This window comes from Triticum dicoccoides, chromosome 4A (genome assembly GCF_002162155.2).
Source record: "Triticum dicoccoides isolate Atlit2015 ecotype Zavitan chromosome 4A, WEW_v2.0, whole genome shotgun sequence".
Lineage (NCBI taxonomy): Eukaryota > Viridiplantae > Streptophyta > Magnoliopsida > Poales > Poaceae > Triticum > Triticum dicoccoides.
In genome coordinates, this window is record NC_041386.1 from 315,871,203 (window position 1) to 315,943,291 (window position 72,089).

The window sequence follows — 72,089 nt, forward strand, 5'->3', positions numbered from 1 at the left end:
CCTCCTCCCTTACAACGACGACAAATAATATCACTTGTGTGCCCTGTTGATGCTATGGAAGAAGAAGAACGCTGTGTAGGCCCCGCAGGTGCGCTCTTGGCAGATAATGGTGTTTGTGCCTGTTTTCTTGTATCACGGCTGGAGGTGGCACCTGATGGAGGTGCTGGTGCAGTTGAAGTAGAAGATGCACGTGGTGTCCATGATGAAGGTCGGCCTGCAGAAAAGTTAGTTCGCCCCAATGCTTGTCGATCCTGCACTTCACGTTCAGCTTTACAAGCAAGATGGAATAAACGAGTGATATTAGTATACTCCTTATAGTCTAGAATGGTCTGAATCTCTCTATTTAATCCACCCAGAAAACGTGCAAGCATAGCTTCATTCTCCTCAACAATACCACATCTAATCATGCCAGTTTGTAATTCCTGATAATATTCTTCTACAGAATTTTTTCCTTGTCTTAAACGCTGCAATTTTTGAAGCAATTCACGTTGATAATATGGTGGAACCCAACGCGTACGCATAGCAGTTTTCAAAGCAGCCCAAGTAGTTGGAATAGGATATAATCTACAATGTTCAGACCACCATACACATGCAAAACTAGTGAAAACACAAACAGCAGCAGCAACTCGTCTCTCCTCAGGATATTGTAAACATGTAAATCGTTGTTCAGTTTCTAACTCCCAAGTAAGATATATATCAGGAACATATCTACCCTCAAATGGTGGAATATTCAATTTCAGTTTAGGAATATGGACATCATCTCGTACCTGAGGTGGTGGTGCAGGCCTACCATTACGAATATATACCTGAGGTCGACCTGCTGATGGCTGCTCGTAGATCTGATTTTGATCAACCTCATCCTCATAATCGCCCGCATACTCATCATCCTCCTGGGTACCAGCAACAGCAGTAGCAGGAGCCACAGAAGTATCAACAGCAGCACCAACAGTTTGGCCAAACGCAAGAGGAACACGGCTCGCTCGGCGAAGGTCTATTTCGTGACGTGGAGGTAGTCGTTGTTGTTGTTGTTGGAGAGGTGCGTTAGGTGCAGCGGGTGGTGGTGGTGGAAGACGCGCGAGCAATTCATTAAATCTGTTATCGAGCTTTGTTTCGAACATCTTCTCAAGGCCAGTGATCTTCTCCATGGCCTCTTCAAAATTGTTCAGCACATCTTGCACCTGTTCAGTCATCATTTGCTGAAACTTATCATGAAGCTCCTTGTTCGATAAATTCTCCCAGTCAATCTCGTCGGCTTGTGATCCTGGCATGGTTAGCAGCAATAGAAACACACAAGAATATGATCCTACAGACTACGAACAAGTGGTGGTGGTGGGTGTCACAAATCCGTCAAGCAAATCTCAAATTCTTACCAGTTCTTACCCAGCAGCAGGCGGTGATCGGCAACCGTTGTAGTCAAAAACTCTCAAAGTTTGGATAGAGCGATTACCAGGGAGAGTCAAACGCACGACGTAGATGTATGTGGAGCTGGGAAGGCTTATAATATGGTAGCAAAAAGGGTCAGCAATAATCAATTCAGAGATGCAAAGTTGAATAAACGCTCAACGACGGTACTGTGCTGGTCCTAGGCTAGATTGTGCTAGAGACGCGAGCCTAGAACACTAACAAAATCACGGCGCGGCACGTAAACAAGGGAAAAGCACACTCTGGAATTTTTTTTTCGCTCTTTTTTTTTTGCGCTCTTTTTTTTTTCCGAATCCTACTCCGGCAAGGAAACACGAATCGGAATCTAGATGGATCTCGAAAACAAACCTAATATGACAAGAACTCGGATTGGTGGTGGATATATGGTGATAGATGGCAGCGGTGGTGGTATATGACAGCTGTGGTGGTATATGGATACGGATTCGAAGCGGTGGCGGATAAGCAGTGGTGGTAGATGGCAGGGGTGATGATGATGGTGCGGCGGCGGCGTGACAACTTATGACCAGAACTCGAAACTCTAAAAGACTAGACTCTAAGACCAGCAACTAGACACGACGATGCAACCGCAAATTCAACAAAGCAAAACCCTAAAAAGATTATGCAAAGGCTCAGATTGGTTCGGATATGATGAACTAACCCTAATTTTTTTTGTGGCTTTTTCGTGGACTGTAGGTATGAAGAACAGACACGATCTAAACTACGAAAAACTGTAAAATCTCACCGAGCAACCTGGAAATCTGATACCACTTGATAGAAGCAAAGGTGTCCCGTCTTTCGATGAGATGGTGGATTTCGCTTTGGTGGAAGTCGACTTTGACGATCCGACTACGAACGTGCGAGGACGTCGCGCCTTAGCAATCGCTAAACCAACTCCGAGAGGTTATTGACCACGCCGGAGCACGATCAACCTGACCACGAGGGTCTGTTTCCTGCGAGCAAACAAAGAACAAGCAAGAAACTGAGATTGCAATCTGGATATTGCGAATATAAGATGAAAGCTTTATTGATCAAGGTGGGGTTCTGTGACGCCTTTGTCTGGTCGTTGAACACAAACGAAGTACGCGAAGTTGCAGCTATGGCGAACTTTTAATCTAAACAAAACCCAAGGTCTAAACGATGCCCTAAGGGCTGTATATATGGAGGAAGAGGGGGTGGATTTCGTGGCCCTTGGTGGAGGGGTCCGAAATCATCCCTATCTCTTGTTTCCCCACACATACGGACTCTAAAAATAGCCTATACTTATGTATTTCGAAATTACATGGGCCTGGCCCAATAATAAGGTGACGCAGCACCTAAAATAGCCTCGGGACGAAATTTATGAAGTGGCATCTTGTATATTTCGTCCAAGGCTTCATGCACACATTATGGTGGCTTCAAAGTCCTGAAATCATCACTTGTAACTCCGTTCTTGTTCCCCTTGCGCATGCCATCATCTCCATGCTTGTTCTTGCTCCAATGTTCATCCTTCTCCAAGCTAGGCCCTTCATTTGTAAGCAAAACAAATGTATCCAATTTAGGCAGCATCATATTCTCATGAACATTAGAATCATTACCAAGAAACGAAAGTACCTGATAATTTAGTTGGCGTGCACGAGCTCTAGTAATTGGTCCAGTATGTATAGCAGCAGGGGCTGTGGGTGTAATAATTGTATTGATGTCCTCATCAAAGGTAGTCATGTCCTCATCATCCTCCCCTTCTTGAAAATAAAGCCGTCCTCGGCGTTGCTTAATCTGAAATGTGGCTAACAAAAGAGACAAGGTGTACATGTTGTATATGTATATGTCATCTATTTTTACTTCCCTTGATTTTTGCATATATGACACATGAATAGATGAGTAACTTGCATAGTTCATAAAATCTAAAGACAAAAAATTAGCACAAGAAGTAGAAGGCATGAAAATATTGCAACTCAGTTTGCACATATAAGTGAAGCTCTTATTCATTTCAAAAGATTGACAATGTTCATCATTAAACCATCCCAACATTGGTGAATAAACCTTACTTGCATCAAATTTACATGCTACAACATGCTTAAATAAGCAAACATGCAATAAGTCATTCAACACAGAATCATCACCAAGATTAGAGGTCATATCAAAATGATTAAACATTGGTTCTTTTGCATCAATAGTTAATTCAATGGGTGCACTCAAAATTGTTGGTATTTCAGCTGTTTGATCACATGGCAAAGTCAAATTATCAACGTAGTCCTCTAAAATAGGTGGTGTGATCAAAGTAGTGGGTAGCTCATCAGATGGTGCATTCAAATTGACAAGGCATTCATCATTCTCATGTAGAGATGGAAGATCAGTACCTTTGTCATTACCTCTTATGATCAACTCAGATGATGTAGCCACTCTCGGGGGTGATGTGTCACATGGTGGAGGTGATGTAGTCCCGACAACAACGGATGTGGTTGTCATAGTATGCCTAGTAGTTGAAGGAACAATCATATCAACTCTTGGAATGTGCACCGTGCGCTTGTTCTCCTCGTGGCCAACACGTCGTTTTATTTCCTGTTCAGCTTTGCATGCAAGATGAAACAAATGGTCCATAGGATAACACTCTTCATGAATTAGTATCTCTTGAATATCACGGTTTAATCCTCCCCAAAATCTATCCATAAAATCATCTTCACTTTCTTCTAAAGAGGAATGCAACAAGGTAGTTTGTAAATCATCATAATATTTTGTTACAGTTTCACTACCTTGTTTTAAGTGTTGCAACTTCTTAATCATGTCACGAGTATAATAAGCAGGGATGAAAGTATGTCGCATGGCAAGTTTCAAATCATCCCAAGTAGTAGGTATATAATCAGGGTGTAACCGACAATATTCACTCCACCAAACCAAAGCATAACCAGTGAAAGAACCAACCGCAACCTTAACCTTTTTATGTTCATCAAAATTATGGGAAGCAAATATATTTTTTATGTCGAACTCCCATTCAATATATAAAGCAGGTTTAAAACGGCCATTAAATGGTGGTATAGATACATTAACCTGATCATGTGCATTTGGATGTTTGTGCACCTCTCGTGACGGTTGTGGTATTTGCAAAGGTGGTGGCACGTCTCCCGCGATCGACAAAGCCCATGAATTGACTCTGGATCCTGTCATGATTAGTAGAACAAGAAACACACAAGAATATGATCCTACAGACTACGAACAAGTGGTGGTGGTGGGTGTCACAAATCCGTCAAGCAAATCTCAAATTCTTTTGCCACAATCTGATTTTCACTCTTATTCTTCTCCTGTTGTGCTTTATTAGCTCTATTAATATCATCTTTCAAAATGGAATCAGGAGTCATAGGAAGCAAAGTAATATTTTTATCCTTATGAACAAGAGTATAGTGATTGTTTCTACCATGGTGTACAGAATTTTTATCAAATTGCCATGGTCTACCAAGTAATAAGGAACATGCTTGCATAGGTACCACATCACAATCAACATAATCAGCATATGTAGAGATACTAAAATGCACACGAACAGTACGTGTTACCTTAACCTTGCCGCTGTTGTTGAACCATTGGATGTAGTAAGGATGTGGATGTGGTCTTGTGGTGAGAGAAAGCTTCTCCACCATCTCCATGCTAGCCAAGTTGTTGCAGCTCCCTCCGTCTATTATGACGCGCACAGCACGTTCCTTCACAACTCCCTTGGTATGGAACAAATTGTGCCTCTGATTTTGCTCAGCTTGTGTGACCTGCACACTCAAAACACGTTGAGCAACTAAACATTCATACCTGTCAGCGTCTTCAGGAGCCATGTATTGCGTCTCATGATCAGAATCATCTCCACCATGTTCTTCACGTGTAATAAGAGCCAATGTTTCCTCATCATAGTCACTAGCGGACTCATATCCACGTTCCGCGGTAGCAATCATCACACGCGGAGATTTGCATTCCCTCGCATAATGACCTCCTCCCTTACAACGACGACAAATAATATCACTTGTGTGCCCTGTTGATGCCATGGAAGAAGAAGAACGCTGTGCAGGCCCCGCAGGTGCGCTCTTGGCAGATAATGGTGGTTGTGCCTGTTTTCTTGTATCACGGCTGGAGGTGGCACCGGATGGAGGTGCTGGTGCAGTTGAAGTAGAGGATGCACATGGTGTCCATGATGAAGGTCGGCCTGCAGAAAAGTTAGTTCGCCCCAATGCTTGTCGATCCTGCACTTCACGTTCAGCTTTACAAGCAAGATGGAATAAACGAGTGATATTAGTATACTCCTTATAGTCTAGAATGGTCTGAATCTCTCTATTTAATCCACCCAGAAAACGTGCAAGCATAGCTTCATTCTCCTCAACAATACCACATCTAATCATGCCAGTTTGTAATTCCTGATAATATTCTTCTACAGAATTTTTTCCTTGTCTTAAGCGCTGTAATTTTTGAAGCAATTCACGTTGATAATATGGTGGAACCCAACGCCTACGCATAGCAGTTTTCAAAGCGGCCCAAGTAGTTGGAATAGGATACAATCTACAATGTTCAGACCACCATACACATGCAAAACTAGTGAAAGCACAAACAGCAGCAGCAACTCGTCTCTCCTCAGGATATTGTAAACATGTAAATCGTTGTTCAGTTTCTAACTCCCAAGTAAGATATATATCAGGAACATATCTACCCTCAAATGGTGGAATATTCAATTTCAGTTTAGGAATATGGACATCATCTCGTACCTGAGGTGGTGGTGCAGGCCTACCATTACGAATATATACCTGAGGTCGACCTGCTGGTGGTGGTGCTGGTGGCTGCTCGTAGATCTGATTTTGATCAACCTCATCCTCATAATCGCCCGCATACTCATCATCCTCCTGGGTACCAGCAACAGCAGTAGCAGGAGCCACAGAAGTATCAACAGCAGCACCAACAGTTTGGCCAAACGCAAGAGGAACACGGCTCGCTCGGCGAAGGTCTATTTCGCGACGTGGAGGTAGTCGTTGTTGTTGTTGTTGGAGAGGTGCGTTAGGTGCAGCGGGTGATGGTGGTGGAAGACGCGCGAGCAATTCATTAAATCTGTTATCGAGCTTTGTTTCGAACGTCTTCTCAAGGCCAGTGATCTTCTCCATGGCCTCTTCAAAATTGTTCAGCACATCTTGCACCTGTTCAGTCATCATTTGCTGAAACTTATCATGAAGCTCCTTGTTCGATAAATTCTCCCAGTCAATCTCGTCGGCTTGTGATCCTGGCATGGTTAGCAGCAATAGAAACACACAAGAATATGATCCTACAGACTACGAACAAGTGGTGGTGGTGGGTGTCACAAATCCGTCAAGCAAAACTCAAATTCTTACCAGTTCTTACCCAGCAACAGGCGGTGATCGGCAACCGTTGTAGTCAAAACTCTCAAAGCTTGGATAGAGCGATTACCAGGGAGAGTCAAACGCACGACGTAGATGTATGTGGAGCTGGGAAGGCTTATACTATGGTAGCAAAAAGGGTCAGCAATAATCAATTCAGAGATGCAAAGTTGAATAAACGCTCAACGACGGTACTGTGCTGGTCCTAGGCTAGACTGTGCTAGAGACGCGAGCCTAGAACACCAACAAAAACACGGCGCGGCACGTAAACAAGGGAAAAGCACATTCTGAATTTTTTTTCGCTCTTTTTTTTTGCGCTCTTTTTTTTGCGCTGCTTTTTTTTTTGCGAAAAATCACTATAATGGCGAGTGTCTCAAAACTCTTCCTAGCTCAAACTGACAGGATGGGCACGAAATTTTTCGACCAATTTTTTTTTTCAACTGCCCGGACCCAAAAACTGGAAACGGGTCAAAAAAAGTTCCTATAATGGCACCTGTCTCAAAACACTCAGAAACACCTAAAAATAGGATAGCCAGAAAAATTTTCGAAAAATGCGTTTTCGAAAAATTTTGGGCCTAAACGGAGCGTGGCTACCCGACTCTTTTTTTTTCCGAAACCTACTCCGGCAAGGAAACACGAATCGGAATCTGGATGGATCCCGAAAACAAACCTAATAAGCAAGGAACTCGGATTGGTGGTGGATATATGGTGGTGGTATATGGCAGCGGTGGTGGTAGCGGTGGTAGTATATGGATATGGATCGGTGGTGGTATATGGGCACGGATTGGTGGTGGTATATGGATACGGATTCGGAGCGGTGGTGGTAGATGGCAGGGGCGATGATGATGGTGCGGCGGCGGCGTAACAACTTATGACCAGAACTCGAAACTCTAAAAGACTAGACGCTAAGACCAACAACTAGACCGACGATGCAACCGCAAATTCAACAAAGCAAAACCCTAAAAAGATTATGCAAAGGCTCAGATTGGTTCGGATATGATGAACTAACCCTAATTTTTTTGTGTGGCTTTTTCGTGGACTGTAGGTATGAAGAACAGACTCGATCTAAACTACGAAAAACTGTAAAATCTCACCGAGCAACCTGGAACTCTGATACCACTTGATAGAGGCAAAGGTGTCCCGTCTTTCGATGAGATGATGGATATCGCTTTGTTGGAAGTCGACTTTGACGATCCGACTACGAACGTGCGAGGACGTCGCGCCTTAGCAATCGCTAAACCAACTCCGAGAGGTTATTGACCACGCCGGAGCACGATCAACCTGACCACGAGGGTCTGTTTCCTGCGAGCAAACGAAGAACAAGCAAGAAACTGAGATTGCAATCTGGATATTGCGAATATAAGATGAAAGCTTTATTGATCAAGGTGGGGTTCTGTGACGCCTTTGTCTGGTCGTTGAACACAAACGAAGTACGCGAAGTTGCAGCTATGGCGAACTTTTTGATAGAGGCGAGGGTGTCCCGATCTTTCGATGAGATGATAACTATCGATTTGGTGGAGATGACTTTGATGATCCGACTACAAACGTGCACGACGTTGCGCCTTAGCAATCGCTAAACCAATCTCCTGAGGTTACTGACGATGCCGGAAGCACGGTCAGCCTGACCACGAAGGTCTATTCCTGCAAGCAATCGAAGAACGAGCAAGAATATGATAAAGCAATCTGAATATTGCAAATATATATGAGGTATTGGTAATGGTGGGGATCCGTAAGCGGTCTTGGTGTGGTCGTTGGACACAAACGAAGTACACGAAGTTGCGTTGGCTAACTTTTAACTAAATAAATCCCAAGGAAAAGCTACTAGATGGATCTACTTATATAGGAGCAAGGGGTGGAGGCCAAGGAGGTGGGAGGACGTCCCAAGGCAGCCTAAAACTAAATCTAGGTCGTACAAGGCCAATGGGCCCAAGTGGAGGTGATGTAACACCTTTGGACTTGTAGTTTGACTCGGATTCTGCTGCAGCATCAGATTGTTTCGTCCACAACTCAACGCTCCGGACGAATTTGAAGGTGATTCCAATTGGGTTGGAAAGTGCACGAAATCTAGTTTCCAACAAAAGAAGAATCACCCAATTCGGAGTCCGTATGAAAAACTTGTGTGTGTTTTGAGTCAGGTGTGTCTGTGCTGTCCGAATCTGAATCCAGAACGTGAGAGACTTGGACTCTATCTTCTCTTGGGCCAAAAGTGACGTGAGAGAACTTTTTGGACAGCAAATAAACATCTCTTTTTTCCTTATCTTCATATGTGGATTGTACAAATGTCCCATACACCTGCAATTAGACAAAACACAAAAGTGTGTGAAGTATTTTTGTTCTGGATAACATAAATAGATTATTGAATAGTTTGCACTAGAAATCACCTGACAAATATGCATATATGCAATATTTTTGGTCATATCCAAGGTAGTCATGTCCTCATCACTTTTAATCTAAACAAAACCCAAAGTCTAAACGATGCCCTAAGGGCTGTATATATGGAGGAAGAGGGGGGAATTTCGTGGCCCTTGGTGGAGGGGTCCGAAATCAACCCTATCTCTTGTTTCCCCACACATACGGACTCTAAAAATAGCCTATACTTATGTATTTCAAAATTACATGGGCCTGGCCCAATAATAAGGTGACGCAGCACCTAAAATAGCCTCGGGACGAAATTTATGAAGTGGCATCTTGTATATTTCGTCCAAGGCTTCATGCACCCATTATGGTGGCTTCAAAGTCCTGAAATCATCACTTGTAACTCCGTACGTTGATGGAGCAGTTGGTATGCGGTCGGATGTACTGAGGGAGCTGTTGGAGCGAGCGGCCATCTCAGAAGAACACCGTACGTTGATGGGTACAGTGATGGAAAGAATTTCGTCCGCCAAAAGCGGATTGCATGAAGCCTTTATGAGTCTACTGACGGGCTTTGAGGTACGTGAAATGATATACTTTCTGATAGTATCACACATTTTTAGGTGTGCCCTGTGTAGATAGTAGCCCTTGAGACTCTGGTTGCCGTCGAGAACGGCGGCGAACAGAGGATCGTAGTCTCAGGTAATAACCAAACCGCCTTTATGTGCAGGTGGTGGAAACTCCGGTGGCTAGCCGGACTAATGAGTTTGCCGAACTAAAGCGGCAACTGGATGCGGCAGATGCCGACATCGAGCTTGTCAACAAGCGGCTTGATGAGGCACAAGGTAAGTAATGTTTTCTGGTGAATGTCACATAGTAAGAGCTGCATGATGCCATTATCTTTAATATGTTGTGACTGCAGATGGAGCTGCTACCGTGGAGACCCTTCGGGCGAACTTGCCCGATCCAAAGAACAAGCAAGGAGTAGTAATGCGTCTGCTTTGAAGGCAGCCGAAGAGTTGAGAGCCGAGAAGGCCGCGCATTGTGAGAGCAAAGAGAAGATGGCCAAGATGGCTGTAAAGTTAAAAGACACGGCTGACCGCTGCAAGTTCCTTGAAGAAGTGATGAGGACATCAATACAATTGTTACACCCACAGCCCCTGCTGCTATAAATACTGGACCAATTACTAGAGCTCGTGCACGCCAACTAAATTACCAGGTACTTTCGTTTCTTGGTAATGATTCTAACGTTCATGAGAATATGATGCTGCCTAAATTGGATACATTTGTTTTGCTTACAAATGAAGGGCCTAGCTTGGAGAAGGATGAACATTGGATTAAGAACAAGAACGGAGTTACAAGTGATGATTTCAGGACTTTGAAGCCACCATAATGGGTGCATGAAGCCTTGGACGAAATATACAAGATGCCACTTCATAAATTTCGTCTCGAGGCTATTATAGGTGCTGCGTCACCTTATTATTGGGCCAGGCCCATGTAATTTCGAAATACATAAGTATAGGCTATTTTTAGAGTCCGTATGTGTGGGGAAACAAGAGATAGGGTTGATTTCGGACCCCTCCACCAAGGGTCACGAAATTCCCCCCTCTTCCTTCATATATACAGCCCTTAAGGCATCATTTAGACTTTGGGATTTGTTTAGTTAAAAGTTAGCCAACGCAACTTCGTGTACTTCGTTTGTGTCCAACGACCAGACCAAGACCGCTTTCGGATCCCCATCTTTATCAATACTTCATACATATTTGCAATATTCAGATTGCTTTTATCATATTCTTGCTCGTTCTTCGATTGCTTGCAGGAATAGACCTTCGTGGTCAGGTTGATCGTGCACCCGCGTGGTCAATAACCTCTGGAGATTGGTTTAGCGATTGCTAAGGCGCAACGTCGTGCACGTTTGTAGTCGGATCATCAAAGTCGTCTCCACCAAATCGATAGTTACCATCTCATCGAAAGATCGGGACACCCCCGCCTCTATCAAGAAGAAAACCAAGCGAAGGCGACGAACCTTAAAAAGGCCACGATGGCGACCAAAGACACCCGCTCTGCTATGAGGGCGAAGAAGGAGGAGCTGCGTGAAGCCGGGGATATTGCGGCTGGGAAGCCCTTTATGCTGCGGAGGAAGTTGGGAGATCCGCGGTATGCCCCTCTGGATTGGCTGTGGAGTTCGGCAGACACATATATGGACTTGGCGGCGAGCGTTGTCGATGCGGCCGAATACTTCCGAGATCAAACAGATCGTGAAGTGGACAAGCTGTTCTGGGCGCAATTTAACGTTCCAGACCGTCCACTTCCCTTCACTGATCAGCTAGCCGAATGGGCCGAACTCAATAGATTGTCCGGACTCGCCATGAGGTCCGTCATAGATCATCTGTGGCCGGAAAAACCGAAGCCGAACAACTATTTCAGCTTAGTGCAGCAGTTCCTTGGAGCGGTGCCGCGCATGAATGCGATGAAGATGTCGACATGTATAGAAGGCTCACGGATGGCCCTTGCCCGTGTTAAAGCATACTGGCGGAGATGGATGTGACCACTGTTGCGGCGCAGGGTTCGACCATAGGCCGAGTGGCTGTCGAGCACTATTTCGAAGAAGTTCTCGAGGGTGCTCGTTTGATAGAGGCCCAGTGCTCGAAGAATATTATGTTTGAGTGACATGTATTCCCACTGTAAACACAATGTTTTATGAAATTTAGTAAGGTTGTATTTATACTTTTGCCTGGAAGTAATATGATGCCTCCTGTGCGGCCGTTTATGTATATATGTATGTAACCTGAAAGATTGCAGTCGTCGGCTTCAACCTCCACGCATATAATGCGGAGGTGTTCGTAGAAGATGTGTGTTCACACTTAATCCAACATGTTGGTCCTATTAAGGAGGTGATAGCGCAGCGAACGAGGCAACCGGACTATAATGCTTTAACACTTTCACTTAGCCATAGGAGTTTGACGGTGGGGCTACTATATAGCCCCTGGTGGCTCCGCACTCTCCCGAATTCGGGGTGCGAACATGCCTGGCCGGAAAATGGCCCTTCGTTAAGGCGGAGGAATTCTAACATTCCGATAGGTCATCGAGTGGTTGACGAGTCTCACGCTATATCATGACAATCAGTTTTCGGCTTTCTCTACTGAGGTGCTCGTCCAGATGACCCAGGGCACAATCGTAGTAGTTCTCCTGGTGCCGCCTTAGCCGATAGAGTGGAACGTAAGGCAGCAAAACACAGGAGCCGGGCAAACCCAACATTTGACCAAAGACATGATTCGGAGCTGATGCATATAAGGCCAAACTCGCGACGCCGAACACTCCCTAAGGTATTCGATCTTTATGGTATAAACCGGGCCTAAACAGTGCCCTTTGTAAGAAGCCCCTGGTGTCCAGGTACGTGCATTATTCTGACGTGGCCACATGCCAAGACGCCAGCATCCTTCTCAATAGTACTGACAATCTGAGGGATGTGTATCAACAAAAGACAGTAAGAAAGGTTTACGCAGGGTCTTAATCTAAAAAGAATCCTTGGAACGGGTCCCTACTGCATGTCTGCGCCTGTGTCTCCATTGTGCTGTATCCTGGATGGGTGTAGCACGATGGTCATCTGTAAAAGAGAGAAACTTAGGTGAAAAGTTGTCGTGCAAAAAGGTAGGTTTAAAGAAACCATGTATAATTGAAGATGAGTAAAAATTGCCACTTGTCTGCGCGCGTTGAGCCCCTTGTATTTGTAATAGGGGTGTGGCCATCAAACTTGTATGAATTACATATAGCTGCTTCAGACTCGTCTAACCGTGTCCGTAGTCTTGACGACCTGTTGAATGCTTTAGTTGCTGAGGTCATTTTACTGTGCGGCTGCCGAGGCAGCCGCACTCTCTTCGGCGCACAGGGATCGCTCGATATTTCCATTTACTGTAATGATGCCACATGGACCGGGCATCTTAAGCGTGAGGGAAGCGTAATGCGGTATTGCATTAAAGCGAGCGAAAGCTTCGCGTCCAAGTAGTGCTTGATAGCCACTTTAGAACGGAGCAATGTGGAAGGTTAAATTTTCGCTACGGAAGTTATCGGGGAAGCCGAATATAACCTCTAGTAGCCGGGAGCCCGTGCAATGAGCCCCTGGGCCTGGCGTTACTCCTTTAAAGGTGGTATTGCTGTGGCAAATTTTTGTTGGGTCTATCCCCATTTTGCGGATTGTGTCCTGATATATCAGGTTTAGACTGCTGCCACCGTCCATCAGGACTCGTGTGAAGTGGTATCCGTCAATTATTGGGTCTAATACCAAGGCAGCCCATCCTGCACGCCGGATACTTGCTGAGTAATCCTGATGGTCGAAAGTGATCGGTTTAGACGACTAGTGGCAGGACTCCGCGGTGATAGGCCCTTGGGCATATTTCTCTGGGTGTGCCGCTTTGTTTCTCCCCTTGATCATGTGTAACACATTCACTGTTTTGACTTCTGGTGGAAATTTCTTTTGTTCCGCAGTGTCTTGCTTGAGAGGCTCATCCTCCTCTTTGCTTGGTGTATCCTCCCCCTTGTGTACGACATTGAGCTTGCTGGACTGCTTGAAGACCTAACATTCTCTGTGGGTATGATTTGCAGGTTTATCGGGGGTGCTATGGATCTGACATATTTGGTCCAGAATTTTGTTTAGGCTGGACAGTTCATCTCTGGCGCCTTTAGAGGGTGGCTTTTGCTGACCTGGCCGAGAGCTTCTGAATCCGGCGTTTACCGCCGTGGTCTTCGAGCTGTCTTCTTTAATCTGGCGCTTATTATTTTTGCTGCGTCGTGATTTCCCATTTCCATCTCTAACTTCGGATGTACTTGGGCCGCTGGTGCTGCATCTGGCTAGCCAGCTGTCCTCACCCGCGCAAAAGCGGGTCATGAGGCTTGTTAATACTGCCATTGTTCTCGGTTTTTCTTAGCCGAGGTGTCTGGCAAGCCATTCGTCGCGGACGATGTGCTTAAAAGCTGCCAAGGCTTTGGCGTCCAGATAGTCGACTATTTGGTTCTTTTTAGTAAGAAACATGTTCCAAAGCTTTCGGGCTGATTCTCCGGGCTGTTGAGTTATATGACTCAAATCGTCCGCGTCCGGAGGTCGGACATAAGTCCCTTGAAAATTTGCCCGAAAAGCGTCTTCAAGCTCTTCCCAGCTTCCAATGAAGCTTTCGGGGAGACTTTTAAGCCAGTGCCGAGCTGGCCCTTTGAGTTTGAGGGGTAACTACTTAATGGCGTGGAGATCATCTCCTCGAGCCATATGGATATGGAGGATATAGTCCTCAATCCAGACCCTAGGGTCTGTTGTTCTGTTGTATGCCTCTATGTTTACGGGTTTGAATCCCTCTGGAAATTCATGGTCCATCACCTCATCGATGAAACATAGGGGGTGTGCGGCACCCCTGTATTTGGGTGTACCGCATTGTTTGGATGTTTGTTGTGTTGTGTTGCATGCTGGAGCGCGCTTGTGTGGTCCGTAGATGGATCTGGTTGTGCCGTCCTTTTGATGCGAGCCCTCGCGTGGATCACGTACTGGCTTGTGTGCGGCATCGGTTGCCGCATTATGTTGGCCGTGAGGTCGTCTATCCGGCCAGATGGCCGTTTTAATTTTTGGTTGCGGGGGATCTAAGGCCTCCTCATCGAATTCAGGTAGCAACTTCCGCTTCGGGTAGCTCTTGGTGGGGCGATTAGCACCGTACTTTGTTGTTGTGTTGAGTACTTTACTCCATCTGATTCGGAGTGTGTCTTGCGCAGCCTTGAGCCTTTGCTTCTGCTTTTTTAGACTCCTCGCGGTGGCAACAAGCCTTTGACGGGCATTATGTTGCTCCGGGTGTCTGTCTGGTGTGATGTCGTCCGGACTATTATCTTTGACAGAGTCGGGTTGTTCGGTTTGATTCTCCGTGTTGCCGTGGTCCGGCGATGGTTCACCCTGCTCTAAAGCTGGGTCTATATGATCGGTGTTTCTGCCGAGGCGGGATTTGGAGCGGCGCTTACGCCGCTGTTTTGACTGCTTCTCGAGGGGACAACCCTTTGTTGTGTCCTTCCGTTCCTCGTCGTCGTCTTCTTTTGGTGTGTCCACCATGTATACGTCATGTGATGAAGTGGGCGTCCAGTGGCCTGTGGGCAGTGGTTCCTGTTCATATCCTGCATCGTCGTCCATAACGTGGATGTCTTCGGAGTCGGAGTCGAGCATGTCAGTTAAGTCATCGACAGTGGCTACTGAGTGGGTGGTGGGTGGGCGGCGAATTTCTTTGTCATCCGCATCCCAATCCTGCCGGACATATTTCGGCCAGGACTCTCCTGATAAGGAGATAGACTTTAATGAATTCAGTATGTCGCCGAAGGGCGAGTGCTGAAAGATATCCACGGAGCCATGATCGGCGCCCAACCGGATTCGATAGGAATGGGCGCAGGCGGTTCGGAGTTCGTGGCCGGAAAAGTATCCGGCAGTTTAACAACACGGCTCTTGTGAAGGGTAAGATCGATATTCGGCTCGATTGCCGTTGGGGATGTCGCCTCTGTGGCGGGGTCTATCCACCCGTCCATGGGAGGCGCAACTGGCTCCGAATTAAGGATCGGAGCGGCCGCCGGTGTGATTTCTTGAACACTGTCCGATGACAGAGCTAAATCGTACTCATCGTGACCGTGACGCACAAGGCAGAGGCTCGAATCCGTCGAAGATCAAGTCTCCGCGGATATCAGCCGTGTAGCTTAAGCTTCCAAACCTGACCTGATGGCCAGGGGCGTAGCTTTCGATCTGCTCCAGATGGCCAAGTGAGTTGGCCCGCAGTGCGAAGCCGCCAAATACAAAGATCTGTTCGGGGAGAAAAGTCTCACCCTGGACTGCATCGCTATCGATGATAGTAGGAGCCATCAAGCCTAACGGCGACGACATAGAGGAACTCTCAATGAAAGCACCAATGTCGGTGTCAAAGCCGGCGGATCTCGGTTAGGGGGTCCCGAACTGTGCGTCTAAGGCAGATGGTAATAGGAGGCAGGGGACACGATGTTTTACCCAGGTTCGGGCCCTCTTGATGGAGGTAAAACCTACATCCTGCTTGATTAATATTGATGATATGGGTAGTACAAGAGTTGATCTACCATGAGATCGAAGAGGCTAAACCCAAGAAGCTAGCCTATGGTATGATTGTATGTTTTCCTACGGACTAAAACCCTCCGGTTTATATAGACACCGAAAAGGGCTAGGGTTACACAAGGTCGGTTACAAAGGAGGAGATAAACATATCCGTATTGCCTAGCTTGCCTTCCACGCCAAGTAGAGTCCCATCCGGACACGAGACGAAGTCTTCAGTCTTGTATCTTCATAGTCCAACAGTCCGGCCAAAGGATATAATCCGGCTGTCCGGATACCCCCTAATCCAGGACTCCCTCACCGCTCAAATGGTCCCGCATGCCCATCATCTTTGACGAGGAGGACCACCCTTGCCGCACCACCGCGGTAGGGTGTTTGCCGTTGTTGGTATCCCCAACAATTCTCAACCTCAAGGTCACAAAGATGTTAGTGGATGGCAGGGCCGGGTTGAATCTGATTTCCCTAGTAGTCCTTAACAAGCTTCAGATAGGAGAAGAAGAGCTGGAGGTTACCGACACGTTTCAAGGAGTCAATACCGGCAGGAGCCATCCCAAGGGAAAGATTATGTTGCCAGTGATGTTTGGGGGAGAGTTGAACTATGTGACTGAGAAGGTTGTGTTTGATGTGGTCGAGCTCCCCCTGCCGTATAATGGGATTGTGGGACGACTAGCTTTGGCCAAGTTCATGGCCACATCCAATTATGCTTACAACACCTTGAAGATGCCTAGGCCATTGGGAGTCATCACCATCCCATTAGATGAGAAGGATGCAATCATCTGTGTGGACAGGATGTATCGGGATGCCGTCACAGCAGAGGATGCGGTGGCAACGGTCCCTGCCAAGGTAAGAAAAGGAAAGAAGAGGGATTGTAGGACCTCTGGCATGGAGTCTGGGAAGCGTGCCCCCTCCGAGTCCACATCACCCGTTGACGACATGTCGTAGTGTTCCAACAGCAAGAGATCCAAGGTTGCAGCACCCGAAGTGAAGAAGGTCACGGCAGGGCTGGCTGGTGTTGATGGTACTTTCACCATCAGTGCCACCCTTGATTAAAAATAGGAAAGCACGCTCATTGCCTTCCTGTGGGCGAATATCGATGTGTTTGCCTGGCAACCATCTGATATTCCGGGTGTTCCAAGGGAGGTAATCAAGCACCACCTTGCTGTCTGCCCACATGCCCAACCCGTCAAGCAGAAAGTTAGGAAGCAAGCCTTGGAGCGGCAGCAGTTCATTGCCGAGGAAATCAAGAAGTTAGAGGTAGCTGGATTGGTCACATGAGTATTGCACCCTACATGGTTGGCAAACCCAATGGTAGTTCGGAAGGCAAATGGGAAATGGAGGCTCTGCATTGATTTCATAGATCTCAATAAGGCTTGCCCGAAGGACCCATTCCCCTTGCTGCGCATTGATCAAATTGTGGATTCTACTTCAGGGTGTGATCTGCTCTCCTTTTTGGATGCATACTCCGGGTATCACTAGATCTTCATGTCCAAAGAAGATGAGCAGAAAACATCAATCATCACTCCATGTGGTACATACTGTTTTGTCCGCATGCCTTTCGGATGAAAGAGTGCCGGGTCTACTTTTGCAAGAGCGGTCTAGATTGGTTTTGAGACACAACTACACAGAAACATAGAAGCCTATATGGATGAAATTGTGGTCAAGACCAAGGATGAGGCCACCCTTATCCAGGATTGGGAGTAGACATTTGCTAATTTGCACAAGATCAACTTCAACCTTAACCCGGAGAAGTATGTGTTTGGTGTTCTCTCCGGCGGGCTACTTGGATTCTTCGTGTCCCACCGGGGTATTGAAGCCAACCCCGACAAGATCAAGGCCATTGAGCAGATCCAAGTGCCAAGAAAAATTAAGGATGTGAGGCGGTTGACGGGATGCGTTGTCGTGCTAAGCAGATTCATTTCCAAGTCTATCGAGCGTGCCTTGCCATTCTTCAAAATTTTGAAGAAGGCAAGGCCTATGAAGTGGACCCCAGAAGCAGATACAGCCTTGCAAGAGTTGAAGACTTACCTGTCATCTGTGCCTACCTTGGTTGTGCCCAAGCCTCAAGAGTCATTACTGCTTTACTTGGCAGCAACCAACCAAGTGGTCAGTGTAGCCTTGGTAGCACAATAAGAAGTGGATGAAGCAGAGAGCGGCCAGACTCAATAGAATCAGAGGAGGATCAGAATAGCAGTAAGCACGGCAAGGAGTGCAACCCCAAGGACAAGGCAAGGAAGAAAGTGGTGCAGCGCCCAGTATACTTCGTCAGCTCCTTGTTGCAAGGGGCTAGATCGAGGTACTCTGGTCTGCAAAAGTTGATATATGGCCTTGTCATGGCCTCAAGGAAACTGTGCCACTACTTCCAAGCCCATGAGATCACAGTTGTTACTCGTTTCCGGTTGCAGAGGATACTCCGAAACCCTGAGGCTACTAGCAAAATAGTGGAGTGGGATTTGGAGTTATCCAGCTTTGGTTTGAAGTTCGAGAGCACTTCAACCATTCAGAGAAGGGCACTGGTAGAGTTTATTGCAGAATGGACGCCAACCCCTGATGAGGAAGCAATGGAAACAACTCTCCCCGGCAAGGAATCACCCCAAGAATGGATTATGTATTTTGATGGTGCTTTTTCCCTACAAGGAGCAGGAGTTAGCGTGCTACTTGTTGCCCCCTCCAGGGAGCACTTGAAGTACGTCATCCAAATGCACTTTGCCTGGGAAGAAGCCACCAACAATACAGCTGAGTATGAAGGGCTCCTTGTTGGGCTCAAGATTGCAGCAGAATTGGGAATCAAGAAGCTGATCATTCAAGGAGATTGAAAGTTGGTGGTGAGAAAAGTCAACAAGGATTATCAAAGCCCATTGATGGAAGCATACGTTGAGGAAGTAAGGAGGTTAGAGGAGTGCTTTGACGGGTTGCAAACAGAACACGTACCCCGTGCGGAAAACAGCATAGCTGATCACCTGTCAAAGTGTGCTGCACAAAAGCTTCCTGTGGAACTAGGAACTTTTGTTCTCCACCTCTCTCAACCCTCTGGATCACCATCCACAATGGCGCAGAAAATGAGAAAGTTGGACTACAGTAAGCCTCTCCTGGTCGAGCCATCCGCTCTCGGCAGGGACCCTGCCGGAAACAACTCCTCATAGCCTACCGGACCACCCCCTCCAGACGGGCCAATGGACCCCGCAAATGAGGCTGGTGCTCCCGCAACCAAGGAGGTGCCGCTAGTCCTCGTTGCCGAGCCTCAGGCTCCCACTTGGGAAAGGCACATCGTCCGCTTCCTCCAAATCGAAGAACTCCCAGGCGACCCAGATGAAGATGAGAAAGTAGCCCGGAGGGCCAGTATGTATTAGTTTGTCGATGACAGTTCATACAGAAGGAGGCCCAACTGATGAGGACATGACTACCTTGGATATGACCAAAAATATTGCATATATGCATATTTGTCAGGTGATTTCTAGTGCAAACTATTCAATAATCTATTTATGTTATCCAGAACAAAAATACTTCACACACTTTTGTGTTTTGTCTAATTGCAGGTGTATGGGACATTTGTACAATCCACATATGAAGATAAGGAAGAAAGAGATGTTTATTTGCTGTCCAAAAAGTTCTCTCACGTCACTTTTGGCCCAAGAGAAGATAGAGTCCAAGTCTCTCACGTTCTGGATTCAGATTCGGACTGCACAGACACACCTGACTCAAAACGGACACAAGTTTTTCATACGGACACCGAATTGGGTGATTCTTTTTTTGTTGGAAACTAGATTTCTTGCACTTTCCAACCCAATTGGAATCACCTTCAAATTCGTCCGGAGCGTTGAGTTGTGGACGAAACAATCTGATGCTGCAGCAGAATCCGAGTCAAACTACAAGTCCAAAGGTGTTACATCACCTCCACTTGGGCCCATTGGCCTTGTACGACCTAGATTTAGTTTTAGGCTGCCTTGGGACGTCCTCCCACCTCCTTGGCCGCCACCCCTTGCTCCTATATAAGTAGATCCATCTAGTAGCTTTTCCTGGGGATTTGTTTAGCTAAAAGTTAGCCAACGCAACTTCGTGTACTTCGTTTGTGTCCAACGACCAGACCAAGACCGCTTTCGGATCCCCACCTTTATCAATACTTCATACATATTTGCAATATTCAGATTGCTTTTATCATATTCTTGCTCGTTCTTTGATTGCTTGCAGCAATAGACCTTCGTGGTCAGGTTGATCGTGCACCGGCATGGTCAATAACCTCTGGAGATTGGTTTAGCGATTGCTAAGGCGCAACGTCGTGCACGTTTATAGTCGGATCGTCAAAGTCGTCTCCACCAAATCGATAGTTACCATCTCATCGAAAGATTGGGACACCCCGCCTCTATCAAGTGGTATCAGTTTTCAGGTTGCTCGGTGAGAATTTCCAGTTTTCCTAGATTAGATTTACTTTCTTACCTATTGTCCAAGAAAAAGCCACAAAAAAGAGTTAGATCTATTCATCCTTGGTCCAAGCCAGTCTGAGCCTTTGCAATTTTCTTTTCATTGATTGCATAGTTGAATTATCGATTGCATCGTCGTGTCGAGTTGCTGGTCTTATTGCCTAGTTCGTTTAGAGTTTCGAGTTCTGTTCACATTAGTCACGCCACCGCTGCATCATTATCTCTTCCGCTGTCCACCACCCATCCATCAATTTCCACCACGTGCTACCCACCATTCATTGTCATAATAATAGTTGAGATCGTTCACATCTTCACTTGATCCAATCTGCATCTTATCTAGTTTGTTTTGGAAAGAGGGAGAAAAAAAGAGAGAAAAAAAGAGAGAAAAAAAGGAAAAAAAAGTCAGAGAAAAAAAAGGAGAGAAAGAAAAAAGAAGTGTGAGGAAAAAAAAGAGAGAAGAAAAAAAAACAAAAAAATCGGCACAAACTTTTTCAGAGTAAAGTTGGAGACAAAGTTGTTGATATATCCTGCTTGGCTGTTGTTTCACCTCATTATCTTCACTGCTGTTGTGATCTTCACTTATATCTTGCTGTCAAGAGCTAGTTAGTATCCTTCATTGATGCTAGTTGTGCTACGCCGTGACCTCATTAGTGTTCTAGGCTCGCGTCTCTAGTCCGGTCTAGCCTAGGACCAACACAGTACCGTCGTTGAGCGTTTATTCAACATTGCATCTTTGAATTGATTATTGCTAATCTTTTGCTACCATATATAGCCAACCCAGCTCCACATATTTCTACACCGTGTATACGTACGCTCCCCTGGCAATCGCTTTACTCAATATTCGGAGTTACTTGACACCGCTGGTTGCCGATCACCGCCTGCTGCATGGTAAGAACTTGTAAGACATTGATATTTGCTTTACTGTGAGCGTTTTACCACCACATCCTAGTAGTTATAGGAACATTATTTTTGGGTTTTGTCTCTTGTTCTACTAATCATGACAGGATCCAGAGTCAATTCATGGGCTTTGTCGATCGCGGGAGACGTGCCACCACCTTTGCAAATACCACAACCGTCACGAGAGGTGCACAAACATTCAAATGCACATGATCAGGTTAATGTATCTATACCATCATTTAATGGCCGTTTTAAACCTGCTTTATATATTGAATGGGAGTTCGACATAAAAAATATATTTGCTTCCCATAATTTCAATGAACATAAAAAGGTTAAGGTTGCGGTTGGTTCTTTCACTGGTTATGCTTTGGTTTGGTGGAGTGAATATTGTCGGTTACACCCTGATTATATACCTACTACTTGGGTTGATTTGAAACTTGCCATGCGACATACTTTCGTCCCTGCTTATTATACTCGTGACATGATTAAGAAGTTGCAACACTTAAAACAAGGTAGTGAAACTGTAACAAAATATTATGATGATTTACAAACTACCTTGTTGCATTCCTCTTTAGAAGAAAGTGAAGATGATTTTATGGATAGATTTTGGGGAGGATTAAACCGTGATATTCAAGAGATACTAATTAATGAAGAGTGTTATCCTATGGACCATTTGTTTCATCTTGCTTGCAAAGCTGAATAGGAAATAAAACGACGTGTTGGCCACGAGGAGAACAAGCGCACGGTGCACATTCCAAGAGTTGATATGATTGTTCCTTCAACTACTAGGCATACTATGACAACCACATCCGTTGTTGTCAGGACTACACCACCTCCACCATGTGACACATCGCCCCCGAGAGTGGCTACATCATCTGAGTTGATCATAAGAGGTAATGACAAAGGTACTGATCTTCCATCTCTACATGAGAATGATGAATGCCTTGTCAATTTGAATGCACCATCTGATGAGCTACCCACTACTTTGATCACACCACCTATTTTAGAGGACTACGTTGATAATTTGACTTTGCCATGTGATCAAACAACTGAAATACCAACAATTTTGAGTGCACCCATTGAATTAACTATTGATGCAAAAGAACCAATGTTTAATCATTTTGATATGACCTCTAATCTTGGTGATCATTCTGTGTTGTATGACTTATTGCATGTTTGCTTATTTAAGCATGTTGTAGCATGTAAATTTGATGCAAGTAAGGTTTATTCACCAATGTTGGGATGGTTTAATGATGAGGACATCAATACAATTGTTACACCCACAGCCCCTGCTGCTATACATACTGGACCAATTACTAGAGCTCGTGCACGCCAACTAAATTACCAGGTACTTTCGTTTCTTGGTAATGATTCTAATGTTCATGAGAATATGATGCTGCCTAAATTGGATACATTTGTTTTGCTTACAAATGAAGGGCCTAGCTTGGAGAAGGATGAACATTGGAGCAAGAACAAGCATGGAGATGATGGCATGCGCAAGGGAAACAAGAACGGAGTTACAAGTGATGATTTCAGGACTTTGAAGCCACCATAATGGGTGCATGAAGCCTTGGACGAAATATACAAGATGCCACTTCATAAATTTCGTCCCGAGGCTATTTTAGGTGCTGCGACACCTTATTATTGGGCCAGGCCCATGTAATTTCGAAATACATAAGTATAGGCTATTTTTAGAGTCCATATGTGTGGGGAAACAAGAGATAGGGTTGATTTCGGACCCCTCCACCAAGGGCCACGAAATTCCCCCCTCTTCCTCCATATATACAGCCCTTAGGGCATCGTTTAGACTTTGGGTTTTGTTTAGATTAAAAGTTCGCCATAGCTGCAACTTCGCGTACTTCGTTTGTGTTCAACGACCAGACAAAGGCGTCACAGAACCCCACCTTGATCAATAAAGCTTTCATCTTATATTCGCAATATCCAGATTGCAATCTTAGTTTCTTGCTTGTTCTTCGTTTGCTCGCAGGAAACAGACCCTCGTGGTCAGGTTGATCGTGCTCCGGCGTGGTCAATAACCTCTCGGAGTTGGTTTAGCGATTTCTAAGGCGCGACGTCCTCGCACGTTCGTAGTCGGATCGTCAAAGTCGACTTCCACCAAAGCGAAATCCACCATCTCATCGAAAGACGGGACACCTTTGCCTCTATCACCGTGTATACGTATGCTCCCCTGGCAATCGCTTTACTCAATATTCGGAGTTACTTGACACCGCTGGTTGCCGATCACCGCCTGCTGCATGGTAAGAACTTGTAAGACATTGATATTTGCTTTACTGTGAGCGTTTTACCACCACATCCTAGTAGTTATAGGAACATTATTTTTGTGTTTTGTTTCTTGTTCTAGTAATCATGACAGGATCCAGAGTCAATTCATGGGCTTTGTCGATCGCGGGAGACGTGCCACCACCTTTGCAAATACCACAACCGTCACGAGAGGTGCACAAACATCCAAATGCACATGATCAGGTTAATGTATCTATACCACCATTTAATGGCCGTTTTAAACCTGCTTTATATATTGAATGGGAGTTCGACATAAAAAATATATTTGCTTCCCATAATTTCAATGAACATAAAAAGGTTAAGGTTGCGGTTGGTTCTTTCACTGGTTATGCTTTGGTTTGGTGGAGTGAATATTGTCGGTTACACCCTGATTATATACCTACTACTTGGGATGATTTGAAACTTGCCATGCGACATACTTTCGTCCCTGCTTATTATACTCATGACATGATTAAGAAGTTGCAACACTTAAAACAAGGTAGTGAAACTGTAACAAAATATTATGATGATTTACAAACTACCTTGTTGCATTCCTCTTTAGAAGAAAGTGAAGATGATTTTATGGATAGATTTTGGGGAGGATTAAACCGTGATATTCAAGAGATACTAATTCATGAAGAGTGTTATCCTATGGACCATTTGTTTCATCTTGCTTGCAAAGCTGAACAGGAAATAAAACGACGGGTTGGCCACGAGGAGAACAAGCGCACGGTGCACATTCCAAGAGTTGATATGATTGTTCCTTCAACTACTAGGCATACTATGACAACCACATCCGTTGTTGTCAGGACTACATCACCTCCACCATGTGACACATCGCCCCCGAGAGTGGCTACATCATCTGAGTTGATCATAAGAGGTAATGACAAAGGTACTGATCTTCCATCTCTACATGAGAATGATGAATGCCTTGTCAATTTGAATGCACCATCTGATGAGCTACCCACTACTTTGATCACACCATCTATTTTAGAGGACTACGTTGATAATTTGACTTTGGCATGTGATCAAACAACTGAAATACCAACAATTTTGAGTGCACCCATTGAATTAACTATTGATGCAAAAGAACCAATGTTTAATCATTTTGATATGACCTCTAATCTTGGTGATGATTCTGTGTTGAATGACTTATTGCATGTTTGCTTATTTAAGCATGTTGTAGCATGTAAATTTGATGCAAGTAAGGTTTATTCACCAATGTTGGGATGGTTTAATGATGAACATTGTCAATCATTTGAAATGAATAAGAGCTTCACTTATATGTGCAAACTGAGTTGCTATATTTTCATGCCTTCTACTTCTTGTGCTAATTTTTTGGCTTTAGATTTTATGAACTATGCAAGTTACTCATCTATTCATGTGTCATATATGCAAAAATCAAGGGAAGTAAAAATGGATGACATATACATATACAACATGTACACCTTGTCTTTTTTGTTAGCCACATTTCAGATTAAGCAACGCCGAGGACGGCTTTATTTTCAAGAAGGGGAGGATGATGAGGACATGACTACCTTGGATATGACCAAAAATAATGCATATATGCATATTTGTCAGGTGATTTCTAGTGCAAACTATTCAATAATCTATTTATGTTATCCAGAACAAAAATACTTCACACACTTTTGTGTTTTGTGTAATTGCAGGTGTATGGGACATTTGTACAATCCACATATGAAGATAAGGAAGAAAGAGATGTTTATTTGCTGTCCAAAAAGTTCTCTCACGTCACTTTTGGCCCAAGAGAAGATAGAGTCCAAGTCTCTCACGTTCTGGATTCAGATTCGGACTGCACAGACACACCTGACTCAAAACGGACACAAGTTTTTCATACGGACTCCGAATTGGGTGATTCTTTTTTTATTGGAAACTAGATTTCGTGCACTTTCCAACCCAATTGGAATCACCTTCAAATTCGTCCGGAGAGTTGAGTTGTGGACGAAACAATCTGATGCTGCAGCAGAATCCGAGTCAAACTACAAGTCCAAAGGTGTTACATCACCTCCACTTGGGCCCATTGGCCTTGTACGACCTAGATTTAGTTTTAGGCTGCCTTGGGACGTCCTCCCACCTCCTTGGCCGCCACCCCTTGCTCCTATATAAGTAGATCCATCTAGTAGCTTTTCCTGGGGATTTGTTTAGTTAAAAGTTAGCCAACGCAACTTCGTGTACTTCGTTTGTGTCCAACGACCAGACCAAGACCGCTTTCGGATCCCCACCTTTATCAATACTTCATACATATTTGCAATATTCAGATTGCTTTTATCATATTCTTGCTCGTTCTTCGATTGCTTGCAGGAATAGACCTTCGTGGTCAGGTTGATCGTGCACCGGCGTGGTCAATAACCTCTGGAGATTGGTTTAGCAATTGCTAAGGCGCAACGTCGTGCACGTTTGTAGTCGGATCGTCAAAGTCGTCTCCACCAAATCGATAGTTACCATCTCATCGAAAGATCGGGACACCCCGCCTCTATCACCAACAGTGTGAAATTGAATTGTGTCTGCGAGAGGACAGAAAGGAACTGCTGGCTGAGATTCACAGAGGAATGTGTGGCTCACACATTGGATCAAGGGCACTAGTTGGGGAAGCATTTCGGCAAGGATTCTATTGGCCCACAGCCCTCCAAGACGCAGTTGAGCTCGTCACGACATGTGAAGCCTGTTAGTTCCATTCCAAGAAAACACACCTGCCTGCCCAAGCTCTTCAGACAATCCCTCTGTCATGACCATTTTCGGTCGGGGGGCTCGATATCCTCGCCCCCTTCCCCCGAGCAATTGGGGGCTTTGAATTCTTGTTCGTTGGCATAGACAAGTTTACAAAGTGGCCAGAAGTGACTGCCATGAGGAAGGCGACTGCTCAGTCAGCTATCAAGTTCTTGAAAGAATTGGTGTGTCGTTTCGGAGTTCCGGCAAGGATCATCACTGACAACGGCACCCAATTCACGAGCCACGCCTTCATGCAATATGTTTAAACCCTTGGATGCAAGATCTCATTTGCCTCTGTGGCACACCCCCGGAGCAATGGACAAACTGAAAGTGATAGAGGCTAAGGTGTCTCGATGTTTCGATGAGATGGTGGCTATCGTTTTCTGTGGGAGTCGACTTTGACGATCCGACTACGAACGTGCGAGACGTCGCGCCTTAGCAATCGCTAAACCAACTTCCGAGGGTTATTGACCACGCCGGAGCACGATCAACCTGACCACGAGGGTCTGTTTCCTGCGAGCAAACGAAGAACAAGCAAGAAACTGAAATTGCAATCTGGATATTGCGAATATAAGATGAAAGCTTTATTGATCAAGGTGGGGTTCTGTGACGTCTTGGTCTGGTCGTTGGACACAAACGAAGTACGCGAAGTTGCAGCTATGGCAAACTTTTAATCTAAACAAAACCCAAAGTCTAAACGACGCCCTAAGGGCTGTATATATGGAGGAAGAGGGGGGAATTTCGTGGCCCTTGAGGGTGGGGTCCGAAACCAACCCTAACTCTTGTTTCCCCACACATACGGACTCTAAAAATAGCCTATACTTAAGTATTTCGAAATTACATGGGCCTGGCCCATTAATAAGGTGATGCAGCACCTAGAATAGCCTATGGACGAATATTATGAAGTGGCATCTTGTATATTTCGTCCAAGGCTTCATGCACTCCTTATGGCGGCTTTAAAGTCCTGAAATCATCACTTGTAACTCCGTTCTTGATCCCCTTGCGCATGCCATCAACTCCATGTGTGTTCTTGCTCCAATGTTCATCCTTCTCCAAGCTAGGCCCTTCATTTGTAAGCAAAACAAATGTATCCAATTTAGGCAGCATCATAATCTCATGAACATTAGAATCATTACCAAGAAACAAAAGTACCTGGTAATTTAATTGGCGTGCGCGAGCTCTAGTAATTGGTCTAGTATATGTAACAGTAGGGGCTGTGGGTGTAACAATGGTATTGATGTCCTCATCATCCTCCCCTTCTTGAAATGAAGTCGTCCTCGACGGAAGCGCATCTTCCTCACCCAGATAAGGCTTCAAATCTGCAATGTTAAAAGTGGGACTAACCCCAAAATCTACAGGTAGCTCAAGTTTATATGCATTATCATTTATTTTCTCTAACACCTTAAAAGGACCATCAGCACGTGGCATTAGCTTTGATTTGCGCAGATTAGGAAATCTATCTTTACGCAAATGTAACCAAACAAGATCTCCAGGCGCAAACACAACATGTTTTCTACCCTTATCTCCAGCAAGTTTATATTTAGCATTCATACGCTCAATGTTTTCCTTAGTTAACTCATGCATTTTAAAAATCAATTCAGAACGTTCTTTAGCATCAAAATTAACCTTCTCTAAAGATGGAAGAGGCAACAAATCAATAGGTGCATGAGGTAGGAAACCATACACAATTTCAAAAGGGCACATCTTAGTAGTAGAATGCAATGAACGATTATAAGCAAATTCAATATGAGGCAAGCATTCTTCCCACATTTTCTTGTTATTCTTCAAAACAGCCCTAAGCATAGTAGACAATGTTCTATTGACTACTTCAGTTTGTCCTTCAGTTTGGGGGTGACAAGTAGTACTAAAAAGCAGCTTAGTCCCCAACTTAGCCCATAAACATCTCCAAAAGTGGCTAAGAAATTTAGTATCACGATCTGAAACAATAGTATTTGGCACACCATGTAAGCGAATAATTTCACGAAAGAACAAATCAGCAACATTAACAGCATCATCGCTTTTATGACATGGTATAAAGTGTGCCATTTTCGAGAACCTATCCACGACAACAAATATGCTATCCCTCCCCTTCTTTGTTCAAGGTAAACCTAAAACAAAGTCCATAGATATATCCTCCCAAGGAACACTAGGTACAGGCAAAGGCATATATAAACCATGAGGATTGAGTCGTGACTTAGCTCTTTGACATGTAGTGCAGCGAGCAACAAAACGCTCAACATCCTGTCTCATCTTTGGTCAAAAGAAATGTGTAGCAAGTATATCCTCCGTCTTCTTGACGCCAAAGTATCCCATTAATCCTCCTCCATGCGCCTCCTGCAACAACAAAAGACGAACGGAGCAAGCTGGAATGCATAGCTTGTTAGCACGAAACACAAATCCATCGTTAAGAACGAACTTGTTCCAAGTTCTCCCTTCCTTACAATTCTGCAATACATCTTTAAATTCAGCATCATGAACATATTGATCTTTGATGGTCTCCAAACCAAATATTTTAAAGTCAAGTTGTGAAAGCATAGTATAACGACGAGACAAGGCATCAGCAATAACATTTTCTTTACCCTTCTTGTGTTTAATGACATAAGGGAAAGTCTCAATGAATTCAACCCATTTAGCATGTCTACGGTTCAGTTTTGCTTGACTTTTAATGTGTTTCAAATATTCATGATCAGAATGTATAACAAATTCCTTGGGCCATAAATAATGTTGCCATATTTCTAAGGTCCGAACAAGAGCATATAATTCTTTATCATAAGTAGAATAGTTCAGACTAGGCCCACTCAATTTTTCAGAAAAGTATGCAACAGGTTTTCCATCTTGTAATAACACACCTCCTAATCCAATTCCACTAGCATCACATTCAAGCTCAAAAGTCTTATTGAAATTAGGAAGTTGGAGTAAAGGAGCATGTGTCAACTTATCTTTCAATACCGTGAAGGCTTCTTCCTGTGCGGTACCCCAAACAAAAGGCACATCCTTCTTTGTAAGCTCGTTGAGAGGTGCAGCAATGGTGCTGAAATCTCTCACAAAACGCCTATAGAAACCAGCGAGGCCAAGGAAACTCCTCACTTGTGTGACCGTTTTGGGCTACGGCCAACTCTCGATAGCTTCAATCTTGGCTTTATCAACTTCAATTCCCTGTGGAGTAACAACATAGCCAAGAAAAGATACTCGGTCAGTGCAAAAAATGCACTTTCCAAGGTTTCCAAACAAACGTGCATCATGTAGAGCAATAAAAACAGCATGTAAATGTTCCAAATGTTCCTCCAAAGATTTGCTATAAATCAATATGTCATCAAAGTAAACTACCACAAATCGTCCAATGAAAGCACGTAAAACTTCGTTCATTAACCTCATGAAAGTACTAGGTGCATTAGTTAACCAAAAAGGCATGACTAACCACTCATATAATCCAAACTTAGTTTTAAATGTTGTTTTCCATTCATCACCGAATTTCATACGAATTTGATGGTATCCACTATGCAAATCAACTTTGGAGAATATTGTAGAGCCACTCAATTCATCAAGCATATCATCTAGCCTAGGAATAGGATGACGATAACGAATAGTAATATTATTAATGCCTCTACAATCAACGCACATACGCGACGTACCATCATTTTTCGGTACTAAAATGATAGGAACAGCACAAGGACTAAGGGATTCGCGTATATAACCTTTGTCGAGCAGTTCTTGTACTTGACACATAATCTCCTTCGTCTCCTCTGGATTGGTACGGTATGGTGCACGGTTGGGTAGCGAAGCACCGGGAATTAAGTCAATTTGACGCTCAATCCCTCGAATAGGTGGTAATCCCGGTGGCACGTCTTGTGGAAAGACGTCAGCGAACTCCTGCAAAATGTTAGTGACAGCAGGGGGCAAAGAGGAAGGCACGTCCTCGAATGAAAATAATGCCTCTTTGCACACTAAAGCATAGCAAACAGATTTGCTGAAATCTAGCTCATCAATATTGATAGAGGCAAAGGTGTCCCGTCTTTTGATGAGATGGTGGATTTCACTTTGGTGGAAGTCGACTTTGACGATCCGACTACGAACGTGCGAGGACGTCGCGCCTTAGCAATCGCTAAACCAACTCCGAGAGGTTATTGACCACGCCGGAGCACGATCAACCTGACCACGAGGGTTTGTTTCCTGCGAGCAAACGAAGAACAAGCAAGAAACTAAGATTGCAATCTGGATATTGCGAATATAAGATGAAAGCTTTATTGATCAAGGTGGGGTTCTGTGACGCCTTTGTCTGGTCGTTGAACACAAACGAAGTACGCGAAGTTGCAGCTATGGCGAACTTTTAATCTAAACAAAACCCAAAGTCTAAACGATGCCCTAAGGGCTGTATATATGGAGGAAGAGGGGGGGGGATTTCATGGCCCTTGGTGGAGGGGTCCGAAATCAACCCTATCTCTTGTTTCCCCACACATACGGACTCTAAAAATAGCCTATACTTATGTATTTCGAAATTACATGGGCCTGGCCCAATAATAAGGTGACGCAGCACCTAAAATAGCCTCGGGACGAAATTTATGAAGTGGCATCTTGTATATTTCGTCCAAGGCTTCATGCACACATTATGGTGGCTTCAAAGTCCTGAAATCATCACTTGTAACTCCGTTCTTGTTCCAATGTTCATCCTTCTCCAAGCTAGGCCCTTCATTTGTAAGCAAAACAAATGTATCCAATTTAGGCAGCATCATATTCTCATGAACATTAGAATCATTACCAAGAAACGAAAGTACCTGGTAATTTAGTTGGCGTGCACGAGCTCTAGTAATTGGTCCAGTATGTATAGCAGCAGGGGCTGTGGGTGTAACAATTGTATTGATGTCCTCATCATCCTCCCCTTCTTGAAATGAAGTCGTCCTCGACGGAAGTTCATCGTCCTCACCCAAATAAGGCTTCAAATCTGCAATGTTAAAAGTGGGACTAACCCCAAAATCTGCAGGCAGCTCAAGTTTATATGCATTATCATTTATTTTCTCTAACACCTTAAAGGGACCATCAGCACGTGGCATTAACTTTGATTTGCGCAAATCAGGAAATCTATCCTTACGCAAATGTAACCAAACAAGATCTCCAGGTGCAAACACAACATGTTTTCTACCCTTATCTCCAGCAAGTTTATATTTAGCATTCATGCGCTCAATGTTTTCCTTAGTTAACTCATGCATTTTTAAAATCAATTCAGCACGTTGTTTAGCATCAAAATTAACCTTCTCCGAAGATGGAAGAGGCAACAAATCAATAGGTGCACGAGGTAGGAAACCATACACAACTTCAAAAGGGCACATCTTAGTAGTAGAATGCAATGAACGATTATAAGCAAATTCAATATGAGGCAAGCATTCCTCCCACATTTTCTTATTATTCTTCAAAACAGCCCTAAGCATAGTAGACAACGTTCTATTGACTACTTCAGTTTGTCCATCAGTTTGGGGGTGACAAGTAGTACTAAAAAGCAGTTTAGTTCCCAACTTAGCCCATAAACATCTCCAAAAGTGGCTAAGAAATTTAGTATCACGATCTGAAACAATAGTAATTGGCACACCATGCACACGAATAATTTCACGAAAGAACAAATCAGCAACATTAACAGCATCATCGCTTTTATGACATGGTATAAAGTGTGCCATTTTCGAGAATCTATCCACGACAACAAATATGCTATCCCTCCCCTTCTTTGTTCGAGGTAAACCTAAAACAAAGTCCATAGATATATCCTCCCAAGGAACACTAGGTACAGGCAAAGGCATATATAAACCATGAGGATTGAGTCGTGACTTAGCTTTTTGACATGTAGTGCAGCGAGCAATAAAACGCTCAACATCCCATCTCATCTTTGGCCAAAAGAAATGTGTAGCAAGTACGTCCTCCGTCTTCTTCACGCCAAAGTGTCCCATTAATCCTCCTCCATGCGCCTCCTGCAACAACAAAAGACGAACGGAGCTAGCTGGAATGCATAGCTTGTTAGCACGAAACACAAATCCATCGCTAACAACAAACTTGTTCCACATTCTTCCTTCTTTACAATTCTGCATTACATCTTTAAAATCAGCATCATGCACATATTGATCTTTGATGGTCTCCAAACCAAATATTTTGAAGTCAAGTTGTGAAAGCATAGTATAGCGACGAGACAATGCATCAGCAATAACATTTTCTTTTCCCTTCTTGTGTTTAATGACATAAGGGAAAGTCTCAATGAATTCAACCCATTTAGCATGTCTACGATTCAGTTTAGCTTGACTTTTAATATGTTTCAAAGATTCATGATCAGAATGTATAACAAATTCTTTGGGCCATAAATAATGTTGCCATGTTTCTAAAGTCCGAACAAGAGCATATAATTCTTTATCATAAGTAGAATAATTCAGACTAGGCCCACTCAATTTTTCAGAAAAGTATGCAACAGGTTTGCCATCTTGTAATAACACACCTCCTAATCCAATTCCACTAGCATCACATTCAAGCTCAAAAGTCTTATTAAAATCAGGAAGTTGGAGTAAAGGAGCATGTGTCAACTTATCTTTCATTACCGTGAAGGCTTCTTCCTGTGCGGTACCCCAAAGAAAAGGCACATCTTTCTTTGTAAGCTCATTGAGAGGTGCAGCAATGGTGCTGAAGTCTCTCACAAAACGCCTATAGAATCCAGCGAGGCCAAGAAAACTCCTCACTTGTGTGACCGTTTTGGGCTGCGGCCAACTCTCAATAGCTTCAATCTTGGCTTTATCAACTTCAATTCCCTGTGGAGTAACAACATAGCCAAGAAAAGATACTCGGTCGGTGCAAAAGGTGCACTTCCCAAGGTTACCGAACAAACGTGCATCACGTAGAGCAATAAAAACAGCACGTAAATGTTCCAAATGTTCTTCCAAAGATCTGCTATAAATCAATATGTCATCAAAGTAAACTACCACAAATCGTCCAATGAAAGCACGTAAAACTTCGTTCATTAATCTCATGAAAGTACTAGGTGCATTAGTTAACCCAAAAGGCATGACTAACCACTCATATAATCCAAACTAAGTTTTAAATGTTGTTTTCCATTCATCTCCCAATTTCATACGAATTTGATGGTAGCCACTACGCAAATCAACTTTGGAGAATATTGTAGAGCCACTCAATTCATCAAGCATATCATCTAGCCTAGGAATAGGATGACGATAACGAATAGTAATATTATTAATGCCTCTACAATCAACACACATACGTGATGTACCATCCTTTTTCGGCACTAGAATAATAGGAACAGCACAAGGACTAAGGGATTCGCGTATATAACCTTTGTCGAGAAGCTCTTGTACTTGACGCATAATCTCCTTCGTCTCCTCTGGATTGGTACGGTATGGTGCACGGTTTGGCAGTGAAGCACCGGGAATTAAGTCAATCTGATGCTCAATCCCTCGAATAGGCGGTAATCCCGGTGGCACGTCTTGTGGAAAGACGTCAGCGAACTCCTGCAAAATGTTAGTGACAGCAGGAGGCAAAGAGGAAGGCACGGCCTTGAATGAAAATAATGCCTCTTTGCACACAAAAGCATAGCAAACAGATTTGCTGAAATCTAGCTCATCAATATCAGATTTGGTGGCAAATAAACATGCACTTTTCAATTTAATTTCAGAAGCAACACTAGATGGTTTATTATTAGGCTTCATTTGTTGCTCAAATTCTTTTGCCACAATCTGATTTTCACTCTTATTCGTCTCCTGTTTTGCTTTATTAGCTCTATTAATATCATCTTTCAAAATGGAATCAGGAGTCATAGGAAGCAAAGTAATATTTTTATCCTTATGAACAAGAGTATAGTGATTGTTTCTACCATGGTGTACAGAATTTTTATCAAATTGCCATGGTCTACCAAGTAATAAGGAACATGCTTGCATAGGTACCACATCACAATCAACATAATCAGCTGATAGAGGCGAGGGTGTCCCGATCTTTCGATGAGATGATAACTATCGATTTGGTGGAGACGACTTTGACGATCCGACTACAAATGTGCACGACGTTGCGCCTTAGCAATCGCTAAACCAATCTCCTGAGGTTACTGACGATGCCGGAAGCACGGTCAGCCTGACCACGAAGGTCTATTCCTGCAAGCAATCGAAGAACGAGCAAGAATATGATAAAGCAATCTGAATATTGCAAATATATATGAGGTATTGATAATGGTGGGGATCCGTAAGCGGTCTTGGTCTGGTCGTTGGACACAAACGAAGTACACGAAGTTGCAATGGCTAACTTTTAACTAAACAAATCCCAAGGAAAAGCTACTAGATGGATCTACTTATATAGGAGCAAGGGGTGGCGGCCAAGGAGGTGGGAGGACGTCCCAAGGCAGCCTAAAACTAAATCTCGGTCGTACAAGGCCAATGGGCCCAAGTGGAGGTGATGTAACACCTTTGGACTTGTAGTTTGACTCGGATTCTGCTGCAGCATCAGATTGTTTCGTCCACAACTCAACGCTCCGGACGAATTTGAAGGTGATTCCAATTGGGTTGGAAAGTGCACGAAATCTAGTTTCCAAGAAAAAAAGAATCACCCAATTCGGAGTCCGTATGAAAAACTTGTGTGCGTTTTGAGTCAGGTATGTCTGTGCAGTCCGAATCTGAATCCAGAACGTGAGAGACTTGGACTCTATCTTCTCTTGGGCCAAAAGTGACGTGAGAGAACTTTTTGGACAGCAAATAAACATCTCTTTCTTCCTTATCTTCATATGTGGATTGTACAAATGTCCCATACACCTGCAATTAGACAAAACACAAAAGTGTGTGAAGTATTTTTGTTCTGGATAACATAAATAGATTATTGAATAGTTTGCACTAGAAATCACCTGACAAATATGCATATATGCAATATTTTTGGTCATATCCAAGGTAGTCATGTCCTCATCACCATGCAAGCGAATAATTTCACGAAAGAACAAATCAGCAACATTAACAGCATCATCACTTTTATGACATGGTATAAAGTGTGCCATTTTCGAGAATCTATCCACGACAACAAATATGCTATCCCTCCCCTTCTTTGTTCGAGGTAAACCTAAAACAAAGTCCATAGATATATCCTCCCAAGGAACAGTAGGTACAGGCAAAGGCATATATAAACCATGAGGATTGAGTCGTGACTTAGCTTTTTGACATGTAGTGCAGCGAGCAATAAAACGCTCAACATCCCGTCTCATCTTTGGCCAAAAGAAATGTGTAGCAAGTACGTCCTCCGTCTTCTTCACGCCAAAGTGTCCCATTAATCCTCCTCCATGCGCCTCCTGCAACAACAAAAGACGAACGGAGCTAGCTGGAATGCATAGCTTGTTAGCACGAAACATAAATCCATCGTTAACGACGAACTTGTTCCACATTCTTCCTTCTTTACAATTCTGCATTACATCTTTAAAATCAGCATCATGCACATATTGATCTTTGATGGTCTCCAAACCAAATATTTTGAAGTCAAGTTGTGAAAGCATAGTATAGCGGCGAGACAATGCATCAGCAATAACATTTTCTTTTCCCTTCTTGTGTTTAATGACATAAGGAAAAGTCTCAATGAATTCAACCCATTTAGCATGTCTACGATTCAGTTTAGCTTGACTTCTAATATGTTTCAAAGATTCATGATCAGAATGTATAACAAATTCTTTGGGCCATAAATAATGTTGCCATGTTTCTAAAGTCCGAACAAGAGCATATAATTCTTTATCATAAGTAGAATAATTCAGACTAGGCCCACTCAATTTTTCAGAAAAGTATGCAACAGGTTTGCCATCTTGTAATAACACACCTCCTAATCCAATTCCACTAGCATCACATTCAAGCTCAAAAGTCTTATTAAAATCAGGAAGTTGGAGTAAAGGAGCATGTGTCAACTTATCTTTCAATACCGTGAAGGCTTCTTCATGTGCGGTACCCCAAAGAAAAAGCACATCTTTCTTTGTAAGCTCATTGAGAGGTGCAGCAATGGTGCTAAAATCTCTCACAAAACGCCTATAGAATCCAGCGAGGCCAAGAAAACTCCTCACTTGTGTGACCGTTTTGGGCTGCGGCCAACTCTCAATAGCTTTAATCTTGGCTTTATCAACTTCAATTCCCTGTGGAGTAACAACATAGCCAAGAAAAGATACTCGGTCGGTGCAAAAGGTGCACTTCCCAAGGTTACCAAACAAACGTGCATCACGTAGAGCAATAAAAACAGCACGTAAATGTTCCAAATGTTCTTCCAAAGATCTGCTATAAATCAATATGTCATCAAAGTAAACTACCACAAATCGTCCAATGAAAGCACGTAAAACTTCGTTCATTAATCTCATGAAAGTACTAGGTGCATTAGTTAACCCAAAAGGCATGACTAACCACTCATATAATCCAAACTTAGTTTTAAATGCTGTTTTCCATTCATCTCCCAATTTCATACGAATTTGATGGTAGCCACTACGCAAATCAACTTTGGAAAATATTGTAGAGCCACTCAATTCATCAAGCATATCATCTAGCCTAGGAATAGGATGACGATAACGAATAGTAATATTATTAATGCCTCTACAATCAACACACATATGTGATGTACCATCCTTTTTCGGCACTAGAATAATAGGAACATCACAAGGACTAAGGGATTCGCGTATATAACCTTTGTCGAGAAGCTCTTGTACTTGACGCATAATCTCCTTCGTCTCCTCTGGATTGGTACGGTATGGTGCACGGTTTGGCAGTGAAGCACCGGGAATTAAGTCAATCTGATGCTCTATCCCTCGAATAGGCGGTAATCCCGGTGGCACGTCTTGTGGAAAAACGTCAGCGAACTCCTGCAAAATGTTAGTGACAGCAGGAGGCAAAGAGGAAGGCACGTCCTCGAATGAAAATAATGCCTCTTTGCACACAACAGCATAGCAGACAGATTTGCTGAAATCTAGCTCATCAATATCAGATTTGGTGGCAAATAAACATGCACTTTTCAATTTAATTTCAGAAGCAACACTAGATGGTTTATTATTAGGCTTCATTTGTTGCTCAAATTCTTTTGCCACAATCTGATTTTCACTCTTATTCTTCTCCTGTTGTGCTTTATTAGCTCTATTAATATCATCTTTCAAAATGGAATCAGGAGTCATAGGAAGCAAAGTAATATTTTTATCCTTATGAACAAGAGTATAGTGATTGTTTCTACCATGGTGTACAGAATTTTTATCAAATTGCCATGGTCTACCAAGTAATAAGGAACATGCTTGCATAGGTACCACATCACAATCAACATAATCAGCATATGTAGAGATACTAAAATGCACACGAACAGTACGTGTTACCTTAACCTTGCCGCTGTTGTTGAACCATTGGATGTAGTAAGGATGTGGATGTGGTCTTGTGGTGAGAGAAAGCTTCTCCACCATCTCCATGCTAGCCAAGTTGTTGCATCTCCCTCCGTCTATGATGACGCGCACAGAACGTTCCTTCACAACTCCCTTGGTATGGAACAAATTGTGCCTCTGATTTTGCTCAGCTTGTGTGACCTGCACACTCAAAACACGTTGTTCCACAAAATGCGTTTTCGAATTTTTTTTTTTTCCGAAACCTACTCCGGCAAGGAAACACGAATCGGAATCTAGATGGATCCCGAAAACAAACCTAAAAGCAAAGAACTCGGATTGGTGGTGGATATATGGTGGTGGTATATGGTAGCGGTGGTGGTAGCGGTGGTAGTATATGGATATGGATCGGTGGTGGTATATGGACACGGATTGGTGGTGGTATATGGATACGGATTCGGAGCGGTGGCGGATAAGCGGTGGTGGTAGATGGCAGAGGCGATGATGATGGTGCGGCGGCGGCGTGACAACTTATGACCAGAACTCGAAACTCTAAAAGACTAGACTCTAAGACCAGCAACTAGACACGACGATGCAACCGCAAATTCAACAAAGCAAAACCCTAAAAAGATTATGCAAAGGCTCAGATTGGTTCGGATATGATGAACTAACCCTAATTTTTTTTGTGGCTTTTTCGTGGACTGTAGGTATGAAGAACAGACTCGATCTAAACTACGAAAAACTGTAAAATCTCACCGAGCAACCTGGAAATCTGATACCACTTGATACAGGCAAAGGTGTCCCGTCTTTCGATGAGATGGTGGATTTCGCTTTGGTGGAAGTCGACTTTGACGATCCGACTACGAACGTGCGAGGACGTCGCGCCTTAGCAATCGCTAAACCAACTCCGAGAGGTTATTGACCACGCCGGAGCACGATCAACCTGACCACGAGGGTCTGTTTCCTGCGAGCAAACGAAGAACAAGCAAGAAACTAAGATTGCAATCTGGATATTGCGAATATAAGATGAAAGCTTTATTGATCAAGGTGGGGTTCTGTGACGCCTTTGTCTGGTCGTTGAACACAAACGAAGTACGTGAAGTTGCAGCTATGGCGAACTTTTAATCTAAACAAAACCCAAAGTCTAAACGATGCCCTAAGGGCTGTATATATGGAGGAAGAGGGGGGGGGGGATTTCGTGGCCCTTGGTGGAGGGGTCCGAAATCAACACTATCTCTTGTTTCCCCACACATACAGACTCTAAAAATAGCCTATACTTATGTATTTCGAAATTACATGGGTCTGGCCCAATAATAAGGTGACGCAGCACCTAAAATAGCCTCGGGACGAAAGTTATGAAGTGGCATCTTGTATATTTCGTCCAAGGCTTCATGCACACATTATGGTGGCTTCAAAGTCCTGAAATCATCACTTGTAACTCCGTTCTTGTTCCAATGTTCATCCTTCTCCAAGCTAGGCCCTTCATTTGTAAGCAAAACAAATGTATCCAATTTAGGCAGCATCATATTCTCATGAACATTAGAATCATTACCAAGAAACGAAAGTACCTGGTAATTTAGTTGGCGTGCACGAGCTCTAGTAATTGGTCCAGTATGTATAGCAGCAGGGGCTGTGGGTGTAACAATTGTATTGATGTCCTCATCAAATATCAGATTTGGTGGCAAGTAAACATGCACTTTTCAATTTAATTTCAGAAGCAACAGTAGATGGTTTATTATTAGGCTTCATTTGGTGCTCAAATTCTTTTGCCACAATCTGATTTTCACTCTTATTTGTCTCCTGTTTTGCTTTATTAGCTCTATTAATATCATCTTTCAAAATGGAATCAGGAGTCATAGGAAGCAAAGTAATATTTTTATCGTTATGAACAAGAGTATACTGATTGTTTCTACCATGGTGTACAGAATTTTTATCAAATTGCCATGGTCTACCAAGTAATAAGGAACATGCTTGCATAGGTACCACATCACAATCAACATAATCAGCATATGTAGAGATACTAAAATGCACACGAACAGTACGTGTTACCTTAACCTTGCCGCTGTTGTTGAACCATTGGATGTAGTAAGGATGTGGATGTGGTCTTGTGGTGAGAGATAGCTTCTCCATCATCTCCATGCTAGCCAAGTTATTGCAGCTCCCTCCATCTATGATCACGCGAACAGAACGTTCCTTCACAACTCCCTTTGTATGGAACCAATTATGCCTCTGATTTTGCTCAGCTTGTGTAACCTGCACACTCAAAACACGTTGAGCAACTAAACATTCATACCTGTCAGCATCTTCAGGAGCCATGTATTGCGTCTCATGATCAGAATCGTCTCCACCGTGTTCTTCACGTGTAATAAGAGCCAAAGTCTCCTCATCATAGTCACTAGCGGACTCATACCCACCATCCTCAGTAACAATCATCACACGCTTAGATGGCCATTCTCTCGCATAATGACCTCCACCCTTGCAACGTCGACAAATAATATCATGTGTTTGCCCTGTTGATGCCATGGATGAAGAAGAGCTCTTTGCAGGCCCAGAAGGTGTGCTCTTTGCAGATAGTAGTGATTGTGCCTGCTTTATTGCATCACGGTTGGAGGTGGCAGCCGACGAAGGCGCCGGTGTAGCAGAACGTGTGGAAGTAGATGATGCACGTGGTGTCCATGATGAAGGTCGACCTGCAGAAAAGTAAGTCCGCGCCAATGCCTGTCGATCCTGCACTTCACGTTCAGCTTTACAAGCAAGATGGAATAAACGAGTGATATTAGTATACTCCTTATACTCTAGAATCGTCTGAATGTCTCTATTTAATCCACCCATAAAACGTGGAAGCATAGCTTCATTCTCCTCAACAATACCACATCTAATCATGCTAGTTTGTAATTCCTGATAATATTCTTCTACAGAATTTTTTTCCTGTCTTAAGCGCTGCAATTTTTGAAGTAATTCACGTTGATAATATGGTGGAACCCAATGAGTACGCATAGCAGTTTTCAAAGCAGCCCAAGTAGCCGGAATAGGATATAATCTACAATGCTCAGACCACCAAACACATGCAAAACTAGTGAATGCACAAACAGCAGCAGGAACACGTCTCTCCTCGGGATATTGTAAACATGTAAATCGTTGTTCAGTTTCTAACTCCCAAGTAAGATATATATCAGGAACATATCTACCCTCAAATGGTGGAATATTAAATTTTAGTTTCGGGAGATGGTCATGATCTCGTACCTGAGGGTGAGCCCTACCATTGCCATTATTTGCATGTGGACGACCTGGTGGTTGCTGTGCTGGTGGTGGCACGTAGTTCTGATTTTGATCAACCTCATCCTCATAATCTCCCACATAATCATCCTCCTCCACATCAGCAGTAGGAGCCACAGAAGTATCAACAGCAGCACCAGCAGTTTGGCCCGACTGAAGAGGGACACGGCTCGCTCGGCGGAGGGCTGTTTCCCGATGTGGAGGTAGTCGGTGTTGTTGTTGTTGTTGCAGAGGTGCGGCAGGAGCAGCCGGTGGTGGTGGTGGAAAACGCGAAAGCAATTCAGCAAACTTGTTATCGAGCTTTGTTTCAAACGTCTTCTCCATGCCATCTATCTTCTCCATGGCCTCTTCAAATCGGTTTATCACATCTTGCACCTGTACACTCATCATTTGCTGAAACGTATCATGAAGCTCCTTGTTCGTCAAGTTCTCCCAGTTAGTCTCATCGGATTGTGATCCTGGCATGGTTAGCAGCAATAGAAACACACAAGAATATGATCCTACAGACTACTAACAAGTGGTGGTGGTGGCGGGTGTCACAAATCCGTCAAGCAAATCTCAAATTCTTACCAGTTCTTACCCAGCAGCAGGCGGTGATCAGCAACCGTTATAGTCAAAACTCTCAAAAGCTTGGATAGAGCGATTGCCAGGGAGAGTCAAATGCACGACGTAGATGTATGTGGAGCTGGGAAGGCTAATAGTATGGTAGCAAAAAGGGTCAGCAATAATCAATTCAGAGATGCAAAGTTGAATAAACGCTCAACGACGGTACTGTGCTGGTCCTAGGCTAGACCGTGCTAGAGACGCGAGCCTAGAACACTAACAAAATCACGGCGCTGCACGTAAATAAGGGAAAAGCACACTCTGGAACTATTTTTTTTCGCTCTTTTTTTTTGCGCTCCTTTTTTTTGCGCTCCTCTTTTTTTTGCGAAAAATCACTATAATGGCGAGTGTCTCAAAACTCTTCCCTCGTCAAACTGATAGGATGGGCACGAATTTTTTTTTCACTTATTTTTTCGGAAATCAGGGCAGCGACGACGAAAAAGTGCGACAAAAAATCACTATGATGGCACGTGGCTCAAAAGACTCAGAAAAGCCTAAAAATAGGATAGGGAAAAAAAATTTGCCCATGAAAATTTTGGCCTAAAAACTGCCCGGGGGTCTCCAGACTCTTTTTTTTCCGAGACCTACGCAGGCAAGGAAACACGAATCGGAATTTAGATTGATCTCAAGAACAAACCTAATATGAGAAGAACTCGGATTGGTGGTGGATTTATGGTTGTGGTATATGGCAGCGGTGGTGGTATATGGTAGCGGTGGTGGTATATGGATACAGATTGGTGGTGATATATGGATACAGATTGGTGGTGGTATATGGATATGGATTCAGAGCGGTGGCGGATAAGCAAAAGTGGTAGATGGGCGATGATGATGGTGCGGCGCGGCGTGACAACTTATGACCAGAACTCGAAACTCTAAAAGACTAGACTCTAAGACCAGCAACTTGACACGACGATGCAACCGCAAATTCAACAAAGCAAAAACCCTAAAAAGATTATGCAAAGGCTCAGATTGGTTCGGATATGATGAACTAACCTAAATTTTTTTATGGCTTTTTCGTGGACTGTAGGTATGAAGAACAGACTCGATCTAATCTACGAAAAACTATAAAATCTCACCGAGCAACCTGGAAATCTGATACCACTTGATAGAGGCTAAGGTGTCCCGACGTTTCGATGAGATGGTGGCTATCGTTTTCTGTGGGAGTCGACTTTGACGATCCGACTACGAACGTGCGAGACGTCGCGCCTTAGCAATCGCTAAACCAACTTCCGAGGGTTATTGACCATGCCGGAACATGATCAACCTGACCACGAGGGTCTGTTTCCTGCGAGCAAACGAAGAACAAGCAAGAAACTGAGATTGCAATCTGGATATTGCGAATATAAGATGAAAGCTTTATTGATCAAGGTGGGGTTCTGTGACGCCTTTGTCTGGTCGTTGAACACAAACGAAGTACGCGAAGTTGCAGCTATGGTGAACTTTTAATCTAAACAAAACCCAAAGTCTAAACGATGCCCTAAGGGCTGTATATATGGAGGAAGAGGGGGGAATTTCGTGACCCTTGGTGGAGGGGTCCAAAACCAACCCTAACTCTTGTTTCCCCACACATACGGACTCTAAAAATAGCCTATACTTAAGTATTTCGAAATTACATGGGCCTGGCCCATTAATAAGGTGACGCAGCACCTAGAATAGCCTATGGACGAATATTATGAAGTGGCATCTTGTATATTTCGTCCAAGGCTTCATGCACTCCTTATGGCGGCTTTAAAGTCCTGAAATCATCACTTGTAACTCCGTTCTTGATCCCCTTGCGCATGCCATCAACTCCATGTGTGTTCTTGCTCCAATGTTCATCCTTCTCCAAGCTAGGCCCTTCATTTGTAAGCAAAACAAATGTATCCAATTTAGGCAGCATCATAATCTCATGAACATTAGAATCATTACCAAGAAACGAAAGTACCTGGTAATTTAATTGGCGTGCGCGAGCTCTAGTAATTGGTCCAGTATATGTAACAGTAGGGGCTGTGGGTGTAACAATGGTATTGATGTCCTCATCAGAAAGGGCGAACGCTGAAGTGCTTCTTTCGATACATTGCAGAAGCACATCAGGCGGTGGACCGAGGAGCTGCCGGTAGTTCTCTGGTCCCTCAGAACAACACCTAATCGAGCTACCGGGCAGACTCCCTTCTTCCTGGTCTACAGGGAAGAAGTAGTTATCCCCACGAAACTCATTTATGGGTCTCCTCGGGTGCTTGCCTACGATGAAGTAGTGGAGGATCAGCACCGGCGTGACGATGCTGTGCTACTTGAGGAGAACCGTCTCCGGGCCGCTACGCGTGCTGCGCACTATCAGCAAGCCCTGCGTCGCTATCACAGCCGCAGGGTTTGTGCCCAGTGTCTTGAGGAAGGTGACCTTGTCCTTAGGCGCATTCAGTCCGCCAAGGGTACACACAAGTTATCACCGAAGTGGGAAGGCCCTTCCCGGGTAGTACGAGTCTCCAGACCCGGCGCAATCCGTATGGAGACCGGAGATGGCATGCCGTTGCAAAACTCATGGAACATTGAGCATCTCCGTAAATTCTACCCATAAGGCGCAGAGGCTGTCGGGACCTGCCTAGCAGCCACCCATTGTACATGGCATTGCTGAAGTTGCATGTAACCCCTTGTACAAGCTGGGGCGATGACCCCGTGCAAGAGAGAATAAATAATATCTGTAGGGGGGCCCAACTAAGATTGCATGCATGCACAAGCACACCCAGATCATTGCATAAGCACTTCATGAGCATTTGCATATGCATATAGATAGGATTGCATCCTGCATTCATTCTCATCTACATGGAGTTGCAGGTTCTTGCCATGAACCTGGCTTCGGCCAAGGACGAGAAGATTGCATGGCACGGCGATCCCCGGCAAGCCAATCATATAAATTCACCTCTTGTCCATTAGTATTCTGTAAAGCTACAACTTTGCATGAGAAAACCTCGCCTCCCTCTTTGAAACTTAGGTGCTCCCATCCATGACTCGAATGTTGCTTCAATCAGGGTGGTCGCAGTGGCCTTTGGGAAGAAGGGGTTGGCGGGGGGTTGGCCCCTCTATCTGTTCCCCGGCAGACGAAGTTCTCCGACAGACAAAGAGGGTGCCGATAGGATATCCTGTCGGGGAAAACTCGTGTATTCTATTAAAGAGGCATTTTGCCTCTGCATGGACGTACACATGCACGAGTTCCTGGCAGGACTCATCATTTTCATTCATATGCAGTTACAAGTACAAGCATTATAGAATACAAAGATGGGCTCGAGACATTACATTATTTGAATTAAAATTTGGTGATTGCCGGCAGATTTAAGATTGATAAAAGATAAGTGCCCTGTGATCCCCTCTTTTCATTTCCCTTGCTTCAGGCATTGCGGCGGAAGGAGGAAAAGATGAGAAAAGGAGCACCGAAGCAAGAGCCCACCCCGATCTCGTCAGGGCCCGTCAGGCACGGCCTGACAAGACCGGTAGTGGCAAGGCTGCGAAGGAGGAGCACGGGGGACAGGACGGCGCCTCCTGGTCGCCACCTCCTGCTATCATATCAGTGGGTAATGACTATTTTGCCACTGTGGTGACACCTTAATCTATAAAAGGAGGCCGATGGCAATGGTAGGAGGGGGTTAGAGGTTTTGGAAACTTGACAAAATCCAAGCCACCATATGCTTGTGGTCACCGTAGCCCTGAGGCACGCCTTGCCGGGCAAGTGTACCACGCGCCACCACGTTCATTTCCACCATCAATCAACCAAAGCAGGAGTAGGGTCTTACGCCTCGCGGCGGCCCGAACCTGGTAAACTGCTTGTGTGCTCTCTGCCGTGCTGCCGCGCGCTGGTCTGCTCTTTGTGCAACGCAACATCCCCTGTCGAACCAGCAAGGGGCCGCCCGGTCCCATAGGTGGCCGCGGATATCCCCGCCACACTTTTCTGCGAAGCTCAAAAACAAGGAAAAACAGAAAACTGGCACTGGGCTCTAGGTTAATAAGTTAGTCCCAAAATAATGTAAAATAGCATATTAATACATATAAAACATCCAAAAAAGATAATATAATAGCATGGAACAATAAAAAATTATAGATACATTGGAGACATATCAACATGACATGCATGTATCGTTGCCACTAAGGATAAAAAGATGGGGTCTATTCCTACATGAATAGATCTTGTCTAGATCATGTCATCGTTCTTATTGCATTACTCCGTTTCTCCATGAACTTAATACACTAGATGCATGCTGGATAGCGATCGATGTGTGGAGTAATAGTAGTAGGTGCAGAATCGTTTGGGTCTATTAATCTTGGACGGGGTGCCTATATACATAATCATTGCCTTGGATATCGTCATAATTATTTGCTCTTCAATCAATTGCCCAACAGTAATTTGTTTACCCACCGTATGCTATTTTCTCGAGAGAAGCCACTAGTGAAATCTACGGCCTCCGGGTCTATTTCCTATCATATTGTTTTCAGATCTATTATTCCTAAAGCACAAAAATACCTTGCTGCACTTTAATCCAATCTCATACAAGTTAATCTATCTCAATACCGAGCATCGATTGACAACCCCTCTTACATGTTGGGTTGCAAGTATTTGTTATTTGTGTGCAGGTACTGTTTACATAGTGTTGCTTGGTTCTCCTACTGGATTGATAACCTTGGTTTCATAACTGAGGGAAATACTTATCATTCTTGTGCTGCATCATCCTCTCCACTTCGAGGAAATACCAACGCAGATACAAGCAATCAGTCTCCAATGTATCTATAATTTACGAAGTATTCATGCCATGTTTACAACAATTTTATATGGTTTTGGTATGAATTTATTAGAACTAACCCGGAATAATGTTGTTTTTAGCAAAACGACTATGGTGTCATTTTTTTGTGCAGAACTAAAGTTCTTAGAATGGGCTGAAAATTTACGATGATTTTTTGGGGACCAAAAGAGACCCCCAACGCTTCGTGGGAGGACCAGAAGACCCACAAGGACATGACAAGCATGCTAGGCGCGCCCTACCCCCCAAGGGAGGGGCGGCCAAGCTTGTCGCTGCCTCGTGGACCTCCCTGGGGTTAGACCAACAACAACAACAACAACAAAGCCTTTAGTCCCAAACAAGTTGGGGTAGGCTAGAGGTGAAACCCATAAGATCTCGCAACCAACTCATGGCTCTGGCACATGGATAGCAAGCTTCCACGCACCCCTGTCCATAGCTAGCTCTTTGTCGATACTCCAATCCTTCAGGTCTCTCTTAACGGACTCCTCCCATGTCAAAATCGGTCGACCCCGCCCTCTCTTGACATTCTCCGCACGCTTTAGCCGTCCGCTATGCACTGGAGCTTCTGGAGGCCTGCGCTGAATATGCCCAAACCATCTCAAACGATGTTGGACAAGCTTCTCCTCAATTGGTGCTACCCCAACTCTATCTCGTATATCATCATTCCGGACTCGATCCTTCCTCGTGTGGCCACACATCCATCTCAACATACGCATCTCCGCCACACCTAACTGTTGAACATGTCGCCTTTTAGTCGGCCAACACTCTGCGCCATACAACATTGCGGGTCGAACCGCCGTCCTGTAGAACTTGCCTTTTAGCTTTTGTGGCACTCTCTTGTCACAAAGAATGCCAGAAGCTTGGCGCCACTTCATCCATCCGGCTTTGATTCGATGGTTCACATCTTCATCAATACCCCCATCCTCCTGCAACATTGACCCCAAATACCAAAAGGTGTCCTTCCGAGGTACCACCTGGCCATCAAGGCTAACCTCCTCCTCCTCACAACTAGTAGTACTGAAACCGCACATCATGTACTCGGTTTTAGTTCTACTAAGCCTAAACCCTTTCGATTCCAAGGTTTGTCTCCATAACTCTAACTTCCTATTTACCCCCATCCGACTATCGTCAACTAGCACCACATCATCCGCAAAGAGCATACACCATGGGATATCTCCTTGTATACCCCTTGTGACCTCATCCATCACCAATGCAAAAAGATAAGGGCTCAAAGCTGACCCCTGATGCAGTCCTATCTTAATAGGGAAGTCATCGGTGTCGACATCACTTGTTCGAACACTTGTCACAACATTACTGTACATGTCCTTGATGAGGGTAATGTACTTTGCTGGGACTTTGTGTTTCTCCAAGGCCCACCACATGACATTCCGCGGTATCTTATCATAGGCCTTCTCCAAGTCAATGAACACCATATGCAAGTCCTTCTTATGCTCCCTATATCTCTCCATAAGTTGTCGTACCAAGAAAATGGCTTCCATGGTCGACCTCCCAGGCATGAAACCAAACTGATTTTTGGTCACGCTTGTCATTCTTCTAGCGGTGCTCAATGACTCTCTCCCATAGCTTCATTGTATGGCTCATCAGCTTAATTCCACGGTAATTAGTACAACTCTGAACATCCCCCTTGTTCTTGAAGATTGGTACTAATATACTCCGTCTCCATTCTTCTGGCATTCTTCTGGCATCCCTGGGGTTAGACCGACGCCAAAAATTCCTATAAATACCCCAAATGTCGAAGAGAACCCTAGATGTGAATTTCAACCGCCACAAGCCTCTGTATCCACAAAAACTCAATCGGGACCTCGTTCCGGCACCCTGCCGGAGGGGGAAATCATCACTGGAGGCCATCTTCATCATCCTTGCGGCCACCATGATGAGGAGGGAGTAGTTCACCCTCGGGGTTGAGGGTATGTACCAATAGCTATGTGTTTGATCTCTCCCTCTCTCTCTCTCTCTCTCGTGTTCTTGATTTGGCACGATCCTGATGTACCGCAAACTTTGTTAATATATTTGGATCTTATGGTGTTCTTCCCTCTCTACCTTCTTGTGATGAATTGGATCTTTTCCTTTGAGGTTTTGTTATGTCGGATTGTATCTTCTTGGATCTGAGAGAACTTGATGTATTACTTGCCATGGGATATCCGTGGTGACAGTGGGATGTTCTATTGATTCACTTGATGTATGTTTTGGTTATCATCTTGCGGATTCCCATGGTGACATTGGGGTAATCTATGCATAGGGGTTGATACGCATTTTCATATTCCTTTCTCCGATAAGAAATCTTGGGGGTACTCTTTGAAGTTCTATGTGTTGGATTGAATATTTATGAATCTAAAATTGTGTGATGCACATCATATAATTAACCCACGGATACTTGTGGTGACATTGGAGTATCTAGGTGACATTATGGTTGATTGATGTGTGTCATATGGTGTAATTTTAGTACAAACTCTAGGGATGTTTGTGAAACTTATAGGAATATATCATTGGATTGATCAGAAATAATAACTTTGAGGTGCTTACGTACCCTACAAACAATTTCATCTTATGTTCTCTGTGATAGGAACTTTGGAGTGATTCTTTGTTGCACATTGAGGGATTGTTATATGATCCAGTTAAGTTATCATTGTTTAGAGATTTTGCACTAGTGAAAGTATGAACCTTAGGCCTTGTTTTCAATCATTGCAATACCGTTTTTGCCCACTTTTACTATTTGCTACCTTGCTGTTTTAAATTTTCATATTACAAAAAACTATATCTACTATCCATACTACACTTGTATCACCATCTCTTCGTCAAACTAGTGCACCTATACAATTTACCATTGTATTGGGTGTGTTGGGGACACGAGAGACTCTTTGTTATTTGGTTGCAGGGTTGTTTGAGAGAGACCATCTTCATCCTATGCCTCCCTCCATTCATTTATCTAAGGTGTATTATTCTGAGCACGGTGACCAAGGCACATAATTATGGACTAGATAGGACAAAAATACCCTTGTCTAAATCGTAGATTAGCGGCATGTAAATCATTTACACTAGGAAAAAAAGAGATACACACAATTGGGACAGAGATAGTTTCCTTTTCTTTCTCTACAAGGAGAGATACATGCAATCAGGGAAGATATACTTTCCTTTTTCTAGAGGGCCAAGATCGGAATTACGAGGAATTAGAACAAATGCACCTTACATTGTGGAATTTTATCGAAAAATAAATACACCTTATATAAAGGAACATAGTTACCTCGTTGGATTCTTGTTTGTAGTCAGCTTAACACTTAGCAGAAAACTAGAATGTCACTGAATAGTTGATGCCGGCTCATTGCTTCGCCGACTTATCCGCGTTTTTGATAGACTGCTCAAATTCGAGTCACAACCTGGGTAACAATGGTTGTCTTACCATTTTTACCATTATAGTTTTAACCTTATCTGAATCATTATGGCTCCCAAGACCGATAAAGCCGTTGGCTGGGCTAGATCCCAGGTTTCAACCCTCGTGTTGGCTGACCTCATGGGTCAAGGTCTCTTGCCGGCTCAGGGAGAGATTGCTTGGCATGCGCTTGAAGAAGAAAGTCCCCTCAACCTCAACAATGGGAAGTTGTCGTCTTTGCAGATCATTTACATATGGGTTTCTGCCCGCCCGGGTCAAAATTCTTCTGCAACATGCTCAATTTCTTCAACATCCGGGCCCAGGATCTTGGCCCAAACTCGATTACCAATCTCTGTCAATTCTATGTTTTTTGTGAGGTATACGTCCAGACAGTGCCAACTGTCATTCTCTTCCAGGAATTCTTTTATATCAACCACCAAACCGAGTTCAAAGATGGTCCCAGTATAGAACTTGGTGGAATCTCCATTCAAAGGAGGAAGAACAGTGCCTTCCGTGAAGCCAAACTGGCGAGTCATCCCAAGTGTAGGAACAAAACCTGGTTTTATTGTAGAAATACCGCTCTCCCCTACCGAGTATAGACTGGATCGACTCAATGCTACTGTTGATTTTCCGGGTTGGCCATCAGATGAAGAGCAGAAATAGGTAGCACCTTTCTATTCCAAGTTAAGGGCTTTCATGGCTAATGGCCTCACTGGGATCAATCTGACCCGGTGTTGGATAAGCTAGGGAATTCAACCCCTTAGCTTGAGGGGTAACTTAATGTGCAATTATACTGATGACCCAGCAAATGTCCAATGCTTCAGCCAAGTAAATTTGTTTAAGGATGAAGTTAACAAAGCCACTAAGAAACTGCTTGGAGAACCCCAAGAGAAATGCAACAAGATCGGGCTAGCTCCCTTGTGTTTGACCAATCATGTGCCTCAAGTAAGTGTACTTATGCTTTCTTACTCATTCTGTTAGTAACTTATTTTTTGTCTCAAGCTTAATTATCGGCTCATCATATGTGTAGGTAGACTCCAAGTTTTGGAAGAAGAAGGCTCGAAAGTCTGCTCCTCACCTAGTTGAGCAGGAAAATGAGCCGGTAAACGATGATGAGGCCGCTGCCGGAGATGAGTCGAAGGTAGAGCTTGATTCACTTGGTCGTCTTTTTATTTAACTTCCTAACACTCCCTCTTCTCAAGATCATACAGAAGCCAGTTGTGAAGGAAATATGCCCTAGAGGCAATAATAAAGTTGTTTTTTATATTTCCTTGTATCATGAAAAATGTTTATTATTCATGCTAGAATTGTATTAACCGAAAACTTAGTACATGTGTGAATACATAGACAAACAGAGTGTCCCTAGTATGCTTCTACTTGACTAGCTCGTTAATCAAAGATGGTTAAGTTTCCTGACCATAGACATGTGTTTTAATTTGATGAATGGGATCACATCATTAGAGAATGATGTGATGGACAAGACCCTTCTGTTAGATTAACATAAATGATCGTTTAGTTTTATTCCTATTGCTTTCATCATGACTTATACATGTTCCTCTGACTATGAGATTATACAACTCCCGAATACCGGAGGAACACCTGTGTGCTATCAAACATCACAAAGTAACTGGGTGATTATATAGATGCTCTATAAGTGTCTTCGATGGTGTTTGTTGAGTTGGCATAGATCGAGATTAGGATTTGTCACTCCATGTATCAGAGTGGTATCTCTGTGCCCTCTTGGTAATGCACATCACTATGAGCCTTGCAAGCAATGTGACTAATGAGTTAGTTGCAGGATGATGCATTACAGAATGAGTAAAGAGACTTGCCGGTAATGAGATTGAACTAGGTATGATGATACCGACGACCGAATCTCGGGCAAGTAACATACCGATGACAAAGGGAACAACGTATGTTGTTATGCGGTTTGACCCATAAAGTTCTTCGTAGAATATGTAGGAGCCAATATGAGCATCTAGGTTCCGCTATTGGTTATTGACCGGAGATGTGTCTCGGTCATGTCTAAATAGTTCTCGAACCCGTAGGGTCCGCATGCTTAACATTTGATGACGATTATTATGAGTTATGTGATTTGATGAACCGAAGTTTGTTCGGAGTCCCAAATGAGATCACGGACATGACCAGGAGTCTCGAAATGGTCGAGACATAAAGATTGATATATTGGAAGGTTATGTTTAGACACCAAAATGGTTTCAGAAAGGTTCGAACATTTTCCGGAGTACCGGGGGTTACCGGACACCCCTCCCCGAGGGAGTTAATGGGCCCTCATGGGCCCTAGTGGGGAGAGGAGGCAGCGGCCAGGTGGTGGCGCACCCCCCAAGCCCAAACCGAATTGGACTAGGGGTGGGGTGTGGCCCCCCTTTCCTTGTCTCCTCCTCCTTCCCTCCTTTTCCTAGTGGGAATAGGAAAGGGGGGTGAATCCTACTTGGATCGGGAGTCCAAGTAGGACTCCCCCCATGGCGCGCCCCCCTTGGGCCAGCCACCTCTCCTCCCCCTTTATATACGTGGGAGGGGCACCCCAAAGGCACATCAAGTCTTCTCCTAGCCGTGTGCAGTGCCCCACTCCACAGTTACACACCTCGGTCATATCGTCGTAGTGCTAAGGCGAAGCCCTACACCGGTAACTTCATGATCACCGTCGCCATGACATCGTGCTGACGGAATTCTCCCTCATCCTCAATTGGATCAAGAGATCGATGGACATCATCGAATTAAACGTGTACTGAACATGGAGGTTCCGTACGTTCGGTGCTAGGATCGGTTGAATCCCGAAGACGTTCGACTACATCAACCGCGTTACTAAACGCTTCCGCTTCCGGTCTATGAGGGTACGTGGAAACACTCTCCCCTCTTGTTGCTATGCATCTCCTAGATAGATCTTGCGTGATCGTAGGACTTTTTTGAAATACTATGTTCCCCAACGGTGGTATCCGAGCCTGGTCTATGCGTAGATGTTATATGCACGAGTAGAACACAAAGAGTTGTGGGCGATAATTGTCATACTACTTACCAGAATGTTTTACTTTGATTCGGCGGTATTGGTGGATGAAGCGGCCCGGACTGACATTACATGACCGCGTTCTTGAGACTAGTTCTACCGACGTGCTTCGCACACAGGTGGCTGGCGGGTGTCTGTTTCTCCAACTTTAGTTGAATCAAGTTTGACTACGTCTGGTCCTTGTTGAAGGTTAAACCAACACAATTGACGAAAAATCATGGTGGTTTTGATGTGTAGGTAAGAACGGTTCTTGCTAAAAGCCCGTAGCATCCACGTAAAACTTGCAACAACAAAGTAGAGGACGTCTAACTTGTTTATGCAGGGCATATTGTGATGTGATATGGTTAAGACATGATGATATATAAATTGTTGTATGAGATGATAATGTTTTGTAGAAGTTATCGGCAACTGGCAGGAGCCTTATGGTTGTCGCTTTATTGTATGAAATGCAATCGCCATATAATTGCTTTACTTTATCACTAAGCGGTAGCTATAGTCGTAGAAGCAATAGTTGGCGAGACGACAACGATGCTACGATGGAGATAAAGGTGTCAAGCTGGTGATGATGGTGATCATGACAGTGCTTTGGAGATGGAGATCAAAGGCACAAGATGATGATGGCCATATCATATCACTTATTTTGATTGCACGTGATGTTTATCTTATATGCATCTTATTTTGCTTAGTACGGCGGTAGCATTATAAGATGATCTGTCACTAAATTTCAAGGTATAAGTGTTCTCCCTAAGTATGCACCATTGCTACAGTTCGTCGTGTCGAGACACCGCGTGATGATCGGGTGTGATAATCTCTACGTTCACATACAACGGGTGCAAGCCAGTTTTTGCACATACAAAATACTCGGGTTAAACTTGACGATCCTAGCATATGCAGATATGGCCTCGAAACACTAGGACCGAAAGGTCGAACATGAATCATTTAGTAGATATGATCAACATAGTGATGCTCACCATTGAAAACTACTCCATCTCACGTGATGATCGGATATGGTATAGTTGATATGGATCACATGATCATTTAGATGACTAGAGAGATGTCTATCTAAGTGGGAGTTCTTAAGTAATATGATTAATTAAACTTTAATTTATCATGAACTTAGTACCTGATAGTATTTTGCATATCTACATTGTTGTAGATCAATGGCCTGTGCTACCGTTCCCTTGAATTTTAATGCGTTCCCAGAGAAAGCTAAGTTGAAAGATGATGGTAGCAAGTACACAGACTGGGTCCGTAACTTGGGAATTATCCTCATTGCTGCATAGAAGAATTACGTCCTAGAAGCACCACTAGGTGCTAGACCCGCTGCAGGAGCAACTACGGATGTTATGAATGTCTGGCAGAGCAAAGCTGATGGCTACTTAATAGTTCAGTGTGCCATGCTTTACGGCTTAGAACCGGGACTTCAACGACGTTTTGAATGTCATGGAGCATATTAGATGTTCTAGGAGTTGTAGTTAATATTTCAAGCAAATGCCCGGATTGAGATATATGAAGTCTCCAATAAGTTATATAACCGCAAGATGGAGGAGAATAGTTCTATCAGTGAACATATACTCAGAATGTCTGGGTACCACAACCACTTGACTCAATTGGGAGTTAATCTTCCTGATGATAGTTTCATTGATAGAGTTCTTCAATCACTGCCACCAAGCTACAAAAGCTTCGTGATGAACTATAATATGCAAGGGATGGATAAGACAATTCCTGAGCTCTTCGCGATGCTAAAGGCTACGGAGGTAGAAATTAAGAAGGAGCATCAGGTGTTGATGGTTAACAAGACCACTAGTTTCAAGAAAAAGGGCAAAGGGAAGAAGGGGAACTTCAAGAAGAACGACAAGCGAGTTGCTGCTCAAGTGAAGAAGCCCAAGTCTGGTCCTAAGCCTGAAACTGAGTGCTTCTACTACAAAGGGACTGGTCACTAGAAGCGGAACTGCCCCAAGTATTTGGTGGATAAGAAGGATGGCAAAGTGAAAGCTATATTTGATATACATGTTATTCATGTGTACCTTACTAATGCTCGCAGTAGTGCCTGGGTATTTGATACTGGTTCTGTTGCTCATATTTGCAACTCGAAACAGGGGCTATGGATTAAACGAAGATTGGCTAAGGACGAGGTGACGATGCACGTGGGAAATGGTTCCAAAGTCGATGTGATCGCTGTCGGCATGCTACCTCTACATCTACCTTCGGGATTAGTTTTAGACCTAAATAATTGTTATTTGGTGCCAGCGTTAAGCATGAACATTATATCTGGATCTTGTTTGATGCGAGACGGTTATTCATTTAAATCAGAGAATAATGGTTGTTCTATTTATATGAGTAATATCTTTTATGGTCATGAACCCTTGATGAGTGGTCTATTTTTGTTGAATCTCGATAGTAGTGATACACATATTCATAGTATTGAAGCCAAAAGATACAAGTTTAATAATGATACGATAGTGCAACTTCTTTGTGGCACTGCCGTTTAGGTCATATTGGTGTAAAGCGCATGAAGAAACTCCATGCTGATGGACTTTTCGAATGACTTGATGCTTGCGAACCATGCATCATGCGCAAGATGACTAAGACTCCATTCTCCGGAACAATGGAGCGAGCAACAGACTTGTTGGAAATAATACATACTAATGTATGCGGTCCGATGAGTGTTGAGGTTCGTGGCAGGTATCATTATTTTCTAACCTTCATAGATGATTTGAGCAGATATGGGTATATCTACGTGATGAAACATAAGTCTGAAACATTTGAAAAGTTCAAAGAATTTCAGAGTGAAGTGGAAAATCATCATAACAAGAAAATAAAGTTTCTACAATCTAATCGTGGAGGTGAATATTTGAGTTACGAGTTTGGTCTTCATTTGAAACAATGTGGAATAGTTTTGCAACTCACGCCACCTGGAACACCACAGCGTAATGTTGTGACCGAACGTCGTAATCGTACTTTATTAGATATGGTGCGATCTATGATGTCTCTTACTGATTTACCGCTATCGTTTTGGGGTTATGCTTTAGAGACAACTGCATTCACGTTAAATAGGGCACCATCTAAATCCGTTGAGACGACACCATATGAACTATGGTTTGGCAAGAAACGCAAGTTGTCGTTTCTTAAAGTTTGGGGTTGCGATGCTTATGTGAAAAAGCTTCAACCTGATAAGCTCGAACCCAAATCGGAGAAATGTGCCTTCATAGGATACCCAAAGGAGACTATTGGGTACACCTTCTATCACAGATTTGAAGGCAAGATATTCGTTGCTAAGAAATGATCCTTTCTAGAGAAGGAGTTTCTCTCGAAAAAAGTGAGTGGGAGGAAAGTAGAACTTGATGAGGTAAGTGTACCTTCTCCCGAATTGGAAAGTAGTTCATCACAGAAATCAGTTCCAGTGATTCCTACACCAATTAGTGAGGAAGCTAATGATGATGATCATGAAACTTCTGATCAAGTTACTACCGAACCTCGTAGGTCAACCAGAGTAAGATCCGCACCAGAGTGGTACCGTAATCCTATTCTGGAGGTCATGTTGCTTGACCATGTCGAACCTACGAACTATGAGGAAGCGATGATGAGCCCAAATTCCGCAAAATAGCTTGAGGCCATGCAATCTGAGACGGGATCCATGTATGAGAACAAAGTGTGGACTTTGGTTGACTTGCCCGATGATCGGCAAGCAATAGAGAATAAATAGATCTTCAAGAAGAAGACTGATGCTGATGGTAATGTTACTGTCTACAAAGCTCGAGTTGTTGCGAAAGGTTTTCGACAAGTTCAAGGAGTTGACTACGATAAAACCTTCTCACCCGTAGCGATGCTTAAGTCTGTCCGAATCATGTTAGGAATTGCCGCATTTTATGATTATGAAATTTGGCAAATGGATGTCAAAACTGCATTCCTTAATGGATATCTTAAAGAAGAGTTGTATATGATGCAACCAGAAGGTTTTGTCGATCCAAAAGGTGCTAACAAAGTGTGCAAGCTCCAGCGATCCATTTATGGATCGGTGCAAGCCTCTCGGAGTTAGAATATACGTTTTGATAGTGCGATCAAAGCATATGGTTTTATACAGACTTTTGGAGAAGCCTGTATTTACAAGAAAGTGAGTGGGAGCTGTGTAGCATTTCTGTTATTATATGTGGATGACATAGTGTTGACCGGAAATGATACTAAATTTCTAAATAGCATAAAAGGATACTTGAATAAGAATTTTTCAATGAAAGACCTCGGTGAAGCTACTTATATATTAGGCATCAAGATCTATAGAGATATATCAAGACGCTTATTTGGAGTTTCACAAAGCATGTACCTTGATAAAGTTTTGAAGAAGTTAAAAATGTATTAGTCAAAGAAAGGGTTCTTGCCTGTGTTACAAGGTGTGAAATTGAGTCAGACTCAATGCCCGACACTGCAGAAGATAGAGAGAAAATGAAAGTCATTCCCTATGCCTCGGCCATAGGTTCTATCATGTATGCAATGTTGTGTACCAGAACTGATGTTTTCCTTGCTATTAGTTTAGCAGGGAGGTACCAAAGTAATCCAGTAGTGGATCACTGGACAGCGGTCAAGAACATCCTGAAATACCTGAAAAGGACTAAGGATATGTTTCTCATTTATGGAGGTGACAAAAAGCTCGTCGTAAACGGTTACGTCAATGCAATCTTTGAGACTGATCCAGATGACTCTAAGTCACAAACCGGATACACATTTATATTGAATGGTGGAGCTGTCAGTTGGTGTAGTTCCAAGCAGAGCGTCGTGGCGGGATCTACATGTGAAGCGGAGTACATAGCTGCTTCGGAAGCAGCAAATGAAGGAGTCTGGATGAAGGAGTTCATATCCGATCTAGGTGTCATACCTAGTGCATCGGGTCCAATGAATATCTTTTGTGACAGTACTGGAGGTATTGCCTTGGCGAAGGAATCCAGATTTCACAAGAGAACCAAACACATCAAGAGACGCTTCAATTCCATCCACGATGAAGTCAAGTACGGAGACATAGAGATTTGCAAAATACATACATATCAGAATGTTGCAGACCCGTTGACTAAGCCTCTCTCATGACCAAAACATGATCAGCACAAATACTCCATGGGTGTTAGAATCATTACTGTGTAATCTGGATTATTGACTCTAGTGCAAGTGAGAGACTGAAGGAAATATTCCTAGAGGCAATAATAAAGTTGTTATTTATATTTCCTTATATCATAATAAATACTTATTATTCATGCTAGAATTGTATTAACCGGAAACTTAGTACATGTGTGAATACATAGACAAACAGAGTGTCCCTAGTATGCCTCTACTTGACTAGCTCGTTAATCAAAGATGGTTAAGTTTCCAGACCATAGACATGTGTTGTCATTTGATGAACATGATCACATCACTAGAGAATGATGTGATGGACAAGACCCATCCGTTAGCTTAGCATAAATGATCGTTCAGTTTTATTGCTATTGCTTTCATCATGACTTATACATGTTCCTCTGATTATGAGATTGTGCAACTCCCGAATACCGGAGGAACACCTTGTGTGCTATCAAACGTCACAACGTAACTGGGTGATTATAAAGATGCTCTACAGGTGTCTCTGATGGTGTTTGTTGAGTAGGCATATATCAAGATTAGGATTTGTCACTCCATGTATCGGAGAGGTATCTCTGGGCCCTCTCGGTAATGCACATCACTATGAGCCTTGCAAGCAATGTGAGTAATGAGTTAGTTGCAGGATGATGCATTACAGAATGAGTAAAGAGACTTGCCGGTAGCGAGATTGAACTAGGTATGATGATACTGATGATCGAATCTCGGGAAAGTAACATACGGATGACAAAGGGAACAACGTTTGTTGTTATGCGGTTTGACCGATAAAGATCTTTGTAGAATATGTAGGAGCCAATATGAGCATCCAGGTTCCGCTATTGGTTATTGACCGGAGATGTGTCTCTGTTATGTCTACGTAGTTCTCGAACCCATAGGGTCCGCATGCTTAACGTTCGATGACGATTTGTATTATGAGTTATGTGATTCGATGAACCGAAGTTTGTTCGGAGTCCCCGATGAGATCACGGACATAACAAGGAGTCTCGAAATGGTCGAGACATAATGGGACATGACGAGGAGTCTCGAAATGGTCGAGGATTCAGAATATACATAAACACTATTCTGATCCCGGGATGAGAATATTATTCTGATCACAACATGAACTTCCTGAGTTATACGCCTGAACTTCCCTCTGTAAGAACCCGACCTTCGGGCTATCTTCACAATCGTGTCTCCCCGCGTGAATTATTCTGGTTAGTCATGTTCTATATGATGTAAGTGTAATCAAGAAACGGTTTTTAGCAACTAAATCCCTGTTTTAAATAGGAATCTCGCTCGTTGGTAGATTTTGCTCTCCGGTCCTGAAGAACTTGCGTTTTTTGCAATTTTACTGCCTGAGTTGTTCGACCTGAACTTCCCCCTGTGCTAGATTGAACTTCCGCCAACATTGTACAAATGGGGCTTGCGGTATACTGTTGGAAAGCTATTGACACGAGTATCAGGACCCAAGTTAAATTTTTGGCAAAATGTAAACGGTTTAAGAGCAGTTTAGAGAACCGTTTTTTCTTCATACAAAAAATGTGAATCGTGTTTTTGATCGCATTTCTAAACCGTTTAACGGAATGAGGCAAATAATATGGCGTTGGAAAGCCGCTGCAAATCTGCTCCTTCCACATGTTGAAAGTTTTCTCTAATTCCCTACGATTAAAGAGTAATTTGGAAAATCATAAAATTTTGCAAACCGCACAACCGAGTTTGTATTTTCGATGTCATTTCTAAATGGCTAATCCAATTGAGGCAAACTATATGGCATTCGAAGGCTTATGAAAATGCGCTACTTTTTATGTTGAAAGTTTTTTCTAATTTTGAATGGTTGAAAAGTAATTTAGAAAACGATGCAAGTTCCACCGAGTTCCTATTTTGGAGCTAATATTTTAACCGTACATCCGAATGCAGCAAATGATATGGCGTTAGAAAGCTTGAGGAAATACGAAACGTTATGTGATATATTGTTTCTCCCAATTCCTTACAGTTTTATGTCAATTCTGAAAATGGCTGAAAACATTTTTGAAGGAAATATGCCCTAGAGACAATAATAAAGTTGTTATTTATATTTCCTTATATCATGATAAATGTTTATTATTCATGCTAGAATTGTATTAACCGGAAACTAAGTACATGTGTGAATACATAGAAAAATAGTGTGTCCCTAGTATGCCTCTACTTGACTAGCTCGTTAATCAAAGATGGTTAAGTTTCCTGGCCAAAGACATGTGTTGTCATTTGATGAACGGGGTCACATCATTAGAGAATGATGTAACGGACAAGACCCATCCGTTAGCTTAGCATAATGATCGTTTAGTTTTTCTGTTATTGCTTTCTTCATGACTTATACATGTTCCTCAGACTATGAGATTATGCAACTCCCGAATACCGGAGGAACACCTTGTGTGGTATCAAATTTCACAATGTAACTGGGTGATTATAAATATGCACTACAGGTGTCCCCGATGGTGTTTGTTGAGTTGGCATAGATCAAAATTAAGATTTGTCACTCTGTGTATCGGAGAGGTATCTCTGGGCCCTCTCGGTAATGCACATCACTATGAGCCTTGGAAGCAATGTGTCTAATGAGTTAGCCATGGGATGATACATTACGGAACGTGTAAAGAGACTTGTCGGTGACGAGATTGAACTAGGTATGATGATACCGACGATCGAATCTCGGGCAAGTAACATACAAATGACAAAGGGAACAACATATGTTTATGTGCGATTTGACCGATAAAGATCTTCGTAGAATATGTAGGAGCCAATATGAGCATCCAGGTTCCGCTATTGGTTATTGACCGGAGATGTGTCTCGGTCATGTCTACGTAGTTCTCGAACCCATAGGGTTTGCATGCTTAATGTTCGATGATGATTTGTATTATGAGTTATGTGATTTGATGAACCGAAGTTTGTTCGGAGTCCCCGATGAGATCACGGACATGACGAGGAGTCTCGAAATGGTCGAGGGTGCAGAATATACATAAACACTATTCTGATCACGGGATCAGAATATTATTCTGATCACAACATGAACTTCCTGAGTTACACGCCTGAACTTCCCTCTGTACGAACCCGACCTTCGGGCTATCTTCACAACCGTGTCTCCCCGCGTGAATTATTATGGTTAGTCATGTTCTATATGATGTAAGTGTAATCAAGAAACGGTTTTTAGCAACTAAATGCCCGTTTTAAATAGGAATCTCGCTTGTTGGCGGATTTTGCTCTCGCGTCGTGACGAACTTGCGTTTTTTGCAATTGAACTGCCTGAGTTGTTCGACCTGAACTTCCCCCTGTGCTAGATTGAACTTCCACCAACATTGTCCAAATGGGGCTTGCAATATACCGTTGGAAAGCTATGGACACGCTTCCGCTTTCAGTCTACGAGGGTACGTAGATACACTCACCCCTCTCGTTGCTATGCATCTTCTAGACAGATCTTTCGTGATCGTAGGTAAAAATTTTGAAATACTGCGTTCCCCAAAAAAATTTGCCCGTAATTTCTACAAACTTTCTCGAAATGGGACAAATAATATACTGGTGGAAAGCTACAGAAAATGTGAAATGTTTTCATGTTGATGGGTTTCTCTGATTCCTAATTGTTTTCAAGTAATTTTGAAAATGGCGAGATGATGTGTTCTATCTTTATCGCGACACAGATTCTTCGAAAATGCATCGTGTGAAGAACTTGAACTTATCGGCATGGCTACTTGAACTTCACTCTATTTTTAGGTGCTTTTTTTTACTCATAGCTCTCCATCCACTCACCGGAACACTCAGCGGAATTGAGCAAGTGATATACCGATGGAAAGCTACTGTAAACACACAACTTTCCTGTGTTGATCATTTTTTCCTACTCGCGATGATTTTAAAAGTTTTTCATCTGAAATTCATTCAGTGTAGTAGTTGAACTTCCTGCTGTTTTCACGTTGAACTTCTATGACGTATTTTCGTTTGTAATTTTCTCATCCATTCGTCAGTGTTGCACAAATGATATCTTTCTTTTGTACAAACATCTCTCACAATAATTTTTTTAACTTTCTTCGAATGAGGACTTGAACTTACACTAATGATATTCCTGGCATTTTGAAGTAAATTAGAAAATGACGAGATCATGATTTCTGCCTTCATCGCGAATGAAAATGCACTGCGTGAAATAGTTGACCTTCTCAGGCATGTCAGTTTGAACTTCACTCTATTTTTTACGTGCGGTTTTTTGCCCATAACTCCCAAACCACTTACCAAAATTGAGCAAACGATATACCGATGGAAAGCTGTTGAAAACACGCAACTTTTTCATGTCGATCAGTTTTTCATACTCACGATGGTTCAAAATATTTTTTTGAATGCGTAAAAATGTGTTTTAACGGTATACATAAAAAATTTAAACCATTCATCGGAATATAGCATATAATATACCGTTGGAAAGCTAATGAAGTTCGGAGTCTCATAATATAATTTTTGAACCGTGCACGGTGGTTTGTATTCTTTTATTCTCATCTGAAATGCACTCCATGTAGTAGTTGAACTACCCGTTGTTTTCACCTTGAACTTTTGTCATGTTTTTTTGTTCAACCTCTCTCACAAGAATTTTTGAACTTTCTCGGGCTGAGCACTTGAACTTCTAGCAATAAAACTTTAGGCTTTGCATTTTCATTCTATTTTTAATACAAAACTCACACCATGCAGTACATGAACTTCTGGCAGTTATCAATCTGAACTTCTGAGATCATGCGTTCTGCCTTCATCTAAAAAACAGAGTCTCCAAAAATGCACTTCGTGAAGAGGTTGAACTTCTGGAGCAGTTCTTTCTGAACTTCACTCTGTTTTTCATGTGTCGTTTTTTACCCATAACTCCCCAACCACTTACCGAAATTGAGCAAATGATATACCGATGGAAAGTTGTTGAAAACACGTAACTTTGCAATGTTGATCATTTTTTCATACATAAAACGTGTTTTAATTGGTATACATGAAACTTTAAAACCGTACATCAAAATGTAGTATATAATATACCCATTGGGAAGATTATGAATATGAGCAACTTTTTCATGTAGACAGGTGTTCCCAATTCATCGCCGTTTGAGGGCAGTTTTAAAATTGGCAAAAATGTTGTTGTTTTCCCCCTCTTTTTTAACATGTAATTGAAGGTCGGATGTCTCGTAATATAATTTATGAACTTCTTGCAACAAACATTTTAGGCTTTTAATTTTGTATTTTTTTATTCTCATTTGAAACGCATTCCGTATAGTTGTTGAACTGCTAGTTGTTTTCACATTGAACTTTAGCCACATATTCTTCAAAAAATATTTTTAAATAAGCATCAAACATTTTTTTTCTAAATTGAACTTCATACTCTTATTTTTATAGAGACAGGAAGCATATGAGTTTTCTATATACATCAAACTACTCCCTGTTTTTTGCAAGTAACTCCCAAACCACTTACCGAAGTTGAGCAAATGATATACCGATGGAATGTTGTTGAAAAGACGCAACTTTTTCGTGTTGATCAGTTTTTCATACTCTCGATGGTTCAAAATATTTTTTTTGAATGCGTAAAAATGTGTTTTAAAGGTATACATAAATTTTTCAAACCATTCATCAGAATATAGCACATAATATACTGAAGGAAAGCTTATGAATAAGAGCATCTTTTTCATGTAGACAGACGTTACAAATTCGTTGTCATTTGAGAGCAGTTTTAAAAATGGGAAAAACAACGTTGTTTTTGCCTATTTTTTTACATGTAATTGAAGGTCGGACGTCTCACACTAGAGATCCTGAACTTCATCGGGAGGAGCATGTGAACTTCTTGCAACATACGTTTTAGGCTTTTAGTTTTATATACTTTTTTCACATGAAACGCACCCCGTGTAGCAGATGAACTGCTCACTGTTTTCATGTTGAACTTCTGTCACGTATTTTTATTTGTAATTCCTCACCCATTTTGCTGGAGTTCCACAAATTTGTGTTAACCATTCATTTTGGAATATAGCATACAATATATACCTTTGTAGAGATGCTGAATAAGTGGAACGATTTTCATGCAGAGCATTTTGTTTCAATTTTTTATAACGCATTGAGATAATTGTTTTTAAAGACCAAAAATAATATATTTTTTGCGTGTTTCAAACATGTAAATAAATACGAACGTCTCTCACAACAATTTTTGGTCTTTCCTGGGCTGAGCAGTTGAACTTCTAGCAATATTTTTTTGGACTTCACCTTTTTATTCCCTTTTCTCATATGAAACACACACCAGGCTGTACGTGAACTTCCGGCTTTTATCAATTAGAACTTCTCTCTATTTCGCATTTTAGTAACGGAAAAAACATGAGTTCTTTATAAACATTGAACCATTCTAACTTTTTAACTTGAACTTGCTTATGTTTTTAGAAATGTGAAAATTGGATTTTTGCCAAAAACATCAAACTTCATTATTTTAAAAAGAACTTATTGGTCTTATTCTTTAGTAACCGGAAAAAATTGAGTGTTTAAATAAACATCAAACTTCATTTTTTTAATTAGGACTTCTTGGTGTTATTCATTAGTAACGAAAAAAGTCCTAGTTATGTAATAAACACCGAACTACTCACTTATTCAAAACTGAACTTGTAGACCATTTTTAAAAACAGGGGCAAATCCATGTCTACAAACTTTTTGAACTACTCAGCTTTTTTATTTTGACCTTCTAGGTTTTGGAATAAACAGTTTGAACTTCTATGTTATTTAAATTTGAACTTCTCCAACTGATAGAGGCAAAGGTGTCCCGTCTTTCGATGAGATGGTGGATTTCGCTTTGGTGGAAGTCGACTTTGACGATCCGACTACGAACGTGTGAGGACGTCGCGCCTTAGCAATCGCTAAACCAACTCCGAGAGGTTATTGACCACGCCGGAGCACGATCAACCTGACCACGAGGGTCTGTTTCCTGCGAGCAAACGAAGAACAAGCAAGAAACTAAGATTGCAATCTGGATATTGCGAATATAAGATGAAAGCTTTATTGATCAAGGTGGGGTTCTGTGACGCCTTTGTCTGGTCGTTGAACACAAACGAAGTACGCGAAGTTGCAGCTATGGCGAACTTTTAATCTAAACAAAACCCAAAGTCTAAACGATGCCCTAAGGGCTGTATATATGGAGGAAGAGGGGGGAATTTCGTGGCCCTTGGTGGAGGGGTCCGAAATCAACCCTATCTCTTGTTTCCCCACACATACGGACTCTAAAAATGGCCTATACTTATGTATTTCGAAATTACATGGGCCTGGCCCAATAATAAGGTGACGCAGCACCTAAAATAGCCTCGGGACGAAATTTAGGAAGTGGCATCTTGTATATTTCGTCCAAGGCTTCATGCACCCATTATGGTGGCTTCAAAGTCCTGAAATCATCACTTGTAACTCCGTTCTTGTTCCCCTTGCGCATGCCATCATCTCCATGCTTGTTCTTGCTCCAATGTTCATCCTTCTCCAAGCTAGGCCCTTCATTTGTAAGCAAAACAAATGTATCCAATTTAGGCAGCATCATATTCTCATGAACATTAGAATCATTACCAAGAAACGAAAGTACCTGGTAATTTAGTTGGCGTGCACGAGCTCTAGTAATTGGTCCAGTATGTATAGCAGCAGGGGCTGTGGGTGTAACAATTGTATTGATGTCCTCATCAACGAGGGTCTGTTTCCTGCGAGCAAACGAAGAACAAGCAAGAAACTAAGATTGCAATCTGGATATTGCGAATATAAGATGAAAGCTTTATTGATCAAGGTGGGGTTCTGTGACGCCTTTGTCTGGTCGTTGAACACAAACGAAGTACGCGAAGTTGCAGCTATGGCGAACTTTTAATCTAAACAAAACCCAAAGTCTAAACGATGCCCTAAGGGCTATATATATGGAGGAAGAGGGGGGGGAATTTCGTGGCCCTTGGTGGAGGGGTCCGAAATCAACCCTATCTCTTGTTTCCCCACACATACGGACTCTAAAAATAGCCTATACTTATGTATTTCGAAATTACATGGGCCTGGCCCAATAATAAGGTGACGCAGCACCTAAAATAGCCTCGGGACGAAATTTATGAAGTGGCATCTTGTATATTTCGTCCAAGGCTTCATGCACCCATTATGGTGGCTTCAAAGTCCTGAAATCATCACTTGTAACTCCGTTCTTGTTCCCCTTGCGCATGCCATCATCTCCATGCTTGTTCTTGCTCCAATGTTCATCCTTCTCCAAGCTAGGCCCTTCATTTGTAAGCAAAACAAATGTATCCAATTTAGGCAGCATCATATTCTCATGAACATTAGAATCATTACCAAGAAACAAAAGTACCTGGTAATTTAGTTGGCGTGCACGAGCTCTAGTAATTGGTCCAGTATGTATAGCCGCAGGGGCGGTGGGTGTAACAATTGTATTGATGTCCTCATCATCCTCCCCTTCTTGAAATGAAGTCGTCCTCGACGGAAGTTCATCTTCCTCACCCAAATAAGGCTTCAAATCTGCAATGTTAAAAGTGGGACTAACCCCAAAATCTGCAGGCAGCTCAAGTTTATATGCATTATCATTTATTTTCTCTAACACCTTAAAGGGACCATCAGCACGTGGCATTAGCTTTGATTTGCGCAAATCAGGAAATCTATCCTTACGCAAATGAAACCAAACAAGATCTCCAGGTTCAAACACAACATGTTTTCTACCCTTATCTCCAGCAAGTTTATATTTAGCATTCATACGCTCAATGTTTTCCTTAGTTAACTCATGCATTTTTAAAATCAATTCAGCACGTTGTTTAGCATCAAAATTAACCTTCTCCGAAGATGGAAGAGGCAACAAATCAATAGGTGCACGAGGTAGGAAACCATACACAACTTCAAAAGGGCACATCTTAGTAGTAGAATGCAATGAACGATTATAAGCAAATTCAATATGAGGCAAGCATTCCTCCCACATTTTCTTACTATTCTTCAAAACAGCCCTAAGCATAGTACACAACGTTCTATTGACTACTTCAGTTTGTCCATCAGTTTGGGGGTGACAAGTAGTACTAAAAAGCAGTTTAGTCCCCAACTTAGCCCATAAACATCTCCAAAAGTGGCTAAGAAATTTAGTATCACGATCTGAAACAATAGTATTTGGCACACCATGCAAGCGAATAATTTCACGAAAGAACAAATCAGCAACATTAACAGCATCATCGCTTTTATGACATGGTATAAAGTGTGCCATTTTCGAGAATCTATCCACGACAACAAATATGCTATCCCTCCCCTTGTTTGTTCGAGGTAAACCTAAAACAAAGTCCATAGATATATCCTCCCAAGGAACACTAGGTACAGGCAAAGGCATATATAAACCATGAGGATTGAGTCGTGACTTAGCTTTTTGACATGTAGTGCATCGAGCAATAAAACGCTCAACATCCCGTCTCATCTTTGGCCAAAAGAAATGTGTAGCAAGTACGTCCTCCGTCTTCTTCACGCCAAAGTGTCCCATTAATCCTCCTCCATGCGCCTCCTGCAACAACAAAAGACGAACGGAGCTAGCTGGAATGCATAGCTTGTTAGCACGAAACACAAATCCATCGTTAACGACAAACTTGTTCCACATTCTTCCTTCTTTACAATTCTGCATTACATCTTTAAAATCAGCATCATGCACATATTGATCTTTGATGGTCTCCAAACCAAATATTTTCAAGTCAAGTTGTGAAAGCATAGTATAGCGACGAGACAAAGCATCAGCAATAACATTTTCTTTTCCCTTCTTGTGTTTAATGACATAAGGGAAAGTCTCAATGAATTCAACCCATTTAGCATGTCTACGATTCAGTTTAGCTTGACTTTTAATATGTTTCAAAGATTCATGATCAGAATGTATAACAAATTCTTTGGGCCATAAATAATGTTGCCATGTTTCTAAAGTCCGAACAAGAGCATATAATTCTTTATCATAAGTAGAATAATTCAGACTAGGCCCACTCAATTTTTCAGAAAAGTATGCAACAGGTTTGCCATCTTGTAATAACACACCTCCTAATCCAATTCCACTAGCATCACATTCAAGCTCAAAAGTCTTATTAAAATCAGGAAGTTGGAGTAAAGGAGCATGTGTCAACTTATCTTTCAATACCGTGAAGGCTTCTTCCTGTGCGGTACCCCAAACAAAAGGCACATCCTTCTTTGTAAGCTCGTTGAGAGGTGCAGTAATGGTGCTGAAATCTCTCACAAAACGCCTATAGAATCCAGCGAGGCCAAGAAAACTCCTCACTTGTGTGACCGTTTTGGGCTGCGGCCAACTCTCAATAGCTTCAATCTTGGCTTTGTCAACTTCAATTCCCTGTGGAGTAACAACATAGCCAAGAAAAGATACTCGGTCGGTGCAAAAGGTGCACTTCCCAAGGTTACCAAACAAACGTGCATCACGTAGAGCAATAAAAACAGCACGTAAATGTTCCAAATGTTCTTCCAAAGATCTGCTATAAATCAGTATATCATCAAAATAGACTACCACAAATCGTCCAATGAAAGCACGTAAAACTTCGTTCATTAGTCTCATGAAAGTACTAGGCGCATTAGTTAACCCAAAAGGCATGACTAACCACTCATATAATCCAAACTTAGTTTTAAATGCTGTTTTCCATTCATCTCCCAATTTCATACGAATTTGATGGTATCCACTACGCAAATCAACTTTGGAGAATATTGTAGAGCCACTCAATTCATCAAGCATATCATCTAGCCTAGGAATAGGATACAATCTACAATGTTCAGACCACCATACACATGCAAAACTAGTGAAAGCACAAACAGCAGCAGCAACTCGTCTCTCCTCAGGATATTGTAAACATGTAACTCGTTGTTCAGTTTCTAACTCCCAAGTAAGATATATATCAGGAACATATCTACCCTCAAATGGTGGAATATTCAATTTCAGTTTAGGAATATGGACATCATCTCGTACCTGAGGTGGTGGTGCAGGCCTACCATTACGAATATATACCTGAGGTCGACCTGCTGGTGGTGGTACAGGTGGCTGCACGTAGTGTTGATTTTGATCAACCTCATCCTCATAATCTCCCACATAATCATCCTCCTCCGCATCAGCAGCAGGAGCCACAGAAGTATCAACAGCAGCACCAACAGTTTGGCCAAACGCAAGAGGAACACGGCTTGCTCGGCGGAGGTCTGCTTCGCGACGTGGAGGTAGTCGTTGTTGTTGTTGTTGGAGAGGTGCGTTAGGTGCAGCGGGTGGTGGTGGTGGAAGGCGCGCGAGCAATTCATTAAACTTGTTATCGAGCTTTGTTTCGAACGTCTTCTCAAGGCCAGTGATCTTCTCCATGGCCTCTTCAAAATTGTTCAGCACATCTTGCACCTGTTCAGTCATCATTTGCTGAAACTTATCATGAAGCTCCTTGTTCGATAAATTCTCCCAGTCAATCTCGTCGGCTTGTGATCCTGGCATGGTTAGCAGCAATAGAAACACACAAGAATATGATCCTACAGACTACGAACAAGTGGTGGTGGTGGGTGTCACAAATCCGTCAAGCAAATCTCAAATTCTTACCAGTTCTTACCCAGCAGCAGGCGGTGATCGGCAACCGTTGTAGTCAAAAACTCTCAAAGCTTGGATAGAGCGATTACCAGGGAGAGTCAAACGCACGACGTAGATGTATGTGGAGCTGGGAAGGCTTATAATATGGTAGCAAAAAGGGTCAGCAATAATCAATTCAGAGATGCAAAGTTGAATAAACGCTCAACGACGGTACTGTGCTGGTCCTAGTGATGAGGACATCAATACAATTGTTACACCCACAGCCCCTACTGCTATACATACTGGACCAATTACTAGAGCTCGTGCACGCCAACTAAATTACCAGGTACTTTCGTTTCTTGGTAATGATTCTAATGTTCATGAGAATATGATGCTGCCTAAATTGGATACATTTGTTTTGCTTACAAATGAAGGGCCTAGCTTGGAGAAGGATGAACATTGGAGCAAGAACAAGCATGGAGATGATGGCATGCGCAAGGGGAACAAGAACGGAGTTACAAGTGATGATTTCAGGACTTTGAAGCCACCATAATGGGTGCATGAAGCCTTGGACGAAATATACAAGATGCCACTTCATAAATTTCGTCCCGAGGCTATTTTAGGTGCTGCGTCACCTTATTATTGGGCCAGGCCCATGTAATTTCGAAATACATAAGTATAGGCTATTTTTAGAGTCTGTATGTGTGGGGAAACAAGAGATAGGGTTGATTTCGGACCCCTCCACCAAGGGCCACGAAATTCCCCCCTCTTCCTCCATATATACAGCCCTTAGGGCATCGTTTAGACTTTGGGTTTTGTTTAGATTAAAAGTTCGCCATAGCTGCAACTTCGCGTACTTTGTTTGTGTTCAACGACCAGACAAAGGCGTCACAGAACCCCACCTTGATCAATAAAGCTTTCATCTTATATTCGCAATATCCAGATTGCAATCTCAGTTTCTTGCTTGTTCTTCGTTTGCTCGCAGGAAACAGACCCTCGTGGTCAGGTTGATCGTGCTCCGGCGTGGTCAATAACCTCTCGGAGTTGGTTTAGCGATTGCTAAGGCGCGACGTCCTCGCACGTTCGTAGTCGGATCGTCAAAGTCGACTTCCACCAAAGCGAAATCCATCATCTCATCGAAAGACGGGACACCTTTGCCTCTATCAAGTGGTATCAGATTTCCAGGTTGCTCGGTGAGATTTTACAGTTTTTCGTAGTTTAGATCGAGTCTGTTCTTCATACCTATAGTCCACGAAAAAGCCAAAAAAAATATTAGGGTTAGTTCATCCCATCCGAACCAATCTGAGCCTTGCATAATCTTTTCTGTATTTGCTTTGTTGAATTTGCGGTTGCATCGTCGTGTTCAGTTGCTGGTCTTAGCGTCTAGTCTTTTAGAGTTTCGAGTTCTGTTCACAAGTTGTCACGCCGTCGCCGCACCATCATCATCGCCCCTGCCATCTACCACCACCGCTCCGAATCCGTATCCATATACCACCACCAATCCGTGTCCATATACCACCACCGATCCATATCCATATACTACCACCGCTGCCATATACCACCACCATATATCCATCACCAATCCGAGTTCCTTGCTTATTAGGGTTGTTTTCGAGATCCATCTAGTTTCCGATTCGTGTTTCCTTGCCGGAGTAGGTTTCGGAAAAAAAAAAGAGTCGGGTAGCCACGCTCCGTTTAGGCCCAAAATTTTTCGAAAACGCATTTTTCGAAAAAATTTCTGGCTATCCTATTTTTAGGTGTTTCTGAGTGTTTTGAGACAGGTGCCATTATAGGAAGTTTTTTTTGACCCGTTTCCAGTTTTTGGGTCCGGGCAGTCGAAAAAAAAAAAATTTGGTCGAAAAAATTTCATGCCCATCCTGTCAGTTTGAGCTAGGAAGAGTTTTGAGACACTCGCCATTATAGTGATTTTTCGCAAAAAAAAAGCAGCGCAAAAAAAAAAGAGCGCACAAAAAAAAGAGCGAAAAAAAAATCAGAGTGTGCTTTTCCCTTGTTTACGTGCCGCGCCGTGATTTTGTTGGTGTTCTAGGCTCGCGTCTCTAGCACAGTCTAGCCTAGGACCAGCACAGTACCGTCGTTGAGCGTTTATTCAACTTTGCATCTCTGAATTGATTATTGCTGACCCTTTTTGCTACCATACTATAAGCCTTCCCAGCTCCACATACATCTACGTCGTGCATTTGACTCTCCCTGGTAATCGCTATATCCAAGCTTTGAGAGTTTTTGACTACAACGGTTGCCGATCACCGCCTGCTGCTGGGTAAGAACTGGTAAGAATTTGAGATTTGCTTGACGGATTTGTGACACCCACCACCACCACTTGTTCGTAGTCTGTAGGATCATATTCTTGTGTGTTTCTATTGCTGCTAACCATGCCAGGATCACAAGCCGACGAGATTGACTGGGAGAATTTATCGAACAAGGAGCTTCATGATAAGTTTCAGCAAATGATGACTGAACAGGTGCAAGATGTGCTGAACAATTTTGAAGAGGCCATGGAGAAGATCACTGGCCTTGAGAAGACGTTCGAAACAAAGCTCGATA